We start from the raw sequence: 72,089 nt of genomic DNA on the forward strand, positions 1-72,089 counted from the left end.
AAACCCTCAACAAAGTAGGTTTAGAGGGAGCATACCTCAACTTAATAAAGGCCATATATGAAAAACCCACAGCTAACATCATTTTTTTCCTGGGAAAAACCGTGAGCCTTTCTCCTAAGGTCAGGAACAAGAAAACGATGTCTACTCTCACCACTTCTATTTAACATAATACTGGAAGTCCTAACCTCAGCAATCAGACAACAGAAAGAAATAAAAGGTATTCAAACTGGTAAGGAAGAAGTAAACCTTTCACTATTTGCAGATGACATCATACTCTATATAGAAAACCCGAAAGACTCCACCAAAAAACTACTAGATATGATAAAGGAATTCAGTAATATCACAGGATACAAAATCAGTGTACAGAAATCTGTTGCATTTCTATACAACAATAATGAGGCAACAGAAAGAGAAATTAAGAAAACAATCCCACTTACAATTGCACCAAAAACAATAGATACCTAGGAATAAACCTAACCAAAGAGGCGAAAGATCTGTATTCTGAAAACTATAAAAAACTGATGAAAGAAACTGAAGATGACACAAAGAAACGGAAACCCATTCCATGCTCATGGATTGGAATAACACATATTGTTAAAATGGCTAACAGAGAAAGACAGATACCATATGTTTTCACTCTTATGTGGATCCCGAGAAACTTAACAGAAGACCATGGGGACGGGGAAGGGGGAAAAAAAAGTTCCAGAGAGGGAAGGAGGCAAACCATAAGAGACTCTTAAAAACTGAGAATAAACTGAGGGTTGATGGGGGGTGGGAGGGAGGGGAAAGTGGGTGATGGGCATTGAGGAGGGCACCTGTTGGGATGAGCACTGGGTGCTGCATGGAAACCAATCTGACGATAAATTTCATATTAAATAAATAAATAAAATAAAACGCCTATATGACCCAAAACAATGTACACATTTAATGCAATCACTATCAAAGTACTAATAGCATTTTTCACAGAAGTAGAACAAACAATCCTAAAATTTTTATGGAACCACAAAAGACCCCAAATAGCCAAAGCAATCTTGAAAAAGGAAAGCAAAGTTGGAGGCATCACAATTCTGGACTTTGAGTTATATTACAAAGCTGTACTGATCAAAATGGTATGGTATTGGCACAAAAATAAACCCATAGATCAGTAGAATAGAATAGAAAACCCAGAAATGAACCCACAATTAAATGGCCAATTAATCTTTCACAAAGCAGGAAAGAACATCCAGTGGGAAAAAGATGGTCTCTACAAGTGGTGTTGGGAAAACTGGACAGCAACATGGAAAAGAATGAAACTGGACCACTTTCTTACACCATACACAAAAATAAACTCAAAATGGATCAACGACCTAAGTGTGAGACGGGAAACCATTAAAATCCTAGAGGAGAACACAGGCAGTAACCTTTTTGACATTGGCTGTAGCAACTTTTTTCTATATAGGTCCCCCGAGGCAAGGGAAACAAAAGCAGAAATAAAGTATTGGGACTACATGAAAAAAAAAAAAAAGCTTCTGCACAGCAAAGGAAACAATCAACAAACCTAAAAACAACCTGTGGAATGGGAGAAAATATTTGCAAATGACCTAGCTGATAAAGGGCTAGTATCCAAAGTCTATAAAGAACTTATAAAATTCAACACCCGAAAAGCAAATAATCCAACTAAAAAATGGGCAGAAGACGTTTTTCCAAAGAAGAGGAATAGATGGCCACCAGCCACACGAGGGGATGCTCATCATCATTTATCATCGGGGAAAATGCAAATCACAACTACGATACGGCATCAACTCACGCGTGTCGGAATGGCTAAAGTCAACAACACAAGAAACAAGAGGTGTTGGCAAGGATGTAGAGAAAAAGGAACCATCGTGTACTGTTGGTGGGAATGCTAACTGGTGCGGCCACTGTGGAAAAGAGCATGGGGGTTCCTCCCAAAGTTACAAATAGAACTACCCGACGGTCCAGCAATCGTCCTACTGGGTATTTACCCAAAGAATACAAAAATACGAACTCAAAGGGTTACATGCACCCCTGTGTTTATAGCAGCATTATTTCCAATAGCCAAATTAGGCAAACAGCCCAAGTGTCCATTGGTCGATGAATGGATAAAGACGAGGTGGTATATACACACAATTTGCAACATGATGGAGCTAGAGAGTATAATGTCAGAGAAAGACAAATACCATATGATTTCACTCATATGTGGAGTTTAAGGAACAAAACAAATGGGAATGGGGAAAAAGAGAGAGAGAGGCAAACCAAGAAACAGACTCTTAACTATGGAGAACAAACTGATGGTTACTAGAGGGGAGGTGGGTGAGGGGATGGGTGAAATAGGTGATGGGGATTGAGGGGTGCACTTGTCATGATGAGCACTGGATGATTAAGATAAAAACTTTAAAAAAATGAGATATGCCTGTATAAATCGAGTATCTAGTAGAGGCTTTTGTCCATAGTAGCACTTAATAGCTGTTGGATAAAGCAAAAATACAAAATTCTCATTGAACAATTATAATAGCATGGTGTGGCATACGTGTCCAACAATAGGCAAAAGGAGAAATATATTATGGTACATTCTTACACTGGGAGACTATATAGAATTAAATACGGATGAACAATACCTAACAACACAGATTTCATAAATATATAGAGGGAGAAAATCAAGTATACAACATGAAAAATTAAAGCATTCATGTAACTTTTATAAAATATATAATATACAGCTCTATACATAGGAAAAACTGTGATTGGGAAGATACACACAGAATTTATGGTAGTGACAGGAATGTATCTAAAGACTTGTTCTGTAATGTTCCATAATTTTTATAAATAGAATATTTGAAGTAATAAAAATCTAAAGTAAAAATAGGTTTCGTGTTCTTAATATTTCAGAGTACATGGCATTTATGAACTAAGAATAACCAACCATAAGGGGAAAATGTGAAATTAGGAACAATTTCACAGAAATGAAAATTCACAATTGTCAAATAAAAATATACCACAAGGGAAGCACAAACCAGATTGATGCATAGTCACATCACTGAGGTAGAATACAAATTGGTTATATTTTACCAGAACCCTGAAGAAAAGAATGGAGACATTAAAAAATAAATAAATACAATAAAATAAAAAGAGAGGACAGATTGTGGAAATCCAAATTATACAGGATCTGGATCCCAGAAGGAAGAACAAATATAAAAATTATTAATGAAATTAACAATCAAAAAATAGTGAAGAAAATATTCTTAAGGTGAAAAAGACATAATTATGATGAATAAAACTGTGCACCATCCAATGGCAAATAATGAAACATAACCAAGATTCAGATTTGTTTTTGAAAAACCCTTGAATTTCAAAGTTTTTCTTTGTCCCTGTAAGTAATTTAGTAGAAGCAGCAAGTCGATGGTAAATGATCAAATTCAGTTGTTGGTTTTTTTTTTCTTTTCTGTATTTTTTTAAACACTTAGAGGAACTAGTTCTACAGAAGGTTGGGAGAAAAAATTTTGTGAATGAGACATTATATACATAGTCAAGGTGGCCCTTATGGGAACTTAGCAACAACAATGCTTTCTCATATATCCAAGGGTGCAGAAAGAATGCCACCTACGTAATTCCCAAAAGTATACTCCTCCTCTCAGATTGCTAGATCTTGAAGATTTGCTCCAGTTTCCTCTGGAAATACTCAAAGCAAAGAACTCAAGATGACGTGTTTATAGAAGATTTGCTATGAGCACTGAAGCCAGTTAAAATATTGACTTAAGTCTAAATAATTTAAGTTTGGTAATAAAACCTAAAGCTATGTTAAAAATACCTTCTTGAAAGAAGATAGATTTTATTAGATACTTCTGTGACAATAAGTAATAACCTCAATGTGAAATTTCATAGGGAATAGAGAGAAATTGCCAAGGAATAAATCTCTCACCAGCTGGGATATGATAGACATGGTGTCATTGTTAAAATAATTATACTTAAGTTCAAATATCTATTTCAATGTCAATGGTAACCTCTTGAATGAAAACAGGGTGTATGTATACCTTTCAAATAAACTGAGAAAGGCATTTCATTTAATACCACAGGAAAACATGTCAGTGACAAACAAGCCATAAAAGAACATAAAATATCAAACAGGATGACAGAAGGAGCGTCACAGTTTTATTCACAGATTTATTACTTCCAAGGAAAAAAACATTAAAAATAGTTTCATTTCAGAGTGCAAGACAACTTAAGAAGCCTAGATCCCTGTATGAGCACACGGAAGATAAGCGCTCAATCAGGATCGTTTGCGTTGGATTTTGCAGGAGCAAGTACCTGACACTTGTCACCATTGTAGGAACCCAGCCTACCAATCCATCAATGAATATCTTGGAGTGCTGTTATAAGAAAGCCCTAAATTATGCGTTTCGGTGCCAGGAAGCAAGGTAACAGATAAAAGAGGCTAGAAAGATGATGATGTATGGTATGCGGTGTAAATCTTTTAATTAAATCATTACTTTCCGTAAGTTGGAGGTACAATCAGATGGATACTTAGCCAGCAATCCTAGAGAAAAAGGTTGAAAAACTTTGCAGCGTGTGCTGCTGGGCGTTGTCTGCAAAATTTTGGCAAGATAACATACCGAAGAGATGAACTCAGCGTACAGTTAGTTTGCAAGTGGACTAGAAAGGCAATTGGGGATGACAAAGATGTTGAAGGGTTAAGATTTCAGTAATAGTTGAATAAAGTGATTCAGGACAATGATGAGACTAAAGGAATGGTTCCCCACCTATTTTTACAGATAGCTACTATTTTTATTTTTTAAAGGTTATTTATTTTCAGAGAGAAAGACAGAAAGCTGGGGAGGGACAGAGAGAGAGGGAGAGAATCCCAAGCAGGCTCTGCACTGTCAAAGCGGAGCGTGACGCAGGGCTCCAACTCGTGAATCGTGAGATCATGACCTGAGCCAAAATGAAGAGTCAGCTGCTTAACTCATTCAGCCACCCAGGCGCTGAAAGATATACTATTTTTTTTTTAAAAAATTGTAATGGTTATTTATTTTTGAGAGACAGAGAGAGGCAGAGCATGAGCGGGAGGAGGAATAGAGAGAGAGGAAGACACAGAATCCGAAGCAGGCTCCAGGCTCTGAGGTGTCAGCACAGAGCCCGATGTGGGGCTCCAACTCACGGACCGCGAGATCGTGACCTGAACCGAAGTCGGACGCCTAACCGACTGAGCCACCCAGGTGCCCCTGAAAGTTATACTATTAATCAGAGTGTGTGTGTGTGTGTGTGTGTGTGTGTGTAAGGAAGCAAAATAAATCAGAATTGAGAATTACAAGTAGGAAATGCTTGTTTGTATGGTTACTGGTACATGGAACTGATTTGAAGCAAACAGATCAACATCCTTCAAAGTCTCCCATAATTTGCAAGTTAGAAGAACTTGCAGTCTCATCTTCCAGTATCTGTAGCAAGTTAAGACAGCTGTGGAGCCACAGGACACGTTCCCATGTATTCCAGATGGGCTCAAGGAAGATCACGTAAAGAACTTTCTAGAAGGCGGAGCACAGGCTCAGCGATAATCAACAAGGATTCCCTCTTAGTGAGAAGAATTGGGCCTTAACTGAGAGACTTCTTACCTCACAGGGTAGGGGGCCATCATAATGCCTGCTTTTCAGGATTTCATCCTTGCCATGTACTAGTGACTGATGGGTACATATTCCTTAATGCCTTTAAAAAAAAAATTTTTTTTTAATGAACGGAAAAGTCCTTCCTTCCTTTGCTTGCTCACTTCTTTCTTTTTTTCCTCCAATATCCTTTTATTTGCCCCACTATTATATTTTGGATATGTGTGGTGGTGGTGGCCAGATAACTTGCCCTCTTGAGTTCATAGGTCACCAAAGTGAAAACGATCCTACGTAGTTCTAAGGGAGAGCACTGGGCATAGCCTGGAGATTCTGAAATTTGAGCTAGATTCATTACATGGATGGGCCCTTGGTTTGTCTTCATTACGGGGTAGATGAACATTTTTAATTTTATGGGAAGGAGAGTGAAATGGATATTTGGCAACAAGAAGGGCAGAAATAATACTCTCCGCCTGGCAACACAGGACAACTACATTTCTCAGCTCCTTCCCTTGCATCTAAATGAGACCTTGTGAATAGTCGTTCTGGTCAAGGGAATGTGTTAGAAATGAGGTATATTGTTAAAAAAACAGATTTTCGAGGGGTGCCTGGGTGGCTCGGTCAGTTGGGCGGCCGACTTCGGCTCAGGTCATGATCTCAGGCTCACGGGCTCAGGCCCCACGTTGGGCTCTGTGCTGACAGCTCAGAACCTGGAGCCTGTTTCGGATTCGGTGTCTCCCTCTCTCACCACCCTCCTCTGTTCATGCTCTGTCTCTCTCTTTCTTGAAAATAAATAAGCAGGGGCGCCTGGGTGGCGCAGTCGGTTAAGCGTCCGACTTCAGCCCCGTCACGATCTCGCGGTCCTGGAGTTCGAGCCCCGCGTCAGGCTCTGGGCTGATGGCTCGGAGCCTGGAGCCTGTTTCCGATTCTGTGTCTCCCTCTCTCTCTGCCCCTCCCCCGTTCATGCTCTGTCTCTCTCTGTCCGAAAAATAAATAAACGTTAAAAAAAAAAAGAAAATAAATAAACATAAAAAAAACAGATTTTTGAGTTTGCAAAAAACAGCCTATATAGACTGATATAATGAGAAGCACATAAGACAGATTTCATAGAAAGGATAAAAATAAATATCTAGGCAAAGATATAATGGAAATCACAAGATAATGAAAATGGATATCTTAATATTATTGAGAGAGAAAATCGAAGGCAAACCTAAAAGCATTCAACGGGAATAAGATGCTTCTTTTACATTTAAAAGTCATTCAGAACAATGAAGGCATACCAATACTAATTATTTATATACTGGATGTTATATATATATAACATCCTCTATAACATCAAAATATAAAACGATAGTTTTTATGGATATTAAAAACCAATATAATACAATCAGTGCCTGGAGTGTGTTACACAACTTGCTATGTCTTTGATCAGTCAAATTGATAAATACAAACAGTATGGATGGAGTGAGTGTAAATCATACAGTTAAAGGGAAGTTCTGTATATATCATTTATCCATTTAGCCATCTAATTGTAAAATTCTTTTCTGGTATACAAATACCAGTTTAACGAACTGTTGCTTACGCCACACGGAAACTTCATAAATTCTAAAATTCAGAAAGAGGAAAGGCTAAAATTTTGGACCTTAATGCATTTCGCCATAAAATATTTTACAAAACCCTTTCTTCTTAGGTCAAACAGGAAATCATAACTTCAGTTATAGATAATTCTAAAAGAAGATACAAGGAGACAATTAAGGGCCAAGCCTTTAGGAAGCGCCTAAAGTGGTGTTCACTAAAACATAACTGGCCAAACCATAAATACTCACAGTGTTCAGTAAAATGTAATTAGTGTCAATTGATTTCATTATTACAGAACATTGTTCAAACCAGCTCCATGGTCTAAGCATTAAAAGCAGTAATAAAAAACAAGTACCAAATGTTGCAGGAAGAATGAATTAATAAACATAAAATAGACAATTAATGAATTTGAAAACATAAAAGCATAGACTAGATGAAAATATCAATCAATTTATGCTATTATAGAACACAAAAGATGAGTCGCAAAATTCTACTCCTGAAACCAATACTACACTGTATGCTAACTAACTGGAATCTAATAAAAAAGAACACAAAGCAATATAAGCTACTTTTCAATTCATTTTAGAAAAACAATGTTTTTTTGGTTTTAATCTTATTTATGCACACAAAAATATATGCACTGCATAAAATACAACCAATTCAAACACAGAGATATACTTAAAGAACCAGTAGGATTTCTTTCACGGAGGTATATATTTTTTTATTCATGAAACTTCTGTTCATCACATCAAGCAGACAAGAATCAAAACCATATGAACATCTTCATAGATTCTTAAAAAGGCATATGTAAAAGGGGTTTAGTATCTAGCTCCCATGTAATAGCATAGTTAACTACAAATACATATTCTTAGATTAAAATGATAAAATACATATACCTACAACTTACACATGGAGTAAATGTCATAACTTAAATGCTGTAATATAAAAGCATTCTTATTAAACACTGGAGCGTTGTATGGTGACAGATGGTAGCTATACTTGTGGGGAGCAGAGCATAATGTACAGATTTGTCAAATCACGATGTTGTACACCTGAAACCAATGTAATGTATCAACCATGCTTCGATTTAAAAAAAAAAAAAAAACTGGAGAAAGACAAGAGTAATTCCTATCATCTCCGAAACTTTGTTTTGGAAGTTCTAGCCATTACAAGAAAAAATGATATTTCTTGAAAAATATAAAAATAATCTACTCAAATAATACACCATTCAACCTGGAAAACTCGGGAAAAATGAGGCTTATTTGAAAGTACGAGATAGTTCAATAAGCAACTTATATGAATTCACTGAACTTCTATATATTTATCTGTAACAAGTGAAGATCATGTCCACTGCTAGGGGTTACTGTGAAAAGCAGATAAAGTAATGTAGATCAAGTTCCTGGCACACAGTAGGTGCTTAAGAAATGGTAGTTCCCTTTCCCTTCACTTGGCCTTACCGCTCCAGTTGAGGAAATGGCACATAGATGCTAGCATGTAAATAATAAAACATAGCAGTCAGCGTAGAGAAAGGGTCATGTGAATGGCATACATAATTGGCACTGGGGTCAGGAGAAACTTCTTAAAGGAAAGAAAAGCTTAGAATAGAAAAGGAGTCAGGAGGACCTTCCAAATGTAACCCATTTATGGGCTGAACATGGCGAGGTACAAACAACGAAGCTTATTACTGCATTTTCTTTTCTGTAAGGTTTATTTATTTTGAGAGAGAGAGAGAGAGAGCAAGTGCACTTGTGCAGGCGAGAGCAGGGGAGAGACAGAGGTGAAAGAGAATCCCAAGCAGGCTCCATGCTGTCAGCATAGAGCCCAAGGCGGGACTCGATCTCACGAAGTTTGAGATCATGCCCTGAGCCGAAATCAAGAGACTGACACTTAGCTAGAGCCACCCAGGTGCCCCGATTACTGCATTTTTTCAGATAAACTCTGTAAGATCTTTCTTCACTGCCCTCTTAATATCATGGAGGATTCTATATTTTTCCAGCTATGTTTGTTTACTTAGAAGAGTCTCATTTAATGCTGTTTAAATGTCCAGTGTATTCAGAATAAAAACTGCATCGTCACTCATTCCATTGCAGTTGTTACTTTCCTCCTCCCCATCCCCCCATTTGTGCTGATGAAAATAGCCCTCCTATCAAGAGTATTCTAGCCTCTTCCGCCAAGATGATTCTAGCCTGTCTACTACTTACAGTGTCCCCTTGGCCCCTTGGATACAGAAACCCTTTCTTAATTGGGTGAAAGTGCAGTTGGCTTTCAGGGGAGCTCTTTCTGCTCAAGGTCTCAGCAGCAGGCCTTTAGACTTCATCAGGCAAGAATCAGGCACCAGTCTCTGTGTTCCCCCAAATCCCAGGGGACATGAGTCAAGTTGCCACAAAAATTTTAATACCACTTCGGCCATATGACAGCATTCAGGGTCTGCTGGGTCTTTTCATTTGGCTGGGGACAGATTATGGCAAAGGGTACCGAAATGTTACAGAACGCCCTACTTCACATACAACCATCTTCCAAGAAACAACTGTTTCATCATAGGGACAATTTACTTTGAATGTCTTGACTTCTCCTGTATACCGTGGAGGTGGGCGATCGTATAAAAATTCAAGAGCAGTTTTATCCAACTTTCAAATGTTCTACTTGGGTGTGCCCAACAACTCTTTTGCAACTTACGGATACTTGATTGCCACTACCTTCAGTTTTGGAAATTCAGTTTTGGGAATTTTGGAAATTAGGAGATTCTAGGTGAAGTCCCACTTAACATTCTGCTAAATAAGCAAGAGGGATGGCATCAGTAGCAGCTTAGAAGTGTGACGCTGATTTCTTCGAAGAACAATGACTAGATTAATTTGGTTGAAGCAAAGGATGTTAGCAATGGGGTAGAGTAAGAATGTGACAGGGGAACTTACAAGAAGAATGCAGACGACTTTTAAAGAAACCTAGTACATGTATTTTATCCTGTAGGTGAAGTTGTGAACCAAGAAAGTGACATACGTAAGGCACTCCTTCTGATGAAGGTTAATCTGAAATCTAGATGGGGTTCTGCGGGAGTGTAATTGTATATATCTCATGGAACCTATTTATATTATTATGATCTAACCATATGTACCAATTTCAGCCGATTTCCTGCCATGTTAGAACAATTATGTATCTACACAAAAAAAATGAGGGTGTAGTCATTGGGCTTTCTCCACTTGTAAAGGTCATTATCACTCGCCAATTCATAGAACCATGGGATGTTTAAACTGAGCCCTTACAGACATCAGCTAGGTGAATCCTCACCATATCTAGTTGAGGAAACTGACATACAGAGACGGTAGGTCAATGAACTTAACACTACACAGCTAACCAGAGGCAGAAGCTGGAATAAATGCCAGGCCCACTAGTCTTGCATCTCAGTGTTCTCTGACGAAACAAATTGATCCAAGAGACTGTCAAATAATCGGGGGTTTTGTTTTCGTTTTTGTTCTGAGTACCAGGACTTCTGAGTAAATGGTTTATTTTAACTTATAGACCTCATAAAATCATGTAACACATAGATGGAGCAGGCTTGGAGTAAGGTGAAGAATACAAGTTGTATTTTGGACATCTGCAGTGTGATGGACTTCCAAACTGTGGTACGAGCTTCATGAGGGTATCTGCATTACCACTTTGTGTATTTGAAGTTTCTAACACAGCGCTCAGCATATAGTAGGCACTCAACAATTAGCATTTATTATTATTATTACTGCCATGGTACTATTTAATAATATAATAATTACTATTATTATTGCCCAAGGCCAAGAAGACAGGGACAGTGCCTGTACTGGTGCTTAAAAATTTGAGGAAATGAACCAGAATGAATCAGTAGTAAGGCATGGCTGATTTATCTCTCTGGACCATGAACTATCTATCTCTGAAGTTCTTAGTGGAGTATGACTTCATATTTCAAAAACTGATGCAACAGAAATTTAAAAAAAGGTTATGAAAGAATACTGTCGACAGTTGTATGCCAACAGATGGGATAACTCAGAAAAATGTAAAAATTTCTATATAAACACACAACCTGGTAAGAGGGAATCATGAAGAAATAGAAACTATGAACAGAAAAATAGCTAGTAAGGCATTTGCCTGGATAGCCAAGACTCTACTGCTGTATCCAAGACTGCTTATAGAATCAACTGCTCCCACTTTAAATTTTTTTAGTGCCTATTTATTTCTGAGAGAGAGAGGTAGAGCATGAGCAGGGGAGGGGCAGAGAGAAAGGGAGACTCAGAATCTGAAGCAGGCTCCAGGCTCCAAGCTGTCCACACAGAGCCTGATGCAGGGCTCAAACTCACAGACTGTGAGATCATGACCTGAGTCGAAGTTGGATGCTTAACCGACTGAGCCACCCAGGCACCCCTCAACTGCTCCCACTTTAGAACTTCCATTCTTTCCCAAATGTACGAGATTGATCTAAGTAGCAGGAGACCAACTGATATATAAATGGTCAGCTATGTTCAATTCATCTCTTGATAGCGTTTTACATTTAGAACATGTAGTGAAGAGCAGGGGACTTTTGGCTTTGAAATATATTTTAACATTCTTTCTTGAAATCTGTGAGCTTCACATCCTGTCTGTTCCACTCATGCAGTCACTGGTTAAAGACCAACCGAAGCCCTCAGCGTTCACCTGGGTCATTCTTGGTGCAGATGGTAGGTAGGGGCACTGGTGAGAGTTTGACTGGTTTGTGAGGAGATCGGGAGACGAAAGCTAACTCTCAGGCTTAGGTGGGGAATTTAAAAGTGCCTGAGCCCTGTCAGTGACCACAAATCAAAGGAAGAGTGGTTGACTTAGGCGAGGCAAGTGTACATGAATCCATTATTTGGTTAGGAGTACAATCGTAACTTATAGAGAATTTCTTTGGAAATTCACTTCCCATACACTTTCTAATACTATTGACCAGTTCTAAGTTTAGCTGCTCAAAATGTTTCTTGTTAGGAAAGTCTTTTTTTTTTTTTTATCATGTTCCTCAATGTAACTTTATAAGCCTAAACTTGAATCCATGAAGTTGGGTTCATTCCACTGCCTAGGACATTCTGTGCGTTCCTCATTTTTTCCTCTTTCATTCCTGATTTTAGTCATGTGACTTCTCTCTTTTTCCTTATTCTAGTTAAGAGTTTGCCACCTTTATCTTTAAAAAATGCTCTGCGTTTCATTGATTTTTTTCTATTGCTTGTCTATTTTCTATTTCATTTACCTTGGCTCTAATATTTATTTTTTCCTTTCTTCTGTTAGTTTCAGGTTCGGTTTGTTCTTTTTCCAGTTTCTTGAGGTATACACCTATGCTGTTGACTTCAGATATTTTCTTATTTTTATTATCATTACTTTTTATTTTAGTATAGTTGACACACAATGTTACATTATATTCTGGTGTACAACTTGGTGATTTGACAAGTTTATACATTATGCCGTGTTCACCACAAGTGTAGCCACCATCTGTCCTGTTACATTGCTATTACAATATCACCAATTATAATTCCTTATGCTCTGCCTTTTATTCCTGTGACTTACCCTGGATATTTCTTATTTTTTACTGTATGCACTTATAGCTTTAAACCTCCTTCTTGGGGCGCCTGGGTGGCGCAGTCGGTTAAGCGTCCGACTTCAGCCAGGTCACGATCTCGCGGTCTGTGAGTTCGAGCCCCGCGTCAGGCTCTGGGCTGATGGCTCCGAGCCTGGAGCCTGCTTCCGATTCTGTGTCTCCCTCTCTCTCTGCCCCTCCCCCGTTCATGCTCTCTCTCTCTCTGTCCCAAAAATAAATAACAGTTGAAAAAAAAAAATTTAAACCTCCCTCTTAGCGATTCTTTTGATGCATCCCATAATTTTTTGTATGTCGTGTTTCCATTTTCATTCGTCTCAAGGTATTTTCCAATTTCCCTCGTGACTTCTTTGTCCCATTGGTTGTGTAAGAGTGTATCGCTTAATTTCCACAAATTGGTGGATTTTCCAGTTTTCTTTGTGCTACTGATTTCTAGTTTCATTCAATTGTGATCAAAAAAGGTACTATGATTTCAACCTTCACGATTTTTTTTTTTAAGATTTGTTTTTGTAGCCTAATGCCTATCCTAGAGAATGTTCCAGGAGCACTTGAGGAGATTGTATATTCTGCTGTTGTTGGCTGGAATAGTCTGTATATGTCTGTTAGGTCCAACGAGTCTATAGGGCTGTTCAAGTGCTCCATTTCCTTATTGATCTTCTGTCTGGGTGTTCTATCAATTATTGGAAATGAAATATTGAAGTCCCTACTATTATTGTGTTGGCATATATTTCTTCCTTCAATTCTGTCAATATTCTTTGTATATTTAGGAGTTTTGAGATTTGGTGTATAAATATTTATAATTACTGTATCTTCTTGGCAAATCAACCCTTTCATCATTATATAGTGTCATTCTTTGTCTCTTGTGGCAGTTTCTCATTTAAAGTCTAGTTTGTCTAACATTAATATAACCATGCATCTCTCTGTTTCTTACCATTTGCATGAAATATCTTTTTCCATCATCTTGTTCAGCCTATGTGTGTCCTTTGATCTAACACGAGTCTCTTATAGGCAGCATATTGTTGGATCCTGTTTTTTCATCCATTCAGCCAATCTGTCTTTTGATTGGAGAGTTTAATCCACTTTGATTTAAAGTAATCACTGATAAGGAAAGACTTGCTTGCCATTAAAAAAAAATTACTTGCTTCATGTCTTGTGGCTTCCTAGTCCCTGTTTTCCTCTCTTACCGCATCACTGTGTCTTTCTTTCCTTCTTCCTTTCTTTCTGTTTGATAGTAATATGCTTGAGTCCCTTCTCATTTACTTTTGTATATACTCTGGATATGTTCTCTGTGGTTACCATTGTAATTACATAAAACATCTTAAAGTTCTAGCATTCTATCTTAAACTAGTAACACCTTAACTTCAATCACATACAAAACCTCTAGTGCTTTTATAGACCCCCTCCAGCACTTTATGTTATGAATGCCACGAATTACACCTATGTGTTGTATGCCCTTTGACACAGATTCATGATGTTGCATTTTTTTCATTTAAATTCTATGCACTAAAACTACAAATTTACAGGTTACTGTATTTGTCCATGTATTTAGCTTTACAGGAGACCTTTATATTTTTATATGGTTTTATGCTATTGTCCATTCATTTCTTTTTTGTACGTTTATTTATTTATTTTCAGAGAGAGAGAGGGAGAGGTAGAGAGGTAGAGAGGGAGAGAGGGAGAGAGAGAGAGAGAGCGCACCAGGGAGGAGCAGAGAGAGAGAAAGACAGAGGATCTGAGGCAGGTTCCGCACTGTCAGTACAGAGCCCCATGCAGGGCTTGAACTCATGAACCATGAAATCATGACTTGAACTGAAATCAAGAGTCAGATGCTTAACCCACTGAGCCACCCAGGCACCCCATCCATTCATTTCAACATAAAGGATTCTCCTTATCATAACTTGTAGAGCAAGTCTAGTGGTAATGGACTTCTTCAATTTTTGTTTATCTGGGAAATTTTAATTTCTTCTTCATTTTTGAAAGATGGTTTTGTCAGATATAGTATTCTTTGTTGTTAGTTTTTTCTTTCAACACTTTAAATATGTCATCCCACTCTCTCATGGAAAAGTTTCTACTAGAAAATCTTATGGAAGTTTCCTTGTATGTGACAAATTGCTTTCCTCTTGTGGCTTTCAAAATTCTCTGTGTTTGACTTGAGACAGCTTGATTATAATGGATCTTGGTATGGTTTGCTTTTAATTTATTCTTTTTTTAAATTAAGTTTTTACTTAAATTCCTGTTAGTTAACATAGTGTAATATTAGTTTCAGGTGTAGAATTTAGTGATTCAACACTTACATACCATACCCGGTGCTCATCACAACAAGTGCCCTCCTTAATCCCCATCACCTATTTAACCCATCCCCTCACCCACCTCCCCTCTGGTAACCATCGGTTTGTTCTCTATAGTTAAGAGTCCACTTCTTGGTTTGCCTCTCTCTTTTCCCCCCATGTTTGTTTCATGTCTTAAATTCCACATGTGAGTGAAGTAATATGGTATTTATCTTTCTCTTACTGACTTATTTTACTTAGCATAACACTCTAGCTCCACCCACATCACTGCGAATGGCAGGATTTCATTCTTTTTTATGGTTGAGTAATATTCCATTGTATATGTATATCACATCTTTATCCATTCATCAAAATAAATGGCTTCTCCCTAGGAAAGTAAACACTCAACAAAACTAAAAGGCCACCTAGGGAACAGGAGAAGATATTTGCAAAGACATATCTGATAAAGCGTTAGTATCCAAAATATATAAAGAATTTATAAAAATCAACACCCAAAAACCAAATAATCCAGTTAAAAAATAGGCAGAAGACATGAGTAGACATTTTTCCAAAGAATACATACATACCGATGGCCAACAGACACATAAAACGATGCTCAACATCATTCATCATCAGGGAAATACAAATCAAAACTATAATGAGATTTCACTTCACACCAGTCAGAATGGGTAAGGTTAACAACACAGGAAACAACAGGTGTTGGCAAGGATGTGGGGAGAGGGGAATCCTCTTGCACTGTTGGTGGGAATGCAGACTGGTGCAGCCGCTCTGGAAAACAGTATGGAGGTTCCTCAAAAAGTTACAAATTGAACTGCCCTACAATCTGGCAATTATGCGACTAGGTATTTACTCAAAGAAAACAAAAATACTAATTCAAAGGGATATATGCACCCCAATGTTTATAGCAGCATTATCAACAACAGCCAAAAGATGGAAAGAGCCCAAATGTCTTTTAATTTATTCTAGCTGGAGTTCTTTCAGCTTCTTGAATCTGCATGTCAATTCTTTTCCTCAATTTTGGGAAATTTTCAGTCATTAGTTCTTCAAACAAGCTCCCTGGAATTTTTTTCTCTAGGCCTTCTCCTTCTGAGGTTTCCATAGTGCAGCTATTGATAACTTGATAGTGTCCCATAAGTTCTTTAGCCTCTTCCACTTTTATTCATTCTTTTTGCTTTTTGCTTCTTTGACTTGATGATTTCAAATAATCTACGTTCATGTTTAGTGGTTCTTCCTTCTGCCCGATGAATTCTGATGGTGAACCCTATTAATGATTTTTTCAGGTCAGTTATTGCATTTTTCAGCTCCAGATTTTCTATGTAGCTATTTTTTCATAGTTTTTATCTCTTGGTTGATATTCTCCTTTTGTTTATGCATCATTTCTCTGAATTCGTTTTGCTGTCTATCTGTGTTCTCTTTTACCTCACTGAGCACCTTTATGGCAGTCATATTAAATTTGTTGTCAGGCGGCTCATAGATCTGCATTTCTTTAGAGTCAGTTCCCGGAATTTCATTTTGGTCTTTTAGTTAGGCCATGTTTTCCTGTGTATTTGTATGCCTTGTAATCTTTTGCTGGGAACGTGGCATTTGAAGAAACAACCAGCCCTCTCAGTCTTTGCCTACTGGCTTCATGCAAGGAAAGACCTTCACAGTCCGTCTGGTTGGAGGTTTTAGGAACCTCCTAAACCTTCTCTTATCTTCTGCTTCCTCTAGCATCTGCTCAAAGAACTGTAGCTCTAATGTGCTGCTCACCTGCCTTCAGTGGCTTCCAGACTCTGATGCCAGTCTCACCAGTAATTCAAGTCAGGTGAAACACAAACCAGTCCCCTGACCAACCCTCAGACAACACATCACATTGGACACATCGCCCATTTTTTGTTTGTTTGTTTCTCACCTAGGGGAGGAGTCCTGGTATAGGGGTTTTCCTGCTGGTTGCTCTGTGCTTATGCTGCACAGGGGAAGGGGCATAAACGGATGCGCCAAATGCTGTGGCTTTTCCTACCCCCTTTTACTGGAATCCCTTCTTGGTTCTGCAATGGCCTTGATGGTGTAGTTTCTCAGCTTGGTTTCTTTCACCCCAGAATCCACATTTCTATGTACTATGTAACCGTGTCTCCTATGTAAGGTCTCCTATGTTCATCTCCATTTGAGTTCTAAATTTATATTCATGCCCTCTCACTACAGTCACTCACAAGTGAGTGGGTTTTAGAAATTTAAATGACTACACTGTCACCAAATTTACCACAGGTGTCTCATTTATAAGTAACATTTCCAGTTAATAACGCATCATTTTAAGTGCTTATGTGTTATAAATTTCATTCAGCAAATACTTACTATGATATAGATGTTGACTTAGGGAGAGGTTAAGTGGATGGGGACCTGGAATGGCTTGCAGATTTGTGACCTATGCGGTGCTCCCTAGAAGGTATTATAGCAGAGGTGTGGGAAAATGGTTCGAGGTCTTCAGAAGACAAGGTGATTGCATCTGCCTTGGGAATTCAGAAGTTCTTCACTCATGATATGTCATTTGAGCTGGTTCTTAATGGATAAATAGAAGTTGATAAGCTCTCAATAAGTTATGGATATTTCTTGTAGAAAGCATGGTTAAAGGTGGAGAGGGTTGAAAAGAAATGGTGAGGCATTCATTGTAGTGGAGTGGGGGATAGGAAGGGCAAAGGGTGGGTTTATTAGAGGGTGGATTTTAAAGTGTTGAGATAACCTGTACCTGCATCTCTTGCCTTAACTTGGGAATTGATCTTTCCTTGAGACAGAAGGCTGTGCACTGCTAATCTTAGTATCTGAACCCCGGAGGTCCATATGAGGCGTTGCATAAGTTTTATACAGGTGTTCATGGGGTTTGCTTTGACCCCCAGCATCTTATCCAGAAGGACCCTAGATTACTACTCGTATCTACTTGCTTTACAAAATTATTGCTGATCTAATGAATAAAGGTGTCCTTAGAGCCAGGGATTTTCTCCCAAGGACAGGGCCAAGAGAAAGCATCTTAAACAGAGAACGGAGAAGGTAAGGAATCCTCTAGGAGCCAACATCACTTTGCACAACAACAGGCTATGACTATGGGCTTTAGTCATATAGACCCAGAGTCCAAATCACCATGTATGTGGGCTTAGTCAAGTTACTTTACCTCTCTGAGCCTCAGGTTCTTCATCTTTAAAAATGCAGATAGTAAGAGTATCCCCACCGCAAAGTGTTGTGAGGTTGAAATGAGACAACAGATTAATGGGATTTGTATAACATAGCTTATACTGCACAAAATAAAGTTTTCACTGCCCCGACCCCAGCCCGCCCAACACTGAGTTATTTTGAAAGTGCTGATCTATATTTTCTTGACGCTGAGTAATGTCTTCCTCTTCACTGTTTCTACGACCAAACGTGCATATGTCTGCAATGATGGCAATCTGGCTTTGAGGGCCCGGGGCACTTTCCAGGATGGATCTGTAAAAAAATGACTAACCCGGCCTTAACTTAGTCACCCAGACCTTGCCGACCCTGCTGCCTGCCTGCCCCTACACGACTGGCCAGAGTTGAGCATTGTTGTCACCTTGAAATCCCAAGTCTCTCAATGAATTCCTGCTTTCCTGGGCTTCGCCTGCATGATCGGAACAGGGAGATACTCACTTTGAATTGTGATCCTCAAATACACCTTTCTTTTGTATAATGGTTCGATTTCTTTCTTTAGAAAAAGTCATTTGCCGTGTGTCCCAAAGGATGCTTCAATACCTCAATTCATTATCTTTTCTAGCTTCTTTCCTTTTCACGATGAGTGAGCCTTCACTACGCTATCTTTGAAATTCTACTTGTCAGGAACACAGCCAAAATATGGAAACAGATGTCAAAAATTATTTTCTCAACTTGGAATCATTAAATAGATCTCTATTCATAGGCAATATTAAATATAATTACATGATGTAACTGAACTTTAAATCTAATGTTTTCCTTCCAAAACATCTGAAACGATGTTTTAATATGAGTTTCGCTGCCCCAGTGTGGGTCTCTTGCCCATGAATGTCTTCTCTTTTTGTCTTCCATTTCAAGCTTTAAAGAAGCCTTTAACAAGGGAAGCTCTCTGAAGATACTAAAACTGGAGTCATCCCCTGATTTCTCAGCTTCTCCACTAGAGTCAATACTATTCGAATTTCAAGATCAGGGGCACTTCCCTACGCAGCCTTCCCGATCCTGAGTTAATCCTGGCCAGGACTGAAATCAGATGTGTGAGCATGATTCAACTCATTCAGATTCTGGAATCTGTCATGTTATTCATGGCGTAGCATGTTTGGGTGAGCCCTGTAGCTAGATCTGTGTGGCCTTTGAGTCAGAAGCTTTCCCTAATGCTCCCTCCACTGTTTTATTCACCCATCCATACAACCAGCCTTCAGTTTTTTTTTTTTTAACCCTCTTTCTTATCTCCTGCGATAAAACCCCATCAGATTGCGTGAAAACCTGGTATCCTACTTAGGTCTTGTAAGATACCTATCTCAAGGGACTGGCTCAGTGCTATCTGTGTGAGTTAGCACTACAAATGTAGAGTATCACATTGGGGGGTTTAGGGCTCGGACCACTGCACCACAGACCTTTGTGCAAATCTCAGAGGCACAGCTTGGCCCGAGTATACTCTAGCAGCCCTGATTTTCTCGCAAGTGAGATAATCCTGTCTATTCTCACAGGGTTATTGTGAAGTTTGAATAGGTTAATGAAGACGATGCACCTATGAGCTACTAAAATTCACTGACTACGCACAACCATGGTATTTTCACATTTAAATTAGAAGACTGCCATGTACTTAAAATTCCCAGCTATCCTGAGCCCTTCACGTGCTCTAGATTATATGTTCCCTGCTTAGAGCATACGCTTTATTGGAGTCCAGGAGTCCAACTGATCCGGTATCTGTGTCTCTCTCCCAGCACCTGCCCTACGCATATTATTCGAGCTCTCCCCAGCATGAGAGCCCACGTGGAACGGGTAATCATGGTGCTCAATGTGACAAAACGTTGAAACACAGGACCCCTTTCACAGAGTACGCTCCTCAAATTACACCTAGGTGAGGCACTAGCATACTTACTCGTGGGGATAGAGGACCTTTTGCGCTTTCTGAGCTGAATAAAGCATGTAGCTGGTGCAATTCACTAAACATAACCTTTGAGACTTGTCGGCGAGCGAGGCAGAAATCAAGGATCCCTGTTGTACCTCTTTCCCAAGATCCTACAAAAATATCCGAAAAGACACACAGGAAGAAGGGAGGAAGAACTTTGCCCACATGCTGGCCTACCACAGACACTGCAGCTGCAACTAGCTGCTGGAGGACGATACGGTGACTACCCGTCTCACTTCGCTTACGACGGTCTCATTTTACACCCATTTTTCTGGTGTAAGTATTAATATGGTGCCCCCTTCGTGGTCAAAACAGTTCCAGTTTGGGTGACATATGGTTTCTCTAGGACCCCCGGGTGCCTCAACAAAACGTTGTAAGACTTCCTGATGGCCTCGTAATATATGTTTACACATCTTTTAACAAGCCTAGCTTAAAGTCACATGAAATTTGTTTGGCGTACCCGAAAAGTATGTACATTTTGGCGGGGCGCTCTGTCCATTCTGAACTAGTCAAGGTTTGTTTTCCATTCTAACCAGCACTCTCTCAGATATTGAACCACCTCTAAAACAGTGTGGCAGGAGAAATAAGGCAGGGGGGCATCACCACCGGAAAGAATCTGAACGCCTAAAAAACGTTTTATTTCTTGCACAAATAGTGAAGAATTCAGACTTCGTGCTTGTTGGCAAGAGCAAAGGAGAACATCCATGAAAGAGGAATACGAGCAAAAAAAGATCAAGCGCTGGAGGGAACAGCTGACAAAACGCGAAAGAAAATTCCATCAGTTAAGTAGAAGAAGAATGTAAGGAATGGTACTAACACAAAAGCTATGTGATGTCGAGGGCCAAAGAATTGTAGGGGTTCACAGGAGAAAGGAGAACAATAAGAAGCCAACCAGGAAAGAAGGAGAAAATAAAAGAAAATATCCCTTCGCTGATAAACACATGTGCATATTCAGATTGAAAGCACTCATCAATATTCAGGCAAAATTAATGAAAAGAAACTCATACCTTGGGATATCTTGGCATATATCAAATTTACCAAGTCTCAGATCATCCAAACAGGAAACATGCTTACTGACAAATGCAGGAAAATCAACCTGACCAGTTTTCTCCTCAGGAAAACAAAACAGAACAAAACAAAACAAAACAACCCCCCCAAGCCCCCCAACAAAAAACCAAACAACTAAATATAAGAAGAAAATGAAAAAATTCCTACCATGTTTTGGGAGATAAAAAATTGTGACCTAAGACTTACACCCAACTGACTTGTGATACCACCATCCTGCCCCCCCCCTTTTCTATACCTCATAACACATCTAGGAAGAGATGTTTTTATAGCATAATAAGGTAACTAGATGTGGCTTCTCACAAGAAGAGACCGTTGGCCTGAGGCTCTGGCTGACCCAAGCTATGGTGAGTCACCCCAGAGTTGAAGGGGGTCAGTTCCTCCACACACATCACCCATTTTTGGTACATGGCTACGGCACACGAGTTGGGACATTCTCTTCTCACCTGTACAAGGATTCACAAACAGAATTCTTGTTCCCTCTTCAGTGGAAACTGCTTTAATTGTACCTCAACTGAAAGAGAGATGAAGTAGGACCCAAGAATGTTAATATCGTTTTAATATTTTTTTACGTTTATTTGTTTTGGAGACAGAGAGAGGGTATGCACAAATGGGGGGAGGGGCAAGGAGAGAGGGGGACAGCGGATCAGAAGCAGGCTCTGTGCTGACAGTCGAGAGCCCCCGCGCGGGGCTCGAACTCACGAACGTGAGATCGTGACCTGAACCGAAGTCGGACGCTTAACCGACTGAGCCACCCAGGCGCCCCAAGAATGATGATGTTTTGAAGAAGGTGACAGGAGAGGCACTAAAACCAACTAAATATAGGGTATTTGAGAAGAACCTGTACTTCAAAATCCTAAAGCCGTTCTTGAAAATGAGGTATACAACTACAAACCATACTTTTATTATTTTGGGTTTTTAGGAATATATCAATACTGAAAGTACCATGAATAAGAGCAGTGCTGCTAAAGCAAATGGACCGTTGTTAGCCCTTGTCTTATTCCCGCTGTAGTATTTGTAACTGATTGTTCACTTTTTTTTGGGAACTGATTTTTCAAAAATTATGTTTTCAGAATTATACTTGCTATAAAAATATTTTAAAATACATACATAAGTGGGGGTGGGGGGATGGGTTAAACAGGTGATGAGGATTAATTACTTACTTGTCTTGATGAGCATAGGGTGATATATGGAAGTGTTAAATCACTATAGTGTATGCTTGAAACTAATATAACAATGTGGATGTTCACTAACTAGAATTAAAGTAAAAACTTAAAAAGAATAAAATTACAGTGAGTGTAAACTCTCAAAAAAATACACAGAGAAAATATACAGAGAAAAATAGACAAAAAAGAAAGTTCTCCCAACCTGCCCCCCAATTTTAATCCTCAAAGATAAGCACTATTAAACATTTGTAGCGTATCCTTCAAACATTATGTACAGGGTGCCTGGATGGCTCAGCCTGTTAAAAATCTGACTTTGGCGCAGGTCATGATCTCGCAGTTCATGAGCTCAAGCCATGCTTCGGATGAGCCCTGCTTCTCTCCCTCTCTATCTCTTCTCTGTCTCTCTGTCTCTGTCTCTTCCCCTCATGGGATTCTCTCTCTCTCTCTCTCTCTCTCTCTGCCCCCTGCTCACCTGCACCCTCTCTCTTTCTCTCTCAAAAAAAGTTATGTACATCATGTCATATAACCATCTATTGTAAGTCACTGACAATCGGCTTTTTAATTTTTTTTTTTTCCAACGTTTTTATTTATTTTTGGGACAGAGAGAGACAGAGCATGAACGGGGGAGGGGCAGAGAGAGAGGGAGACACAGAATCGGAAACAGGCTCCAGGCTCTGAGCCATCAGCCCAGAGCCCGACGCGGGGCTCAAACTCATGGACCGCGAGATCGTGACCTGGCTGAAGTCGGACGCTTAACCAACTGCGCCACCCAGGCGCCCCTTCGGCTTTTTTATTGTAACGTAAGTGCTAGACGTTAAGCTGTTGATTGCTGAGGCCTCCCTTTTAAAGATCTTCATCTGGAATAAAGACGTTGCCAGCTACACAACTAGATAAAGCGCCGGGCCACCTCCATCCATGAAGTTCCCTTTTTAGAAAGCCCTGGGTGACCTAGATAACTGACCTTTCCAGTGGCCTTGACTTTCCCCTCCTACACTTTAATTCCTGCTTCTGTGTTTACAATTCACCAATAAAGAGTGAACCTGGGAAACCCTAGGCCCCCACCCTCAACCTCAATAAAGGAAGGACCCCAGACCAGCATAATCTTTCCCTTTCTCTCTCTTTTCCCGTGACCTTGCTGTGCGGCCTCAGGCCTGTCATGTCCCCTTCCAGGACCTGTGAGTAAGAAGCCTTGTATTTTCCAAGTCCTCTGACCCTTGCTGCGGAGGCGTGTCTTGCGATCATAATGCAAACCACAAGGGGCAGTCCGGCCACAGTCCTGGGTTCTGCTGGGGAAATGTCCCTTGGTTGGAACCCGCCACAAGTAGTACAGCCCAGGGGACTGTCCCAGGCGTTCCTAGCCCCCAGCATCAGTATGCGTAACACGTGGAAGGCAGCTTATTTATTACTCATATTGTGTCACTTGAAACCTTTCAGATGACATGTAACACGTGCTGGGCCACTTTTTTATTTTCTACAAATATGCGATCATGTCATATACACTGCCCCTTGATTGCTGTTTTTACTTAATACACGTTGGACATACATCTCATGTCAATTCCTGTATATCTGGGGCGCCTGGGTGGCACAGTCGGTTAAGCGTCGGACTTCAGCCGGGTCACAATCTCACGGTCCGTGAGTTCGAGCCCCGCATCGGGCTCTGGGCTGACGGCTCAGAGCCTGGAGCCTGTTTCCAATTCTGTGTCTCCCTCTCTCTCTGCCCCTCCCCCATTCATGCTCTGTCTCTCTCTGTCCCAAAAATAAATAAACGTTGAAAAAAATATATATAAAAAAAAATTCCTGTATATCTGTCATCGTGCCTTTCAACTGGTGCATAGTATTCCATTGCACTAGCAGATTACATTTCCTAATCCACTTATCAAATACCTCACTGACTGAGACTGGAGTATTTTCCGCTTCTTAAATTTTTAATAACATAGCAGTGAACATCCTTAAACATGCATCTTTAAATACTTGTGCATGCATTTCTATGTGATAAGTTTCTACAAACAGAACTTCTGAGTCGGGGTATGCTTTTACTGTTCACAGATATTGCTGGCGCCTTCTGAAAAGATACAACGTTTTACAGTCACCCAACAGTGATACTGTTTGTTTCCTCGTACCCTGGCCAATAATGTTGTTTACCATCTTTTTATTTAATTTCTTTTGTTCTGTTTTATTTTAGTTTTTGCAAATCTGATAGGCAAAATACAATGTATTTCCTGGATTTGTACTGAAGTGAATCCTCGCTTCCTGTGTTTATCAACCACCTTCCTTTCTTTTTTTTTTTTAATTTTTTTAACGTTTTATTTATTTTTGAGACAGAGAGAGACACAGCATGAACGGGGGAGGGGCAGAGAGAGAGGGAGACACAGAATCGGAAGCAGGCTCCAGGCTCTGAGCCATCAGCCCAGAGCCCGACGCGGGGCTCGAACTCGCAGACCGCGAGATCGTGACCTGAGCTGAAGTTAACCGACTGAGCCACCCAGGCGCCCCAACCACCTTCCTTTCTTGTGTGCATATCTTCTCCCCACTACTAGTGGTCTTCCCCCTTTCCTCTCCCACTTTATCTGCACCTCCCCCTCACACATTTCTAAGAGCTATTTGCATATTAACAGTAATAGTCCTCTGTCTATTAAAGAGATACAATTTTCCAAGACATAGTCTTTTGAAATGTTTATACTGTTTCTTGGTATTATAAAAGTTTAAAATGTTTAAGTCGTACGTTTAAATGTTTTTAATGTGTGTTTTCAAGTGATAGAGTGCACACGCATGTGGGGAAGGGGCAGAGAGAGAGGAAGACACAGAATCCAAAGCAGGCTCCATGCTGCCAGTACAAAGCCTGACATGGGGCTCGAACCCACAAACTGTGAGATCGTAACCTGAGCCAAAGTGGGACACTCAACCGACTGAGCCACCCAGGTGCCCCTAAGTCATACATTTTATCAGTGTTTTCCATTATGGCCCCTCTCTTATCTAGGAAGGCCCTCCTCACTCTAAGATTGCTCCTTTAACCCCACATCCTTTGTCACCCTACTGTGTGACCTGATTCTGGCTCTGATCCTTGCTGATCCAAGTAAAGTTTAATTTGATATTTCATTTAAATATCCTCAGAAAAATACTATTTTCCATGATCAATATCTGGAGAAAGATGTACTGTTTCTCACCTTTCTCCTTACCTTCCATTTTTGCTTCCTTTCTGTCGTGACATTTAACACGTATCTCACACTTATAAAAAAATGCTGGATGTTCTCCCCAAATCTTCTCATCTGCCAGTCTTCCCCATAGAAGTAAATAACATCAATATCCACCTATTTCTCAGGCCAAAACCTGAGGGTCATTCTTGATTTCTCTCTTTTCTTCCTGGATGATATCCAATCTACCAGCAATGATGCCAAATCTACCTCCAAAATAGGCCCCTCTTTCTTCTATCTTGGTCCTCTCCAATCCTTTCTCCAAACATCATCCAGAAGGCTCTTTTGGAAATATATTTCCTATTATATCATTCTCCATTAACCTCCTAGAGTGGCCCCCTGCCCAATTACCCTTTGGTTACACTTCAGATTTTGTTAAACAACATACAAGGGCCATCGTCATGTGCGTTCTGATTTCAGCTACAGGTCTATCCCTTACCTTTGGCTCCCTTCACATTTTTTACCCAAGAAAAACTCTAATATGCCATAGCCCTCCTCACATGGGCTTTATACGTACTTTCATTTCCTCCTGAAGCATCTTCCCTCCGCCCCCATTCCCATTTTTTTTCGTGGCTCACTCCTGATTTTATTTCAGGTGTCAGTATTTTCCCTTACGGCAGGAAGTCATTCCTGATCGCTAGCCCCCAGATCACATTAGGTATCCCTACAACAGGCGATAATTAGCACACCAACAGTAGGGCTAAGATAGTTTGTTTACATGTGTAAGTCCCCTATTAGACCGGGAGTTCTGCGAGGCCAGCAATTCTGTCAGATTTATTTACTTCTGTCTAGCCCATGGACATCTTAAAAAGAAATTTTTTTTTGAGTATAGTTGACACACAATGTTACGTTAGTTTCCGGTGTCGACATTATGCTCGGCTCACAAGTGCAGCTACCATCTGTCACCACACAATGCCATTATGATATAATTGCACAGGGACATTTTACCAATTTTTTTATGAATCAAATAACGGACTGGACAAGTGATTTTCAAGCCAGATTCTTCACAGTTCCAAGAGCTCCTTACAGATACCATGAAAGTTGCAGTAGGGGTCAGAGGAGGCAGAAAGGAGGAGAGGAGGTAGCAGAGGGAGGGCTTCTGGAGCCTCAACCCCACTTCAAATACAGAAGCGACACCTTTCCCAAGACTGTACATGAAACTTTTGCTTCCGATTTTGTTTGAGAAAAGATTTTGGTGAGAAAAAATGCTTGAGAAACAGTGGATCACAGGATTCAATGGCTACAATAATATAAGATGAAAGAATTAGACTCTAGTCTACGTACAAAGAGGTTTGTGCCAGACTTAGAACATTTCCAGACAATTCACCAGTTCATTTATATTACTGTATGAGACAATTATTCAGTAAGCTATTTCTAGGAGGACGCATTTTTTTCTAAGAGTGCATATCCTACTGCCTAGAAACAAATTACTATGTCATGCCTGCAGAATTAGAATACTATTTTACTCAAACTGTTATTCAAGCCCATGATAGTTTCATTCCATTTTAGTTAGTAACCCAAATCAACCCATAAAATCCATAGCCTTTCTCTTGCCTATGGGAACCTCTTGATCCAGGAAATGTGATTGAATAGAAAAGGAAATATTCAGAGAGAAAACACACAATTGCACAACTAATTAAATCATTTGCCTCTTGCCTCAGAGGTTAATGAGCATCCCAGGCAGGGATCACAAAACCAAAATTAGACATTTTAGAAGTGAGATAAATAGGTATTGTAATCTTGCTATTAAAAATTATTAAAGCTTTTAACACTGTTCTATCACACACACGCGTGCGCACTTCTGTCATGTTTTTCACATCACGAAGCTTAGGATTCAAGAAGTGTCGGGGACTTTGGAGACAATATGGCACAAATTTTCTGCTCATCAGATCTGGAAAAGTCACCCAGGGAAGGGCAATAACTCACCCAACCTTTCAAGCAGTAGAAACAAGAGTGGAAGTCAGGTCTGTGATTCTGAGATTGTCTGTCTTTGATACTTAATTTCACTTTGTTCATATTTTAAAAAATATATAATAATCTAAGAATAATATTCCTCAGGATGCAGTGCAGCACAATAGAAACAATATAGATTTTAGAGGATGATCGACCTAGGTTTGAGTTCCAGTTGGATCTTTTTCTAGTTTCTTAAACACCTTGGGACTCAGTTTCCCCACCTAAAAAACACGGCATTATCAATTGTGGCAGATTATACTTTTCAAGTATGGCCACCATAGCACCCCCCATTCTGCATGCTCTTCTATAATGTGACTTGAAGATTCCTACTATCAAACCTTTTTTTAATGTTTATTTTTGAGAGAGAGAGAGAGAGAGAGAGAGAGGGAGAGAGAGAGAGAGCAAGCATAAGTGGGGGAGGGGCAGAGAGAGAGGGAGACAGAGAATCTGAAGCAGGCTCAGCACTGTCAACACAAGGCCCAACATGGGGCTCAAATCCATGAACCGTGAGATCATGACCTAAACCAAAGTCGGCCACTTAACCAACTGAGCAACCCAGGTGACCAAAGAGTCCTACTATCAATAGGTGAACTTTTGTCCTGTCCCCTCTAATCCAATTGGACTTATGACTGTTTTCTGCCCCATCCCCTCCAATCCGATTGGACTTGTGACTGTTTTGAGCATTAGGGGACAACTGAATATTGTTACGTGACTTCCAGTTCTGAAACAGAAATGGCCCTGAACTTTCTACCAGGTTCTCTTGGAACCCTTGATTGGAGGAAGGTAGCCGCCATGTGTGAAGTTCAACTGCTCTGTGACTTCTACGTTGAGCTGGTGGACAGTTGGAGCTGGGATTTCAGCCTACATCGACTGGATGCAGTAGCCAGCATGTACTGCCAGCCACGTGGGCAGACCATTTAGAATGTTCAGTCTCACTGAACCTTCAAATGACCGAAGCCCCAGCTGACATCTGGCTGCTGTGGCATGAGAAACCCAAAGAACTAGATAACGAAGCCCTTCTTGAATTTCTGACCAGTGAAATCATGAGCATAGTAGAAAGAGTTTTGTTTTACTCCACATGTGGGGCCATTTGTTGTGCAACAACAATAATCAGAACGTGGACTATATAAGGACTAAAAGGTAAAGCACATAGTACGGCGCTCACCAAAACAAACACAGCTAGTTGTTACTGAATTCCATTAAAGTGTTCATTTTTTATACTAAAGCAATGACAATTTCTCATTATACCTAATTTAAGTTCCACTTCAGAATCACATATAATTTCTTCGGGTTAATTTGGGGGCACTCATATTTTTTTACTTTCATTTCTCTTTCTCTCATGTACGCTTTTTTTTTTTTGAAATGTTTATATTTAAGAGAGAGAGAGAGAAAGAGCATGAGCGGGAGAGGAGCAGAGAGAGGGAGACACAGAATCTGAAGCAGGTTCTAGGCTCTGAGCTGTCAGCACAGAGCCCGATGCGGGGCTCAAACCCACAAACCACGAGATCATGACCTGAACTGAAGTTGGACACTTAACCGACTGAGCCACCCAGGAGCCCCTTTGTTTTAAGTTTAAATTCAAGTTAGCTAACAAACAGTGTAGTCTTGGCTTCAGGAGTAGAACCCAGTGATTCATCACTTACATATAACACCCAGTGCTCATCCGAACAAAGACCCTCCTTAATGCCCATTACCCATTTAACCCATTCCCCCCCACCTCCCCTCCAGCAACCCTCATTTAGTTCTCTGTATGTAAGAGTCTCTTACGGTTTGCCACCCTCTCTGTTTTCATCTTATTTTTCCTTCCCTTCCTCTATGTTCATCTGTTGTGTTTCGTAAATTCCACATACATATATTTGTCTTTCTCTGACTGACTTATTTCACTTAGCAAAATATACTCTAGTTCCATCACAATAGCCCAAATGTCCATCAACTGATGAATGGATAAAGAAGATGTGATATATACATATATATATATATATATATGTATATATCACATAAATATCATATATGTGTATATATCACATATATATCATATATGTGTATATATCACATATATATCATATATGTGTATATATCACATATATATCATACACACACACATATAATGGAATAGTATTCGGTGATGAAAAAGAAAGAAATCTCACATACGCTCTTAATTCTTTTTTTTCTGTAGTTCTTGGTCCTGTCCATTCAGACTTGAGCTTAAATAAATAATATGTATGTATTATCACATACATTCTTAATTCTTTTCTTTCTCTAGGTCTTGGTCCTGTCCATTCAGACTTGAGCCTAACAAATAATATGTATGTATTATATTTAGATAGATACTATTATACAACAAATGCATGCGTGACATCTTAAAAGTTCTCCCAATGTATGTATCTATTTATAAAAATCGATATTCACTTATGCCAAACACATGTGCTTCTGTGTAACAAATGTGTGTAGACTCTATGCTTAGAACATGTAAATAAAGCCACACAATTTAAAAGAATTTCACCTGATCAGTTGTCCTTCTAATATGCAAAAAACATGCATAATAGTGCTGTGTGTCATAAAGAGAAAAAAACGACTCCCTAAACAATGGTGGGGGTATCTCCTGTATAACGAATGAGGTAGGACTCATGTTTGGGAAAGATGTTCATTAAACAAAAGAGGAATATCGCCTTAAATGCAATAATCTGGCTATTTGCCTGCATATCACAGTACCTGAGGATAGTCCTATCTCCCGTCTAAGTAAGAGCTGTGCAGTGAAAACTGCTAAATGTCAGCATGAATCAATGGCACTTAGAGCTAACTCAGTGTCCGGAGTGATTTCCAATGTATTAGGTCCCTCTTGAGAAGCTGTTGTTCATCCTCCTCCTGTCTTTACATCTCCCATCATTGAACACATTATGTATAAGGAAAACTTTTGTCTATAGCTGTGGATAGAAGAAAGGCAACTTCCACTTTTGGAGGACGCACCATGTACCAGGTATAACACGGTGCTGTTTCACACATCAATATTATTTCATTCTCCAAATACGGTTTTGTGAAGCAAGAGAACATTTGGGTATACATGTTTAGTCGTAGTACAGGTAAGCAATCATTCTCTTCATAAATCCATAAGCTATTAATCTTGCAAGAAATTTTAGAAATCATCTGGTCCAGAGATTTGAAACCAGTTTGGCCTCGTTACTGGCATTATAGGTAACATATTATCGCTAACATTACGTCTTGTTAATAACCAAAAGATCTGAGAAGAGAGCTGGGGTAGGAGCATGCGTAGTTTGAAAAATAAAAAAAATCATCCAGGAGTTTCCGATATGCTCCTTTGGATGCATAGTCCCTACCTGCCCCACCCTCCACCTGCCGCCCCCATGTGGGAATCATGAAGTAGTTGAATACACTTTCGTTACAAATGAAACAGCTGAAACATGTCAACGGACAGGAAGCGATTTGGCCAAAGGAAGCACCGCAAGGTAGTGTTACAGGCAGGTTTAGAACCCTTGTAATCTCTGTATTCTTTCTTCTGGGACACTGCTTCCTTCTCTTCCAAAATGTGCACTAATGTGATTATTTTCAAAAGTGCTGCATTTGAGAACTGATCAGGCCATCCTTATATAAGCAGAACTTACTGTGTCCAGAATGCAAATTATGTGAGTGCCAGGGCCTCAATGGTCTTCATATTTTAGTCAATGTCCCATTTGCAAGATAAAGCCCAGAACACTGGTGTTGGAGTCATCATCTGTAATTCCAGGCAAAAGAGAGAAATGCCATGCATACTGATCACTCCCTTTGCAAAATTGAAGTTGATGGGGAATTTGGGACGGTCATAACCACGACAGGAATTAAAAATTATAACCTGGATTGCTATCTGAACATGAATCAAAGTATTCCACTGCTTACAGAAAACGTTTAATGGGTGTCCACTTCCGCAGAAATGTATTCTTTTTGCTCATTTTGTTGATTGATTTTTGGCATGAATGTAGATGTGGGAAGCTGATACACTTGATTTGATTCTGTAGCCCTTATTTGTATTCTTTTATTAATTCATTATAGAGGAACGTTCAATATATTTTAATGCAACCAGAATAGAAAATGAGCTCCTCCCAGTGGCTCGTTTCACCTCTATAAATTGGTTTTTCAAATTAAATCATTGGACAACAAAACCATTTGATTTTCTATATTGATGGTGAATGCCTCAGTTCAGTGGTTCCCAAGCATCTTTGCATTCCAATTCAGGATAGACGCAGCTTTTGCTAGAAAAGCCAGATCCACCTTTGAGTCAAACGAGCTACCATCACAACCTATTTAGGTTCCTTCAAAGCCATTTGAAAGAATTAGCCAACACATTCCTCCCAGGTCTCCCAGACCACAAGTCAAGACCGTTGGAAACACTGAAGAGGAGACACTGTCCACTTACCCAGGGACAGGAAATGTTTGCTTTCCCTATGGCTTTAGTCTTTCATCTGTTTTTGTGTCCTCATGCTCTTAAGCAATATCACCTAGCACACTCTAAGCTTGATCTCTACCCAGTGCAAAATACTACTCATTCGAGCACTTGGTCCTACCATCTCGCCAACCGAGAGTAACATTACTCATCGTCTCCAACAAATGCTAACTCTTCCTTCCTGGATAATTCTAATTAAGTTTCCCTTGGACTGGAACATTTTCTTGCATATGACTTCCACTTCTCATCTCTATCACCATCTTTTAGCATCCTTACTTACAGGGAAAAAATAGTGAACTTGTTTATCTGGTCTAAAGCAAAGCGGCTTCTTTTGTTTTTTATCTGTTCACAATTTGCAAACGTGCAAAGGCAATACTTCAATTTAAAATTATGGCGAGAGGGGAGCCTGGTGGCTCAGTCAGTTGAGCGTCCTACTTGGCCTCAGGTCATGATCTCACCGTTCGTGAGTTCGAGCCCCACGTCGGGCTCTGTGCTGACAGCTCAGAGCCTGGAGCCTGCTTCAGATTCTGTGTGTCCCTCTCTCTCTGCCCGTCCCCCCCCCCCCCGGGCCCCGCTCTCTCTCTCTCTCTCAAAAATAAATAAACATTAAAATAAGATGAAATCAAATCAAATCAAATCAAATCAAATAATGGCTATAGATTGCACTGATTTCACTCTACTTAACTGAAATTCAATGATGTGATCCAGAAAGGGAGAGAGGAGTTAGACAGTAGAACTAGAATTAGTCCAGAGTAGGCTAGAATCACAGGCCTGAGAGTGTCTGGGGGGAAATATCTTTTGCTTTTCTTTTAAATTCAATTGGAAAAAAAGAGGCATAAGGTCCACTTAGCTTCTGTAACTGTGGCCTGGATAGGACATTTAAACCAATTTTTGTTGAATATCATCTATAAGGGCAAAAGTTTTGGCTGCAGCACCAAAGGTGAGCCCTGGGGACCAACACGTTTTCCAGCAATATGGATTTCAGAAGAACTAGAAATGTATCCTTTTGTTGTGGAATAAATAAGTGAAAGAGGGGGAATGGATGCTAGAAGCATGCATACTTTAGTAAATAAAAGCATTACCCCATTTAAAAATTCGATTGTGATTGCAAACAGCTTGAGAATAAAAAGTACATTTGCGTAAACTGTTTAAAATGGGATTCAGATTCCAGGGTTCGTTCTGTCCAAGTGGCACTAACCAGTGTGATGGCTAATTAGGAATCCGGTGTGTTCATCCTGTGGCCTCAGAAGAATTATAGCAATGTATTTAACCATTAAAAATAAATAAAATTACAGATAACTAACCACCACCTAATTGATTATGCCCGAGATTATTTAGTGTGGCACGTACGGCTGTCTTACATTAACATGTGTGGGGAATTGCCTCGTCATCTTGATTTGAAAGGAAATCTCTTAACTGCAGGGACATCTCAAACGTTGCACGGACTGAGTGCCATTGGTACTTAAATGCCAGCTAAACTCTGCCACCTATCTCTACATTCAAAATTAACCTCGGGTCACCGTTGTTATATTTATTAACTAACCCAAAATACCGTGTAACACTCCATTTGATCTCTTCTTTCCACATCTTTTGAAGCGAAATGCGGGGTGGCTAGAACTGGGAGATGTCATCATCTATTCCCGGAGTAGATGCGTCACTGTTTGCACAGGCGCACATTATGAGACACCATTCTCTTTTGTCTTTACCTGTCTCCTCCAACCCCTCACAGTGGGAGGCGCTGATGCCCCCCCCCCAGCACAGTCCCCGAGCCAACCCTGCTGAGAGAAGCAACATCAAAAGAGCCACCACCAAGTACCAAGTGGGGCCTAGAGCTACATGTTGGCTCTTGATTTAGTAGGTAGGTGTCCGTATACCTGTGTGACCACCCTATCAGTGCACTATGATGGCTGGAGTTTTCCTCCAGTTTCTTTGCCAAGTCCTACAATTCCCACTCGACAACTCTGAACCCTAGAGCCTGGCGTCCACCTTAGTTCTTGTTACCTCCTCCTAGAGGGCTGGATTCTGCGTGTGACACACTTGTTCCCTCCTCTCCTCCATTCCCTAGACACTAGCTAGGATCTTCCCGGGAAACAACTGGAACCACAAAACGTGCTAAAGCCAGCTCAAAATGATCTCATCCCTTTGGACTTTATACATTGGGCAGTTTGGCCCTGATTCTTGGCATCTGGTCCTATACCTAGGCTTACCTCCTCTAAACTCCCTCCTCGTTACCTTTCCCGACTCCCTCCTCGTTACCTTTCCCAACTCTCTCCTGGTGACCTTGCCCTCTCCCCACGAGCAAGCGCCACCACTAAACCTTACCCCCTACGTGACAAAGCTGACCAAGAGCTAATAAATACAGATGTGGACAGTGCAACAGCATTCCCCGGGTCCCATTCTCTGCCGGCCCTCAACATTTTCAGTGATAATGAACCTCAGGTACAATGAAAATAGCTGACCCGATTCTTCATGGATTGATCATGTGGTCAGCATTTTCATAGGTAAACGGCTGCATTTAATCTACACTATACGGAGTCTGGTCACCACAAAACTTATTGAGGATGACAGTAAAGATCTTGATGTCTATGCTAATACTCGGAACACGGCCTCCCGTCCTCCTGATAGCTGCTTCTAATGCGTTTTTATTCTGAGATACAATGCTTTGCAATAAACACTATGTTTAAATTGTCCGCTTTGTAATTAGGTAGTCACATACATGTAGTTGAAAACAAGATCATAATACTACACTCGGAAACATGTAATTTAAGCGAGTAAGAGGTTATGTATTCTAAGCAACCTTTTGTTTCTTGAACAACTATTTTTAGTATGCAAATATACAGATGTGCCCAGTTGTTGCTCTCTAATGAAGAGGTGGTGTCAGATCTAACAAAGGCAATGACTCTTGTTTAGTTATGATTTCAAAAAGAAATTTTCAATGCATCTTTTGTGTGTTTTATGTATACGAAGCTTCCATTGTTTTGGTTACAAAATCTACACGTATCATCGACATGAATACTGTGATATTAAAAAAACAACAAGACTCTTAAGCTGATATAGCAGCAAATGTCTAAGTAATAACTTGATGTTTTTAAACTAGAATATCTACTGATTAGGCCAGATATTCAGCTCAGCTAAACCAAAACAAAAATCTTGCAGCTGATTATAAAAATGACTGTCAAATATTCATGTCTTATCCAAATTGTAAATGGTACAAGAATCCAATGTTCCTTGTTAGATTATATTTCTTAGCAAGGTTACATCAATGTCAGTTATGTGCTAAGATGTCAAGTGGCTTGTACGGGGTAACTTAACACCTTCATTAATGTATTGCAAATTCCATGATCTTGATACACACGTCTATGAAATAAAATGATACATTAGAAACATTTCAACAGAACAAAAAAAAATTATAGGTCTATGGGACTTTTCTATGCATGACCTTGAAGTTTAATGAGATAGACGATACAGCCATTAGTTTGCTTATTTTCTAATGCTATTATATGCATATTTAAAATACCTATATTGAGCTATATATGTGTGGACTCATTTTACCTGTAAACCATGTTAAATATTCCAAATCTATATGAGTCTATATATTCTATACATATATACATACATATTACATACATAATTTGGGAGGCCCAGCTAATTTGAGTATTTGAAAGTATAGCACATATTTATGGTCATATCACATACTTTAGCTCATATAATTCTCATAAAATTATATGAGACCAAAGAGATCATTCTCTTCTTGCCAATAGGAAAGCCAAGACTCCGAAGCCCAGTGCATTATCCATCAGCAAGCATTCTATCAGTTATTTCCAATTTTACCATCCAGCTAATGGAGCCCTCATAAGTGTGTTTCCATTGTAGAAATTCTGTAGTTGACTTAATGGACACTATCAGCCAGAGTAGAAATTTGCTTAAGGGATACTCTTCAGTGTAGGATTTATTAGGTGGTAGGTGGGATGGCAAGTTGAGAGAGGATGATGAGTAGAGGAGAAATTACATAGGATAACACATGCTTATTGCAAAAAAATAAAAAGGAACGGGTAAGTATATAGGAGTCAATTTGGGAGGAGAATATCAGAACCTAGAGAAAGTCTTCCTAGTAGAAGTAGAAAGGCAGTGGAGATGAATATCCTTGCACCTCACGCTTGGGCTAAGACAGCGTTTAACTGGTAATGCACCACTAGACCTTTCCCTAAAATACACATAACAACTAAAAACAAACCCCCCCCCAAACAAACAAAAAAACCCCATTAAAAAAAGAGTCTACAATCTACTGTCCCAATTTAAGATAATTTTCAATTAACTTCAAGACCCACAGCACTGAGTTAAGACTCATAATAAACTAATACAACTTATACATCACAATAAACTAACACAACTTACGCATTCCTGTCTAAAGGAAATCCGAAAAGCCTGCAAGAAAGATGCTTTGCCCTTCTCCCCGCCGGCTGTTCTGTGACTGAGATGTCCAGGGTTTGTACCAACCAGAAACCTGTATAACCATCTCTCTACATAGTATTGTGTTAATTTTTTTACAACAATCTTATTGGGGTATAATTTACTTACATATAATACAATGAACCCATTTTAACTATGCTGTTAGATCAGTTTTGACAGGCACATACACTTCCATAACTATCCCCGCAACCAAGATATAGAACATTTCTGTAACTCCAGAAAGTTTCCTCATGCCTGCATCTAGTTAATATCAACCTCCCCCAGAGGCAATTATTGATCTGATATTTATCAACCAAGTTTGGTTTGCCTGTTTTTAAACTCTACATAAATGATATTAGGCAGTAAGTGATCTTTGTATCTGGCTTCTGAAGCTCGGCATAATGTCTCTGAGATTCATCTGTGCTTATGTGTGTATCAGCAACCCATTTTCTTTGTATAGTAGTATTAATTGTATCAACGTATCAAAACACTTATCTGTTGATGAAAATTATTGTTTTTAATACATAGAAATTTTGAAAAAAGTGGCTATAAAATCTGTGAATAAGTCTTTATATAAACATATATTCTCATTTCTCCTGGGTAAATATCTTGGCAAGGTCCCTTTGAGGACTGTTTTTAAGCCTTTTAGAACAACTTCTATAGTTGCCTTTACTCTAAGCCTATTGTATCCTTGCTATTGAAGATCAACTCTTCCGAGATTTCTACTAAATATGTCCGGTGTCCAGTGAAGTGTCTCTATTCTGGCTGGTCAAAACTCGAATGGATTCCAGCCTTGTGTGAGCTAAGAACTGTTCACCTTAGAGCATCCCAGCATTATATTGCCTAGTCCTGAGAAGTTTTATCCTATGTATGTGCAACTTTATATTCAGCACTATACTCATGGGGATCCATTTCAGACTTCTGGAACTCTTTGTCTATATAGACTGCTCTTTCCAAGACTCTGCCCTACATATTTCAGCTACATTGACCCCTGTAACTCTAATATCTGTCTCAATTCAACAGAACCTCTGTGTTATGCATCGGTCCCCCATTCCTGCACAGTAGTGTAGAAGGTGTCTCTGGGCAGAAAGACTGGATGATCATAAGTTTCACTTCCTTGTTTTCCTTCTCTCAGGTATCACTGTCATGCTCTGGATGCTTTTTGATATTTGAAAACAAATGTTTCCTATATTTTGTCCATTTTCCAGTCGTTTCCAGTTCAATGCAAGTAAGATTTCAGACACTTTGTCATGATTGAAAGACAATGTTCATGGATATTGTTTTTGAAGGTGGTCAAAGTACTATGCCCTTCCCCTTGGATGTTTGGTTATTCCCCACACAGTGAGATACAATCATTCACACACAAGATAGAGCAGGAGGTTGAGGGGAGTGGTATCTATTTATTGCCTCTGGAGGGCGATAATAGCCACCTATAAATCTCTAAGGGATGGGATAGAGAGAGGAAGAGTTTTGGTTTCATCACATGTTGGAGACCTTTGGGTTGATGTGCTTCTTTGGTTTAGCAAGAGCAAGAGAGATAGTGGAGATAGGTAAATATTTCAACTCAATTCCAATGAGACATACTAGAAGAATATTCACTGAAAATTGGGCCAACTCCTATGTACACCCATCTGTCCTCTAGCTATAAATATGCCAAGGGTATTCCACCAAAACCCAAGTGTACGGTTTTCTGGGTGTAAATTTTGGGTCTGATTACGGTAGCTAAATATTTTGTCAAGTAAAGACATGCTCTATTGTGACTTCCATGCAAATGTTCTTACTCTAGTATTTTGAGATTCAGTGTTCTGCTGATTTGATGCTTTCACATGAGACCACAAACTTTATAGTTTAATATTTCTGTTGAGATTATCTGGCAACACTATTCATATGGAAAGAGAGTGGGGCCATGAAAGAGAATACACCACAGACTCTATTTGTTGATAAGCATGGAATCTGTATAGATTTGTTCTTGTTTCACATGGAATAAACAGAAACAAAACTACTTTGGGTCTCTGATAAAACAATATAGAAACAGAGAAATGGAGTTTCATCTTAATGATTCGCTATGCTTCTGAAAATCATTTAATACATGATTAGAAGCAAAATGCTTCAAAAATTTATTAGAGACAATAATACCAAAATGTCAGTTCTTAACAACTTGATCTATAGATTCAGTGCAATCCTAATCAAACTCCCAGAAAGTTATTTTCTGGATATTGACAAACTAATTCTAAAATTTATATGGAGAAGAAAAACAAACAGAATAGTCTAACACAATATCAAAGAAGAATAAACTTGGAGGACTGACACTACCCAACAACTTCAAGGCTTACTATAAAGCTACAACAATAAAGACAGTGCGGAATTGGTGAAAGAATAGACAAATGTATCAATGGAACAGACCTGAGAGCCCGGAAATAGACACACATAAATAGAGTCAACTGACTTTTGTCAAAGGAACAAAGGCGATGCAATGAAGCAAAGACAGTCTTTTCGAAAAATGGTGCTGCAACAATAGGACATCCGCATGCAAAAAAATTAATCTAGACACAGATCTTACACCCTTCACAATAATCAACTCATAATGAATCACAAATCTAAATGTGAAATACAAAACTATAAAACTCCTGGAAGATAACTTAAGAGAAAACCTGGGATAACCTGGATATACAACACCAAAAGACCAGTCTCTAAAATAAATAATTGGTAAGGTGGACTCATCGAAATTAAACATTCCTGCTCTTCAAAATGCAACATCAAGAGAATGAGAAGACAAGTTACAAACTGGGAGAACATATTTGCTTAAGACACATATGATAAAGGACTGGTATCCAAAATATACAAAGAACTCTTAAACTTCAACAATAAAAAAAATTAAAAACCTGGTTTAGAAAACGGGTCAAAGATCTTAAAAGGTACTTCATCAAAGAAGACATACAGATGGCAAATGCAGGTGAAAAGATGTTCCACACCATATGCCATCAGGGAAATGCAAATTAAAACAACAATGATATTTCATTCCACACCTATTAGAATGGCCAAAATCCGAAATACTGACACTGAATGTTGGTGAGAATGTGGAACCACAGAAACTCTCATCATTGCTAGTGGAAATGCAAAAGGGTACAGCCATTTTGCATTTGGCGCTTTCTTACAAAACTAAACATATTCTTACCATATGTTCCAGCAATTACGCTCCTCAGTATTTACTCAAAGGAGTTGAAAACTTCTGTCTACACAAAAACCTGCACACAAATGCTTATAGCAGCTTCATTCATAACTGTCAAAACTTGGAAGCAACCAAGATATCTTTCAGTAGGTAAAGGGATAAATAAACTATGGTACATCCAGACAAGGGAATATCATTCAGTGCTAGAGGCAATGAACTATCAAGCTTTGAAAAGATATGGAGGAAACCTAAACGTATATTAATAAGTGAAAAAAGCCAATATGCAAAGACTACATACTGTATGATTCCATATATGAGATTCTGGAAAAGGCAAAACGCTGTAGACAACAAAAGGATCCATTGTTGCTTGGGGTTATAGGGGAGGGAGGTATGATTTGGAGGAGCACAGATGATTTTTAGAGCAGTAAAACTATTCTTTATGATACTCTAATGATGGATTCATGTCACTATACATTTACCAAAACTCATAGAATGTACATCGACAATAGTGAATTCTAATATAAACCATCAACTATGGGTAATGATGATTTGTCAATATAGATTCATTGATTATGACAAATGTACCACTCCTGGTACATGATGCTGATAGTGGGGGAGACTGTGGAAGGGGTTATAAGTGAAATCTCCTTATTTTATTTTTATGGGAAGAGGCCAAATGTCCATCAACTATTAAATGGGTAAAGAAGATATGGTGTATACACACACACACACACACACACACACACACACACACACACACACACAATGGAATATTATTCAGTCATTAAAAAGAATAAAATCTTGGCATTTGCAATGATATGGATGGAGCTAGAGAGTATTATGCTAAGTGAAATAAGTCAGAGAAAGAAAAATACGTTATGATTTCACTCATATGTGGAATTTAAGAAACAAAACAGATGAACATGGGGAAAAAATAGAGGCAAACCAGAAAACAGATTCTCAACTATAGAGAACAAACTGAGGGTACTGGAGGGGAGGTGGGTGGGGGGAAGGGTTAAATGGGTGACAGGTATTAAGGAGGGCACTTGTGATAAGCACTGGGTGTTGCACGGAAGTGATGACTAGATAAATTCTACAACTAAAACTAGTATTACACTGTTTATTAACTAAGTGGATTTAAAGAAAAAAGAAAAAAGGAAATCTCTTTAATTTCTGTTCAATTTTGCTGGTGAACATAAAACTGCTCTAAAAAACAAAGTCTGTGTAAATAAAATGGATTCACATCCAAGATCAAAACAAAACCTCAGTCAATATATTTTAAAAACCACAAAATAAGAAGTTCACGTACATACTTTGATCAAATTGTAAGAAAGTTAGAAATCAATGTTAGATCAAATTTAAATCCAATTACTTATAAAGTTAAAAAGAAAACCCTCCTCAAACTACAAGCGAGTCAAGAGGAAACGGAAAGATATCTAATACGCAATTTAATGCTATTTATCAAATAATAAAATCCTATACATCAAAGCTCAATGAATATGGCCAACATGACAGAGGAAGTGTCACAGCTATAAATGTTTGTATTATTATTTTTTGAAGTTTATTTATTTACATTTAAGATAGAGAGAGCGAGCATGAGCAGGGGAGGGGCAGAGAGAGGGAGAGAGAGAGAATCCCAAGCAGGCTCCGCTCTGTTAATATGGAGCTGGATGCAGGGCTCAATCCCACAAACCATGACGTCATGACCTGAGCTGAAATCAAGAGTTGGATGCTTCACCGACTGAGCCACCTAGATGCCCCTAAATGTTTGCATTATTAATAAGAAAGAATAAAGGTAAACTAGCTCATTATTCAACTCAAGAATTTTGATGAAAGGAACTGAGACAATAAATTGATAAACACATCTTGAATATAATTTGTCAAAAGCATTAATATACAGATATCTGAGGAACAAAATCAAGAAAAAAAGAATGAACATACAAAAGAAGCAGCAGCAGAATGTAGTGCGCTAACCACTTTATAAACACGGTATCATTTCCTGCTCACATCATAACTCTAAACTTGGTGATATTATGCTCATGTTATACAGGAGAAGAATACAGACCAGAAATGTTACGTGATTTTACAAGGATCACACAATCAGTAAGAGAGCCAGTGATTCAAAATTTTTAAGTGTTTTTATTTATTTTTGAGAGAGAGAGAGAGAGAGCGAGCACATGACAGGGGAGGGAGAGAGAGGGAGACAAAGAATCTGAAGCAGGCTCCAGGCTCTGAGCTGGCATTTCAGCACAGAGCCCGACGCAGGGCTCGAACTCATGAACGCTCATGAACTGGGAGACTGTGACCTGGGCCCAAGTTGGACGCTCAACCGACTGAGCCACCCAGGTGGCCCAGAGAGCCAGTGATTCAAACCCATCTGACTACAGAGCCCATACTCTTAACTGTATTATCATAAACATTTAGATGTAGTGACAAGTGTTATGATAATGCATTCAAAAAACTCAACAAAATACTATTTTCTGAGAAAATTACCAACCTTTCCTAAATGTAAAAGTGGAAAGAACCAATAACTATGGCAAAAACTGGAAAAGAAAACAATGAAGAAACATTCCCCCAATACTTCTGAGTATGTGGTTTAAGACATGGATTCTTGGGGTGCCTGGGTGGCTCAGTCAGTTGAGCAACCGACTCTTGACTTTGGTTCAGGTCATGATCCCAGGGTTGTGGGATCAAGCCCCGCAAGGGCTCCACACTGAGCATGGAGCCTGCTTGAGATTTTCTGTCTCTCTCCTTCTGCCCCTCTCCCCCACTCATTCTCCCTTCTCTCTCTCTAAAATAAAAAAAAAGCACAAAAAACTAAAAAAAAAAAAAAGAGGTGCATTCTTTCAAACACTAGATACGGAATCATTTCCATCCCTTAGACCTGCCTAAAAACAATGAAGCAAAGAAAGTACCTGAATTGCTTTGTTCCTTAAGTTTAGATTAATTCTTATTTATACAAGTAAATTGTAAATATTGTAGAATACTCAAATTTCACACAAAAAATGTCCTCCTTTATCATAATACTCTAAACACCTTTGTCTGTTGCTCTAAGTAAACCTCTTATTGAAAACTGCTCATTTTGTTGGGTACCTGAACTTGGTAATGATTGTACTGTGCATTTACATGCATAAACCGGCCAAAATGTATATCGTTTTGTGTATGTATTTGTTTACATTGTTGTACATGGAGCACTATGCTACTTGCTAGAGTCAATGATAATGTTGTAGAAAACTTTCCATTTCATCACATACCTAACTTGTTTTATTTTAATTTACATTTTAACTACTACAGTATTTCAAAGTGTGGCTGTACTGAGATTATTTATCTCATACTGATGGGTATTTGTATTTTTTCCAATATTTCACTATCTCAATGTAATAATAAACATCTATCTATATCTCCATCTCCATCTAGATCTCTATCTACTGTATAATACACAATGTATACAGTGTGTTTCCAGGCTAGGATTTGAGAAGTAGGAAGCATATGTTTTAATTGTCTCCCAAAGTGTCAATAATAACTTATACCATCATTTAAAAAGAGAACTCCGTTCTCCTCCCTTTGGTCAAGACTGAACATTACTGAGTTTTTAAATAATTGTCAGTCTGATAGGTGAAAAATGGCATTTCACTATATTTGTTTGTTGTTTAGCTTTTTCTTCTTGGATTACCAGTGAGACTGGCCATCTTTTCTTGCCATTTTTTCTATTTAATATTTATATTTTCTTTATTGATTTTTAGGTAAAATTTATGCATGATAAATGTTAATTGTTACCTTATACATGTGTTGGAAATATTTTCTTTCGGTCTTTTTTAATTTCACTTTATGATATTTTTGTCATGTGTAGAGTAGACTGTATATAATGTTGACATAGAAAATTTAATGCCATTGATCATCACGGATTTGCCTTCTGAGGCATGCCTACCAAAGCTTCAGCATCCAACAACAGTAGCATATTCTCAACAATTTGTCATTCATACAAAGTGATTAAATTGATCCCAAAAAATAATCGCCAAAAACATGTCACCTTTCCTATTGATCAATTATACCTTTTGTTCCATGAGATGTGTTTTAATTGATACTTTTAAATTTATCCTAAATGTTTCTTACAATGCTTCAACTATATGTGAGTGGCTGTGTATAAATAACGTTGGTGTGTGCATTTTGAGTATCTGTGCATGTATTTGTGTCTACATGGTAATCTGAATTTATTTTAGGGTGTACTGAAGTTTTCAACTGCTGTTGCCATCAAATGAGTTTAAAGGGAGAAAAACTATATGATCCTGTTGTCAACTAACAGAGGGAGGGGGAGAAGAAGAGGGGGGTGCACGAGAGCAAGAGTGACAGATATAGATGATAGGAAGCATGTACCATTATTTTATAGGTACGTAATTATGCTGGTTTTCATTTCATGTGGTGCTTTGACTTCATTAAAATATATCATACTTTGGGGCACCTGGATGGCTCAGTCAGTTAAGCGTCCAACTCTTAATCTCAGCTTAAGGTCTTGATCTCTGGGTTGTGAGTTCAAGTCCCACGTTGGGCTCCACTTTGGGTGTGAAGCCTACGTAAATATATATATGTATATATGAAATGAAATGAAATGTAATATATATATATATGTATAAGTATGTATATATTACATTTCATTGCTGAAATAAAGAAATATAGTCTCCATATTTTCTGATAACATTTCCATACTCTCCTTTTCAATGTTAAATATTTTATCCACAGATGAGTTATTCCCTTTGTGGAAGTAAAGGAATAACTGTTTCCATGAATACTTGCCCTGGCACCGCAGAGTCCTTACTTTGGGGATCTGGCCTCTATAGTCCTTGGGTTCTAGAGGTCTGAAAATAGAGATAATGCCTTTTGATAGGGAAGAATACCCTTAGGTTCATGAATATCCATCCTTGACTAATTTTCAGTTTACGTTCTTGATTGAAGATTGACACCTGTTTCAGCGGCCATCAAGTCTGCCTCTAAAGATGTTCTACTTGAGTGGCCATCTCCATAACTTTCTGCAGAGCAGGATCCTGGGCTTGCCACTGTGACGTGAAGACTTATTATGAGCACTGCATCCATCTTGCTTCTGGTGTGAAGCACCATCACATGACCTCTATCTTTTTCTGGATCGTATCTTCCTTTTGCTATCAATGAGCCTGTTTTTGTAACGGCAACTCCTATCATTAGCTTTGGCCCCCACTCAACTTCACAGTGATGCTGCTACCCCTTTCCCTGATGCTTTCCTTATCGCTTTGGTAAGTGATCTACTCCCACGTTCCCAGTGGGACACAGTCATTGGATATGTTTTCCTGCCTTACACAAGAAAGGCAAGGTAGTATATCTAGAATGTCTACTTCTATGAACCTTTTAAGCCCTCCTTCCATGTCTACCATGGCAATTCTGGAATTTCAAGTTCGCTTCTTACAGAGCAACTCTTTTGTTGTAGTTTGTTTTCTGGGAGCCTTCCCAACAACGCTTCCTCACATTATCCCCAAATTCTTATATGGGTGTTAAACCTTACAAGACGGAAGAGTACCCTCAATTTGACCAACTCTCTATGATCTAACTTTAGGTTCTACTTATCTCACCTAGCACCCTCAGAATCCAGTCCTGTGCATCCTCTTCAGCTCCTGATTGTAAGAAGAATAATTCTTAGGTGTGGAGGTATTTCTATAAATCACATAATCCTCGCAATAAACTTTGCAACCCAGACAAAATTTCCCATTTTACAGATGAATACACTAAAGCTTAAAAGGATTACATAGGGGCCCAAGGTCACGCCTTGCATAAGTGATAGATTACTTTCATTCCAAAAGTCATATTCTCAATAGTCCTCTTTGATTCAGGAAACCAGATCAGAAGAGGTTGATTTGGACAGAAGGAGAGTTTCTTGACTCTTTAGCATGATTTTCTAGTCACTATGGCATCACTTTAACCCACCAACTATGAAGATTTTAACTGTCAAGTTAAGCCTCATTGAGTGGATCCTTGTACATACTATGCTGTGAGGAAAAAGAAAAAAGTTTTGTAAATGGAAAAATTCCTGGGTAATGTAACCACTGGAACCAAATGTAATAACTACAACTGAAGTTCAGACAGGAAAAGTTATGTGGCAGGACATCTGTTAAATTGCTAACTGTGCCACCAATCATAGCTTTTTCCCAAGCACACAGATTTACCCTTTGGAGGGTGGACTACTTCAAATTATGTCTATGAAAAAGCCAAACTAGGTAGCTATTAAGGACTCGTACAGTTGAATGGGGACCAAAATCTATAATTTAAAGATCCAGAAGCCTCATTTTTATAAGCAGTAAAATAGAAAGGTCAGGAGCACAATTTATCCTTAACTTTCTCTTCCAGTGTCATTTACACTAGAATTATGTTAACACCTGCGGCCTTGGGGCAATCAAGGTCACCCTAACTACCAGTGCAACTTGGAAGACTGTTAGCTGGCAAAGTAGACTTAGAAGCCTCATATACAACTAGCCTTTATAAACCGCATCCAGTCACAGACCGAAGTGAAAGGCATCGAAGTCCGCCTTGAGTTAAAAGACCCAAGACAAGGCCCTGTGTTACTAACTGTAGGACTGTCACAGAGATATGCCCGGCAAAGCTTTCAAAATAAGTAGAGACAGCACAAAGCATTCATCTGAGAACACATGTATTCCAAGCTTACTGTAATCAGCAGTCGGTATAGCTGAAATGGGCAAGTGATGCTTTCAAATGTGCCATTCAATACCGTAACTTTGGAGATGCGCAGCACGTCTGGTCTTGAATGTGGTCGCAAAGGAACAGGTGAATTTTAACTACACGCCAGAGTGGAAGCAGACTTCAGCCAGGAAGACTTGAACTCTGGCACTGGCTCTGCCACGACTACGGCGTGTGACGCTGGAAAAGTCACTCTCGCTTTTCAGGGCTTACTATATTCATCAGGAAAATGAAATGATCTTGAGAGGCCTTTCAAGCTCTAAACACCCATGACTGCAAATAAATAACTTGGTTGTTTCACGACATCTCTGAAGTGGTTGACTAAAACACTGCCTTTTCAGATGGGTGTTGTAGAGATCCTCCTTAAGGAGAGGTTCCTCCAAGAAGGGACTATTATCCCACTTGCGAGAAAGTTCAGAACATGCTAATTGGGCAGGCTTGAAATTCCAAAGATCTGCAAATGGAACAGGTGCAAATGTAACTGGTGATAATTGATGGCTAATTATGCAAGCAATAACACACCCCAGGGTATGGGCTTGTGTGCCAATACATACACGCCTTGGGTGTGAGTTTATTAGCAGGCAAACACACACCCTGGAGGTTGTATTGTGCAGACAAAATGCCTTTGAAAACACAACATGGTTTTAAATGGAGTTTAAGATTGTGGAAACATTAGCACATAAAATAGTTCAACGATAACCAAGTCAGCAGGCGTAGTTGGGAAGAACATGCCTTTGCATATCCCCCTTCAACCCCTCACTCAGTACTTCTGATCATTCTGACCCCTTGCCCCTACACCTGCTAAATTTAAAAAAGCGATGTGGAAAAACATCAAATGCCTTCATCATCTGCCTGTAAAAATAGACTGTAATGAGCTGAAATAGCATGTAGTGAGAACTCATAGGGCAACGCCAGGAAAATATTTTATCATAAAGGATCAAGTATGTTTCACCACTGTGTAGTAAATGGTTTTCTAGTCTCTTTACTCCGATGATGGAGCATAGGCCCCAGGAATTGATATTTAATGATGCCAACCAGAAAATCAATGCCGTTAACTGAGAAGAAAATTGGAAGAAAATTATAAAAGGGCAAGATTATTAAGGTTTTTTTTTTTTCATAGTAAGAATGTCACCTGGGCAGATTTCACAGGTGGAATAGTGTTCCCAACTGAGTAATAGGGCAGAACTGGTCAGATATAGACTAATGGGGACCATTGGTGTATGTCTCCATATTCAAATGACAGCCAGAATTCCCATCATTTCTCACCACCTCCACTGTTATTTTTTAAAAATTATTTTAATGTTTATTTATCTTTGAGCGAGACAGACATAAGATGCGAGTGGGTTAGGGACAGAGAGAGAGGGAGACACAGAATCCGCAGCAGGCTCCAGGCTCCGAGCTGTCAGCACAGGGCCCGATGCGGGGCTCGAACTCACGAGCTGTGAGATCATGACCTGAGCCGAAGTCGGACGCTCAAGTGACGGAGCCACCCGGGCGCCCCGCACCTCCACTGTTATGACCCTAGTCCGAGTCGCCATCATCTCTAACCTGGACTGCTGCTATAGGCCCATAATCGCTTCCAACCTTGTCTCCTTTCAGTCAGTTCTCAACACGTTAGCCAAAGTGATTCTGTCAAAATAGAAGCTAGATCTGCCATTCCTCTGCTGCTCAAGATGCTCTGAGGGCTCCCATGTCACTCAAAGTGAACACTAAAGCCTTGTAATGGCTGCAAGCCACAGATGTGGCTTCCTGTGTCCTCTCTGACCTCCATTCTTCCCTACTGTTTTTCTCTCTCTGTTCCAGTCATGCTGGCCTCTTTCCTATTCTTTCAAAGCACTCATCATACATGTACCTCAGAGACTTTAAGCTTGTTGTTTCTTCTGTCAGAACACTCTGCCCTCAGATGTCTACACGGCTTGCTCCTTTACTCCCATCAGTTCTTTACCTAAATGGAATATTCTCAGTGAAAATTTTCCCAACCATCCCACCACACATCCAAAATAAAATTGTAAATTGTTCCACATTCCCTACCCATTCTCCTGCATTATTATTTTCCATAGTACTTATGAACCTCTAATATGTAAATTAAAACAATTTTTTAATGTTTATTTTTGAAAGAGAGAAAGACAGAACGTGAACAGGGCAAGAGCAGAGAGATAGGGGCACACAGAATCAGCAGCAGGCTCCAGGCTCCGAGCTGTCAGCACGGAGCCTAACACGGGGCTCGAACCCACACACCGTGAGATCATGACCTGAGCCGAAGTCGGATGCTTCACCGACTGAGCCACCCCGGCAACCCAATAAATTTAGCTTTTGTTTTTATCTCGTTCTTCTCACCAGAATGTAAGTTCCAGGAAGGCACAGATTTTGTGTTTGATGGAATGATATAAATCCAACACAGATGATCATTTCATTTTTAAAATTTAAACTCAAGTTAGTCAATATATAGTGTAGTATTGGTTTCAGGAGCAGAATTTAGTGTTTCATCACTTCCAAAGAACACCCAGTGCTCATCCCAACAAGTGCCCTCCTTAATGCCCATCACCCATTTAGTCCACCCCTCCAGCCACCTCCCCTCTAACAGCCCTCAGTTTGTTCTCTGTATTTAAGAGTCTCTTATGGTTTGCCTCCCTCTCTGTTTTTATCTTCTTTTTCATTCCCTTCCCCTATGTTCATCTGTTTTGTTTCTTAAATTCCACATATGAGTGAAATCATATGATATCTGTCTTTCTCTGACTTATTTTTCTGAGCACAATACACTCTAGCTCCACCCACATTGTTGCAAATGGCAAGATTTCATTCTTTTTGATCACCAACTAATATTCCACTGTATGTATATATAGACCACCCCTTCTTTATCCATGTGTCAGTTGATGGACATTTGGGTGCATGTGCCCCTTCGAATCAGCATTTTTGTTTCCTTTAGATAAATACCTAGCAGTACAATTGCCGGGTCGTAGGGTAGTTCTATCTTTAATTTTTTGACGAACCTCCAAACTGTTTTCCAGAGTGGCTGTACCAGTTTGCATTCCCACCAACAGTGCAGAGGGTTCACTTTCCTCCACATCCTCGCCAACATCTGTTGTTTCCTGAGTTGTTCATTTTAGCCATTCTGACAGGGGTGAGATGGTATCTCACTGTGGTTTTGATTTGCATTTCCCTGATGACGAGTGATGTTGAGCATCTTTTCATGTGTCGGTTGGCCATTTGGATGTCTTTGCAAAAGCGTCTATGCCTTCCACCCATTTTTTCACTGGATTATTTGTTTTTTGGGTGTTGAGCTTGATAAGTTCATTATAGATTTTGGGTACTAACTTTTTATCCAATATGTCATTTGCAAATATCTTCTCCCATTCTGTCCGCTGCCATTTAGTTTTATTGATTTTTCCTTCCCTGTGCAGAAGCTTTTTATCTTGATGCGGTCCCAATAGGTCATTTTTGCTTTGTTTCCACTGCATTTTGTTAATAAATATTTGTGAACTAACAAATGAAATGAGAATACTCTCAGCCAAGATTCTAGTAGTAGTAGAGGTTAAATACTAAGACCTAGGCTGAGAGTACTGGTCAAAACTTTAACAATTTCTTGTGTTTGCCAGAATCATTAGGGTTTACAAGAATGTATAGATTTTGTTCTAAGGTCGATTGGACATGAACATAAAGATGAAGCCAATTTTCCAGCTATATACGGTCAACCTTGGGTTTCAGTGCATCTACATTTTTACTTATTTTTGAGAGACAGAGCACAAGTGGGTGAGGGGCAGAGAGAGAACGAGACACAGAATCCGAAGCAGGCTCCAGGCTCTGAGCTGTCAGCACAGAGCCAGATGCGGGGCTCAAACCCATGAAGCGTGAGATCATGACCTAAGCCGAAGTCGGACGCTCAACTGACTGAGCTACCCAGGCGCCCCTGGTTTCAGTGCTTCCAACGCTTCAACAGAAGCTTCATAAAGAACAAAAATTGTGGCCTAGCTTGCTCAGGATAATGACTTCAGCTTATCCCAAGTGAAACATCTATGTATCTAATAATTACATTAGGTTTAATCAAACTAAATTGATAATATTTGACAATTTTTAACCTACAAATGGAGATTTCATGTTTCAAACTGATAATTCCCAAGTGTCTCAAATCAGTTATTTTTTTAAGTTTATGCATTTATTGAGAGAGACAGAGAGAGAGAGAGAGAACACCAGTAGGAGAGGGGCAGAGAGAGGGAGGGAAAGAGAATCCCAAGCAGGCTCCGTGCTCTGCCCGGAGCCTGATGTGGGGCTCCATCTTATGACCGTGAGATCATGACCTGAGCTGAAATCAAGAATCAGAGGCTTAGCTGACTTAGCCACTCAGGCCCCCCTCGAATCAGTTATTTTGTGACCTTCCCAAATGGAATGCTCTTATTGGAAAGACTGTATCAGCCCCCCGGGAAGAAACTGTCCTATCTCTTGTCCAGCCTTGGTTATTTTCAGCTCTGTTTGCCTTCAACTTGTACACCGCTCCAATTAGGTATATCCAGAAATAATGTTAATTTTCCTCAAAACACAAGATGAAATCCACTTCTACCAGCCAATTTCCTTAGAATGTGGTTGAATTCATGAGGCTCTTTCTGGAACAAGTGATAGAAACCCAACTCAAAATGAACTAGCTTAAACAAAAATGGGGATTTACTTGCTCATAAACTGAGAAATACAAATTGAGATGCTGAGTCTAGAGGCTCAAATCGTTCTGTCTCACCATGTCTTTGTTTTGCTTAGCTGTATTCTACATAGATGTGCTCTACATGTGATGGGTAAGATGGTTACAGACATCTCGAGTCTCACACTCTCCTTAGTTAATCTAGTGGAAAATTTCTTTCTTCCAATTTCTGCACTTTGGGGAAGATACTTAGGAGCTCTCCATGAGTCCAGTATCCACTTTTGGGCCAACATTGCACCCAAGAATGAAATATGGATCAAATAATTGACAATTCTAGTAGGAGCTCAAGTAGTAAAGAATGAGGGCCTCACCTATAAGGTTTTAACTCTGATCAAAAGAGAGGATAAGGAAAATGTACAGCGAGGGCAATGATAATCACCACAAGTCCATTTTTGTGTATATATTTGGCACAAGAATTCAAGGAGTCTTCTTGAAACCTGCCTGGCACATACTTCAGGCCTAACTAAGATAATCACCTAAACTCATTTTTCTTTCTAGGATTTAGCTTTGCATTGTGGCACTATCAACCCAAAGGCATCCCCATGAATCCTAGGGACAGGTTGGTTTCAGAAGAGGGAACTTTTGTGATATTAGGTGAGTCTCTTTTGAGTCAGTGGGGGAGGCATCTAGCTTCTCTTGTACTGATGGATATTGTTTCTTATTAAAAAGCAATAAGTAGAAAGATACAGTTATGGAATCTTAAGAAGACAAAGCATTACCAAGGACCAAGTACACTCTAGAAGGTAGTCAACAATAGGTTTAAAATTACACATGTTAACACCACCAAGGAAAATTGAAAGCAATAATATTAAATTTCCTGGAGGGCTTAGGCAATCAAATTCTTCAAGAAGTGAAGCTATGTAAAGAGCTATGTCACGACATAATAATGAGGATCTTAGGTAGAAAGTCATGTGCAGAGGACCCTTAGGCCAGCCTAGAGGTTCTCCACCTAGCTGGGGAGTTTTATTTGCTTGTTTATTTTATTATCCCAAATCCCAGGACTCACCCCAGACCAGATGTTCTGAAATTTTTGTGCCGATTAAAGTAATGAATGAGAAGTGAGCTCTCCCTGATGATATGTGGGTTTCCCAAACATGGAAAGGATGATCAGGTTCAGGGAAGCTTATGAGTATGACAAACACCGTTTGTAGTAACAGTGTCACCAGTAATGGTGTTACATGAATCATTATCATCGATTTTCCCAAATATTATTGTCATAAAGGTTTCCGCATCGAGTCTCTTACACAGCACATAGACATTGTCACAGAGACCTGTCCAGGAAGTTAAACCTAATTCAACGTTTCTTAATGTAATGTTGACAAAGAATAGATGTCTTTCTTTTTTTATTATTTGTCAAAATTTATATGACCAAGAAGAACTCTTTGGTTGATATAAAATACAAATATTGCTTAGTCCTGCCATGGATCAGTTAGGGGTGATTACACCTACTGGAAGGAGGCACAGGTGGTGGCTTTCTTCCACAATAATGTACCATTTCATTTCAACAAGCAATTTGAAGTTACAGTTAAGTCTTTTCTATATTCCTTTTTTTTTTGATGTCTTTTTTTTCCCTGTCACAGACTCACTGTCCATAAGTTGGCTGTAACAGGAAACACCTAAGTGGATGCTAACATATTGCCATAGATAACAACAATGAAAAGTGTAATATCTTTTACCATATAAGATGCAGTTCTCATTCCAGCTAGTGACAAGAAACAATTGCTACTATATCAACTGTGACTGTTTCAAACCTTAATGTAACTCCCGGGAAACTTGAATGGGCATGTTTTTCTTCCAGAAAGGTGCAACGTGAACTTCTCTGATGAGATTATGGCATTGGAAACTCAGCTGGGCTTAGCGATGGGCAAAAAAAGCAGTGTCAAAGCATAAAGCATAATTTTTATCTTTATGGTAATAAAGCAGTCTGGCAAATCCTGAACTTGACGTGTTGTAAAATGTCTTCCTGGGGCGGTTGTCTGCCTCATTTCCCACTAGTACAGGACACTTCTCCTGATATGAAGCTGACAATAGGGCCGAATAAGGAGTTTACTAAGATGTTCATTTATACAGAGTTAAGGATGGTTTGGTCCAGAGATGGAAAATATGAGCAAATGGAAGCCGTATCAGATTGTAGATAGACAGGCTAAATGAATAATCCATTTAAAGGAGCCAGACAGAGAGGAAGAGCAGTGAAAAAAAAAAAAAGATACAGAGGAGTCCTCGAGAGAGCAAGAGCTTGGAGATGATTAGAGACAGAGCAAGGAGAAACAAACCCTCATGCCTGTGAGAAGATACTGCAGTTAGTTATTTTTCAATGGGCTCCGGGGGGCCTCAGGGACTGGAAAGAGTAAGCCACTGAAAGTGCTTCTGTGGTGATCTTTCTACATTAATTCTCCCAACTCAATACCTTCCAAAAGGTATTTATTAAGCACCCTCTATGTATAGAGTGCTGCATTAGATCCAAGCTTCCTGGCAGTAGTTTACGGTGAAGAAAGGGATTCCTTTCATTGTCCGTGTCCCCTCTAGTTGATTGGTAACAGCTACCTGGACCTCTCCGTTGATGAAGATTCTGAGAGTATATTTGGGCTCAGCAGGAATGACTGCCCCAAAGTCTGTCATGTCCCCTTTATGGGGTTTTTGGTGAGAATTAAATGAGATAACCGCTCTAGAAAGCTTAGCCTAAGGCCCGGAACAGAGAAAATTAGGTGAATAAGAGGTCCTCTAGTAGAAAGCACTGCAAAACTAAAATCAAGCATACTTAAAGAATAAGGAAAACTGGCTCATTAACTGAAAGGTCCAAAGGTTGGGTATGTTTCATTCAGAGTCTGAACCACAGATTCATGATGCCATCAGTGGTTCTATTTCTCTATGATGATCGCCGCTCTGCTCTCCTACCTAGTCTAGATTTTTCCGAAAACTGGCTTCCTTCATGGGGACAAAATAGCTCCAGCAATTCCAGGCCTTACATCCACACATCAAACCCAGCAGCCCATGCTGGAGTGAGCTTCTATGCAACAAATGGATAATGGATGTTGGGGTTTTAGCTACCAATATCTATTACGTAAGCACTCGATAAAGGTAAACTTCTAAACATTCTTAGTAAGATGGGTGACTGGTGGCTTTTGTGCTACAGGTTTGCCAAATCTCATTTCATCCACTCAATATTATATTTGTCCAACTTATATTTTAGTAAACAAGTCAAAACTAGTCATAGAGTAAATGAACTGATCGATGAGTTCTAACAGCAAGGCTGATTCCTTTGCATAAATCTAGCCTTGGAAAACTCAAGGTTGTTTGTCCAACACAATCTACACAGAGGAATACTGGTCAAAACCAGTTACACATCACTGGGTTTCTAGCCATGTGCCTGCTCTTGTCAGAGGAAGAGATCAGAATTTGTGCACTCTCTACCAACCCTGATTCCACTATTTCCTGACCATCATACTTGCTGATGGATCATTTCATAGATCATTCTTCTCTCCTCTGGCCCTAAGACCAGCTGTGATTCACTCATTATGTAGGGCTTAGTAGAAAGCCTACAAGTAGCTGTGCACCAATCAAACCCTTATCTAGTTAGCTCTAACTGTGTACCAGGTATTGTATTCAGAGCCAGAAATACCCTGAGAAACTCACCAGGATGTGATGAATGCTAGAACACAGATACAACCAAGGTCCTAAATGACTATAGTAGAAGGTAACTTCCTTTGCCTGGAGCAGTGAGAAAAGCTCCCTATGAGGAGGTAGGCTTTGAGTTCAGTCTTTGGGCCCAGAAAGAATTAAAGTAATATGACCCTACAATAACCTATATATGTGTTACCCAAATCCACCAAAAAGACTTTGAACAACTTGAGATTCCTTATTTCTATTAACTGAACTATGTGTTCTACAAGTTAGGTATTTACTTGTGTATTTTTAATTGAAAAACTTACAGAACTCTATCAGTCATTCATATTTTAGTGTAATTTTATTCCGCCAGAGTGCTACTGTCATAATTCTTATAGGTACGTCTTGCTCTAAAAGATTGGGAATTAGATTTGAGCTCATAACTACAGAGCTTTTATTTAACCTGTGATTACTGTGCTGTGCTGTGATGTAACTAGAATCATGCAATAATATGGATTTCAGTGTAGCCTGAAGATTCTGTGACAGGACATATTGATTTTATAAATTTCTTAATTCTTAATTTGCCTTTGTTCTTAGTTCACAGGACAGACAACTGTTGAGCAAATGATCACGGCCACATTCTTAAAAATGGGCAAAGAATCAGAAGCAAGATCGTACGAGATAGGACATCATGCTCACCTTACTCCCGATGTCCTTGAATGCTGTTGGAGGAAAAAGGCTTTGTTTTATAATTAACAGAAAAGCAAAACCTTTACCTCCCTCACGACTTTGCTTCCCTGACAGATAAACATGAAGGATAATCTATTTCTACTTAATCATTTCATACATGGAGAAACTGAGGTCCATGTCTCCTATCCTACCTGTGAGCCAATGATCTTTCTATGATAATTACCTCAACTGAATCCATTTCAACAGATATTGCTAAAGATTTAATTCTTTTTGAGAGAGAGAACACAAGCGGGAAAGGGGCAGTGGGGGGTGGGGGGCAGAAGATCCTAAGCGGGCTCTGCACTGACAGCAGCAAGCCAGATATGGGGCTCGAACTCATGAACCGTGAGATCATGACCTGGGCTGAAGTTTGGACGCTCAACTGACTGAACCACCCAGGTGCCGCCAACAGATATTTTTAAAGCATCCTATGTGTATAGAGTGCTACACTAGACCCAGGGCTTTCAGGCAGCTTACAATCAAGTGCTTGTTTCTTTTTCTTTCTCTTCCCAGCACCTAGCACAATATCTTACACAATATCTTATCTGTTATTTGAAATGATGAATTGCAGTGTGAGGTTTTTGCACAGCCAAGTGTATGAGGAAAGAAGGAAGAGAAATTGTCAAATGCACCAATATTCTCCTTCACTTATTGCATCCTAACTAATACAAACATAAGTTCCAAATCATCTCTTTTTGTCAACAAATATTCAGTTAGAGCTAATTATGCAAAAGAAAAGAACGCTGTCGGAGAAATTTTAAGAATACATTGAGAGGGAATTCGTGTCAAGATGTAATTTGTCATCCTGGGTGAGTATGGCAAAAGATGCATTAAAAAGGGCTTAAAAGCTTTGAAGACCCTATACAGATGCTTTAAGAAAGAGAGACGAGGGAAAAGTTCTATTAAACCACCTCTTACGTTTTAAGTATGCATTTCATGGTGTTAACATTTTATGTTGCTGGCTAGTTGTTTAGCTCATTAAAAATTGTAAATGGTATAGTGTAGAGACAAAGAGAGAAAGTAAGATCAAAAGCACAGGGACATTAAAGATGTGCTGTTTCAATACATTCATTATGCTGCACTCCGATACACTATTACAATCTCAATAGACGTCAACGAGGCTTCCATTATCATCAACATGAGTGGTCACAATGGCTCTTTCAAATCCATTATCTCTAATGTCAAAGAGTCCATCTAATCTGTACTTCTTCAGAGCTGAGGCACTTCACCGCTAAACTTCTGCTTTTGTTTTTTGACTATGATTTTGCTATTGTATCAAGTTGTACAAGTACGATCCCAGAAGCTTTTCAATGTCAACCAGCAGACATCTTGGCCCTCTCTCACATTATGTACCCATCAACTTCAGCTACCGTTATGAACTGAATGTCTGTGTCCCCCCCCCCAATTCATATGTTAAAGTTCGAACCCCAGTGTGAAGGTGGGTTACAGGTGGGGCCTTTGGGAAGTAATAGCTTTGGATGAGGTCTTGAGTGCCAGGCCCTCATGAGGGGATTAGTGTCCTTATAGCAACAGGAAGAGAGACGAGAGCTCACTCTCCCTCTCTCCCAGCCATGTGAGGACACAGGGAGAAGACAGCAGTCTGCAAACCAGGAAAAGAGCCCTCAGTAGGAACCAGATTTTCTGACACGGCGATCTTGGAATTGCCAGTCTCCAAAACTTGTGAGAAATAAATTCCTCTTGTTTAAGACACTAAGTCTATGGTAATTAGTTACGGCAGCCCAAGCTGACTAAGACAGCTACACAACTGGTATTTTCATCTGGAATGCACAGGCTCGTAACTTCGTGCATATATGTATGTATGCTTGTGGGAGATATTTCATTTTGCAATGAAAGTTACACAAAGTCTTGTATCTGCAAAATAGCAGTATACGATGAATAAAATGTCTTAGAGTTGCATGTACTACTATGGACACTTTTGCTACAATCAAATGGAATCTAATCTGTGGGAGATGTTTAATGTCATTTAATTTAGGGAAGCAGCTTTTATTTTTTTAAACCATTCAATAGTTTTCGTCAGGGTACGTTTGGGCCTCCAGTATTTCAACTGGATTATAGTAAAGACCTTGTAGCCTGAACCTTTTACTTTACAGATGAGGAAACTAAGTGCCAACGAGAAGATAAGATTTATTTAATTCCACGCGGCCAATAATGGGCAAATAATAAGGTACCTACTTGATAATATCTATCTGTAAGGATTATATGAAGTACTCTATGTGAATATTTCTAGTAAACTATAATGTGCTATACAGATTATTACTTATCTTTCTCCTCCTCCTCCTCCTCATTATCATCATCACCATTTCCTGACCCCAAACACAGTGTTTTTGCCATCATATACGGAGCTTTTGGCTTTATTTTAGCAGTAGAGTCCTTTATTCAAACATAATCTTCCTTTGCCTTATCCCCGGGAGTCCTGGAAGGGCTCAGCAGAACCCTGAGGTTACAGGAAATACACTTAGGAAATGCTGTGTGTCTGTTTTCTTTTTCACAGATGGACGATATATTTACTTTTGTCTACGTTTCATCTCAGATCTTCTGAAATCGAACTAGGTAGAGATTTCTTTTCTGCTTCTAAGAATCAGCAGGAATAACTGAGACAGTCTCATGCGGAATAGGTTAAACCACACAGAACGATGTTAACAGGACAGTTAGACCTATTTAGGCTGGGCCTGCAATATTCAGAGGTCTTTCCTCCCACCCAGAGGCTTGTTAGTCAGTTCATACCTAGCCATTAAGGCCCCACGAGATCTGGCATATACCATTCAAGTGCACCAGCGGCACAGAGAGCTCCAAAAATCCTCGTATTGATTAACCAAGGAGAGTGCAATGGGGTGAATCAAGGAATACTGTTATCACCATTGACGTTCTTCTGACACTTATGATCTCATTTAATCCTCAAACTGACCTTCTGAGGAAACTAGAACCTCCCTTCCAGAATGATACATCAGAGCCTCAGAGAAGTACACTGACCTCTCAGGCAAGAGAGCCTGGATTCAAAATAAGCTCTATCAGATTTTAAAGCTCTTGCTCTGTTAAATCCCTGAGCCGCAGGAAAATTCATTCATTCGTTCACCCAACAAAAATTATCCATTGCCACTGTGTTCAGGGCATTATATAAAAATGAAATAAATAAGTGAGGTTACATTCCATAAAATTCCAGAATAATAAAAATAATACACAGGCAAATTTATGCATGATCTGAAGCTTCTGGATTGACACGGTAAGTATTTTGAAACCTATGATAGCAATGATTTACTTGCGTGACACTATGTTTTTTGTCTTCATTCTTAGAAGTCATACACTGTCAAGTTATACCTTAGGAATCAAATGCTACCGTGGGTAAAAGATACAACAGTTTGTAGGTTTAGATAATCTTGCTAGAACTCCATGCATTTAAAAGCCTTCTAGCTACCAAATTGTGTCTGGAAATTAATTTAGTTTTATATTTGTACATACATACGTACACTGGGACATCATCAACCTTGACACATCCAAAAACACGGTGTTTTAACTTATATAGCTACAGACAGATTGAGGTTGATAAAAAAAATAGATGTAAAATATAATTGCCTTAAAATGGACGTGACTCCAGCAGTTCAGTACTGAGGGACACAATGCTAAACACTAGAGTTATGCTAAACAGAGAGTAAGACTTCTAGAAGGAATTCAAGGATTGGGGTCTAGATCTGACTTTTCGTCTAACTGTGCATTCCCTTCCTTACCTAAGTAACTTGATTACCATTCCCTGAGAGTCCTTCTCAGCTTGCACATATGGGACTTGAGTTGGTCATGCTTAGGGACTAGTTTTAGGACTAGCAGACTATATTCTCCTACTCTGAAAGTCTCTCTCCCCTTTTCAATACATACACATTGCATGAAAAGGAAATAGAGATAATCATCAAAAAGAAAGAAAACTAAAACATTAATACCACCAAATCCCACCACTGAAAGATAAGATAACCACTTATTAAAATGATACATAGACATCCTGGTATTTCCAATACTTGTCATATAACTATAGTCCATATATATTCATATATATATTAAAGCAATCTCCTCATATTGTTGGACTTTTAGAGATTCTCATTTTCAACTTGTTATTATCAAGGATGATATTATGGTAACCATATTAGTAACTATGCCTTATCATGAATATTCTATTAAGTAATTAGTATCAATTTCAAAAGATTAAGTTAACAGTCAAAAGCTAATTTTAAAATACTTTTGGGGCACCTGGGTGGCTCAGTTGCTTAAGTGTCTAGCTCCTGATTTCGGTTCAGGTCATGATCTCACAGGCATGAGATCTCGCCCCACATTGGGCTCTACGCTGAGCATGGAGCCTGCTTAAGACCCTCTCTCTCCCACTCCCTCTGCCCCTCCCCCACTCGCACATGCTCACCTGTTTTCTCTCTCTCTCTCTCTCAAAATAGATCGATAGATAAATAAATAAAATACTTTTGATATGTGACTTCTAATGGCCTTCCGGACACACTGTAAATATACATTCCCATCAGTAGGGAATGAGAACATCCTTTCCTCACACTCTTAACAAATACTCGGTGCCACTATTCTTCTTCTTATTTGCTGATATGATGATTATGATCGTCATGTAACAATATTCCTGGAATATGGTGAAGCCGTTTGATCTATAGAGCTGAATCTTTGATTAGTTACAAAAATTTTCCCGAGGCGTCTTGGAAACTATTTCATCTTTTCTTCCTCAGAGACACTAATTATGAGTATATTAGGTCACCTTCGTTTACTTTCCATTTCCACCATTAGCTGGATATCAGTAGTTGTATACCTTTACCTTTGGGAAGAGGTTCTTGCGAATTTTTTTTTACCTTTGGGGTGAGATACCTGCTTTAGAGAAGATAACGATCAGTTGGCTTTGCCCAGGAAGAGGTGCAGCAAGCATGTGTTCTCTCCTGGAAGCTTCCTTCACGTGAGTCTAGATGTTGCCGTGGTTGGCAATTCCTCTTTATATATTTACCAAATATGAAGATCTCTTCTTGTTTTGAGAGATTAGAAAGAATTTAAGTTTGTTGAACCTAGTACTGTCCCCTCAGTGTTTTATTATTCATACATCCACATTTGGTATGAGTATCAAACAATATACGTCCACGTTTTGTTAGGATATGTTTTCTTCTATCCTTTCAACAAAAGATAAACTTAAAAGATCTAAGTTTTGGGTAAAATCTCAAAGAAACATTTAGAAGACACGAAAATGAAACACTTAAATAACTTTCTTAAATGGAAAACTATTGTTACGCTCTTGGCACAATAGGAACTTGACATTCATGTCAGACTGAGCCTCCTTTGCTGGTCATATACAAGCTACTCACTTCTAGCCATTCTGAGTTCTGTAATATTGCCACTTCTGAACTTTGAAAACAGGCACTTTGACATTTTGCCATTTCATCATGAGGTAGGACCTCAAACTGATCTCAATGATCTCATATAAACTTTTCTTAGTCTGATAGTGAAAATAAATCATGCATTTTTTTTAAATTCGAAAAGTTGAATAAGAATAGTCATCATTTATACTATCTTAAATCTCATTTATTGATGAATTCTGTTTATTGCTGACCCATCACTGCTTTAGATGACCTATCCACCTCCCTTACCTATTTATTATCCTACAACCCTCAACGAAGTGTGGTATCACTTGGTTAAACCAGTTTATGGTTTGGAAATAGGTACAAACTGACAACAAAAAAACAACTGTCCTTCTATTTCTCAAAGCTACCTTGTCACTTACTAGACATGGTCTATTCCTCAGAACTCTAGAATTCTTATCACCTGCCATTCACATTTGAATTCGATACCTTTTCATCTCTAGCGAGAAATCCAAATAGAGACTTACAAGAAAAAAAGTAATATTAGAAACAGATAACATAGCTACTGTTCAAGAATTATCAAGCTGGTTTGACATATGAAGCTGAACTTCATCTAAATATCAGCTGACTATCTAGTTCTCGTTAAACACTTTCCATTTACATTCTAGGCAGAAATTTGGGATATGGTGATACTGCTCTTGCTACCCACTTCGCTCCTGCTTCCCTAGGTCCTAGCCTGACAGAACTACTTGAAACTTCGAATGCGCTATGTTTTCTCTAGCTTCCCTGCTGCTTGCTTCTGTTTTTCCCTCTGCTAGAATACTCCTATCACATATTTCATCTTACTGCGTATTTTATCTTATTAACTTATATTGATTCTTCAAAAGTCAGCTCAGGTGCAACATGCTCCATAAAGCCAATCCTTACCCCACCCTCACACGAGTTGGATCAGGTGTATCTAGAGCACGTTAAGTGTCACCCAATCACTATCCCACAATGAACATTTCCTCAGCTGTATTAGTATTCTGCACTTGATTGTGAGCTCTGTGAGAGTTATGTATGCCCAGCGCCTCAAAGAGAGCATGACTCAAAGGAGGAGCTCAGCAAATATTTGTTAAATGAAGGAATGGGGAGTAGCTATAGAAAGCGCCATGTGCTTAGGTAAATGGAAAAATTACACGAAACTGTTTTTATTCATATTCACAAGATCTACGTAGGGTAAGTAGCACAGGTATTATCGATACAATTTTATAGAAAGGTAATCATCTCCTAAGAGATCAAGTCAGTTTGCCAATGTAATTTATTTGGTAAGTGGAAAGAGCCCTCTTTCTGTTATTTCCTTCCTTCCTTCCCTTTTTCTTTTCATTCTTTCTTTATAAATTAAAAGCCACTTTATTGAGGCATGATTGACATACAAAAAGTTGTGAATTTTTAATGCATACAACTTTGTAAGTTTGAGAATAAATATACAACATGAAACCATTACCACAATCGATGTTAAAAACATATACGTGATCTCTAAAAGTTTCCTCCCACCTTATTTATCTATTTATGTAGTAATAAGAATACTTAACATCTACCCTCTAGGTAAAATTGTAAGTATACATTAGAGTATTGTTAACTACAGGCACTATGTTTTACAGCAGATCTCTAGGACTTATTCATCCTACGTAACTGAAATTTTGTACACTTGACCAACAGCTATTTTCCCCTCCTCCAAAACCTGGTAACCACCAATCTACTCTCAGCTTCTGTGAGTTTGACTATTTCAGATTCCTCATTCATAGAAGTGAAATTGTATAGCATTTGCTCTTCTGTGACTTATTTTACTTAGTATAATGCCTTCTGTCTAGATCCATGTTGTTGCAAATGGCAGAATTTTCTCATTTTTAAAGGGTAAAAAATATTTTAGTGCATGTGTATGTGTGTTCCATTTTCTTTATCCATTTATCTGTTTATAGACTCTTAGTTTATTTCCATGTTGTGGCTATCGTGAATAACGGTGCAATGAACATGGAATGCAGATCTCTCTTTGAGATCCTGATTTTAATTCCTTTGGATACACACCCAGAAGTGGGATTGCCAGATCATATAACAGTTCTACTGAACTTTTTGAGGAAAATTTTCACAGTAGCTGCACCAATTTATATTTTAATCTTGTATGACGGTCCTGTTTTCTCCACATCTTCACCAACACTTGTTCTCTTCATTTGCTGATAATAGCCATTCTAATGGGTGTGAGGTTTTCTGACTGTGGTTTTGATTTGCATTTCCCTGATGATTCGTGATGTTGAGCACCTTTTCATATACCTGTTGGTTATTTCTGTCTTCTTTGGAGAAATGTCTATTCAGGTCCTTTGCCCACTGTTAATAATTTTGTGTGTGGGGGGGGCGGATACTGACTTGGAGGAGTTCCTTATACAATTTGATTATTAACCCTTTATCTATAGGATTTGCAAAGATTTTCTCCCATTCTGTAGATTGCCTTTTTCTCTCTGTAAATTGTTTCCTTTACTGTGAAGAATCTTTTCAGTTTGACATAGTCCCACTTGTCTATTTTTGCTTTTGTTGCCTGTGCTTTTGATGTCATATTCAAGAAGTCATTGCTAAGACCGATGTCAAAAAAGCTTTATCTTATATTTTCTTCTCGGAGTTTTATACTTTCCGGTCATATGGATCAAGTCATTAACCCATTTTAAGTTAATTTTTGTGTATGATTTGAGATAAGAGTCCAATTTCATTCTTTGGCATGAAAGCCAGTTTTCTAACACAATTTTTTGAAGATACTAACCTTTCCCCATTGTATATTCTTGGCATTCTTGTGAAAGATCAACTGACTATATATGCATGGGCTCACTTCTGTGCTCTCTATTGTGTTTCAATGGTTTATATGCCTGTTGATGTGCCAGTAAGATACCGTTTGATTACCGAAGCTTTGTAGTATGTTTTGAAATCATGAAGTGTGATGCCTCCAGAATTGTTTTTCTTGATCAAAATTATATTCACTATTCAGTCTTTTGTGGTTCTATATAAATTTTAGGATTTTTTCCTGTTTCTGTCAAATATGTGCATAGGGTTTATAAAGGGATTACATTAACTCTGTGGATTGTTTTGGGTAGTGTGGACATGCTAGCAATATTAATTCCTGCAATTATGAGCATGAAACATATTACTATTTATTTGTGTCTTTTCAAACTTTTCATACCAATGTTTCATAGTACTTCTAAGGTAGGTCTAGTGGTAATGAATTCCCTGTTTTTGTTTGTTTGGGAAAACATTTGATCTCTCCTTGGTTTTTAATGGACAATTTTGTTGGATATATTATTCTTGGTTGGCAGTTTTTTTTTTCATTCAGCATTTTGATTATATTATCTCAGTCCTTCCTGGCCTGCAACATTCCACTGAGGTATCCCTTTATTGTGTTATGGGGGTTTCCTTGTATGTGATGAATTGTTTTTCTATTGCTGCTTTCAAAATCCTCTGTCTCTGACATTTAACAATTTAATGATCATGTGTCTCAGTGTAGACTCCATTAGTTCATTCTATTTGGAAACTTTGGGGCTTCATGAATATAGATGTCCATTTCCCTCCCCCAGTTTGGGAACTTTTCAGCCATTATTTCTTTAAATAAGCTTTCTGCCAATTTCTCTTTCTGTTCTTCTGGGACTCCCATAATATATATGCTGGTTGGCTTGATAGTGTTTATTAGTCCCATAGGCTTTCCCTACTCTTTTCCATTCTGTTTTGTTTTGTTCCTCTGACTGTATAATTTCAAATATTGTCTTGGGGTTCATGGATTCTCTTCTGCTGGAGTCTGCTGTTGAAGTTCTCTATTGAATTTTCAGTTCAGTCATTGTATTCCTCAGTTCCAGAATTTCTGTTTGGCTCTTTTTTATGGTTTTTATATCTTTGCCGCATTTGTGATTTTGTTCAGATATTTTTTACATATTTCATTGGATTGTCCATCTGTGTTCTCTTGTAGCTCACTAAGCATCATTAAGACAATTATTTTTGCATTCTTTGTCAGACGATTTATAGATCTCCATTTTCTTTGTTATCTATCACTACAGCTTAATTTGTTCCTCTTTGGTTGTCATGTTTCCCTGATTCTTCGTGTTCCTTATAACCTTGTGCTGGTATCCGTGCATTTGAAGAAGTAGTCACCTCTCCGATTTTTATGAACTAGTTTAGAGAGGTAAGCCCTTCACCAATCATTGCAGCCAGAGACTCTAGAGGATTTCTCAATTCTTTTCTATGGGTGTGCCGGCTCCACTCCTGTCATTCCTTCCTGGGAAGGAATATTTAGGATTGTGTGCCCATTCTTGATCCCACAGAGCTGTTCCAAGTGCTTAGAGCCACCCACTCCTTTTCCTAAAGGAATGCCCCAAAACATGGATGCTGGGGGCAAGTTCCACTTCTCTCCCTCTCTTCTGAAGGAGATGTTTTAGGGTTTTGCACCTCTTCCTACCCCACAGAGCCATACTGGGTGTTGAGAGTAACCTGACCCTTTCTTTTCTCTAGGGCAGGGCAGAGATGCAGGGACAATGGGCACAAGCTCCACTACTCTCCTGCCCTCCTGAAGGGGCAGTCTCAGAGTGGTGTGCCTTCTCCCAATTCTGCAGGGTGGAGGCAGCTGCTGTGGTCCAAATGCTATCTGCAGGAGCATGCACATGTCATATGTGAGGACACACAGGGTGCCATCCACAAGGGTGCATGGGAAGCCATCTCTGGTGGTACCTGGGGCACTGGCTGCAAGGTCATATGGGGCACTGACTGTGAGGGTGCATGTGGGATAGATGGCCGGTGGGGTCTGCACATGGGTGGGCTGGCTAGAAGGATCTGTGAGCAGGTTAACTGACAGGGTCTGTGGGAAGGCCAGCCGTGGGATTTGCAAACTGGTCATTTTAATCCACAAGTCAGTGGCCCCTATTTGTTTTTAGCTGCCCCCAGACATTCAGCCATGCTGATTCCCTCTGGGTACTGGGTGAGATGAGAAAGAAGCTGGCCTCTCAAGCAATGTCTCAAAAGGTTGGGGATGTCAGACACTTCACTCAGTCCTTCCCCCACAGGAGAAATCATGGGCAGAGACAGTCTGTCTCCACACTAACCTATGCCAGCTTGGGGGAGGGTTGATGTGGGTAAAGTGAAATGGTTCTTACTGTTTTCAACATGGCCGTTCTTGACTTTTCTGCTCCACTAGTGTGCTGAAACCTCTCAATCATTTCTGGAACTTTCACAAAGGTGTTTCATCTGTAGATCATTGTCAAGTCAACATTTCTGGAGTGGGGTGGGGTGGCGGGTAAGGTCTAGGACCTCCTGCACTGCTATCTTGATATAAAGCTGTTTCTTTATCCTGTCCTTCCATCCATCATTTCATATTCCAAATACTGCTAGACATTGGGGATACTGATACAAACAAGACACAATTTATACTTTTCAGTGGAAGTCATGGATTTATGAATAGAAAATAGTAAAAATATAGTTTTGTGGAAGATATACTGGACTATTGGATAGAGGAAGGACACTGTGTTAGTTAAGACCCTCTGAACAGCAGATGCCAGGATGAGATTAGGTATTGAGAAATTTGTCATAGAAATGCCTATTAGGGAAAAGTAAAAGGAACAGTAGGAGCAATGGAGGGAGCCATGAGACTATGATAGAGATAGAATCCCTCTGAAGGAGAGAAGGAAGGAATGAAGGTTGAATAGACAGAGATCTCAGAGTACAGGGCAATTCTAAGTCTATTTCGATGAGGCCAGTGAGAAGTTGTACAACTTGCAGGAATTAGCCTGCCATAGTATTTGTTCAATTCTCATTAACTGAGAGAAGACCATGGGATATGTGACCTCAGTGCAAGTGTAGTATTGGATTCAGAATGAAGCTGCTGGGACCATCTGTCAATTGTGCAACTCGGAGCAGGAGACATGATTGGCACATTTTCATAACTACCACAGACACCTTCTTTATCTGGGGGATTCACAGGAGGAAGTGAGAGACAGGGGGTATGACAGACTTATTATGTTTCAGTCAGCCAAAACAGGAGTTCCGAGAAGAAATATGATATGGTGGTGGTAGTAAAGGTGTGTGTGTGTGTGTGTGTGTGTGTGTGTGTGCGCATGTGTGTGTGTGGTGGGGATGGGAGGTAAAACAGACTTCTCTCCAGAAAAAATTTATTAAATGCAACACTTGGAGACATTTTAGGTACTTATCAGTGTAATCTCTATGAGTTGTGCAATTTATAATTGAATCATTTAAATGTCTGAATGAGTTAAATCAGCGTTTCTGGATATTAATTCACCGAGCAACAGTCACTAGGATTATAATATAGCTAGGGGCTGAATCTCCCATTCTCAAATAACTTTTAGAAATACTGAGTTCAAGTAATTTTGCATGGTGCGTGTGTGTGTGTGTGTGTGTGTGTGTGTGTGCGTGTGTGTGTTTCCTGAAGATTTTTTTTCAGAATCTGGGATATACACATTTACATGGTGTCTCCATGAAGAAGATTTAGTATGCAGTGTGTCACAAATGTAATTGGCTGAGGAAACCTATTTCTTGCAGAGCAGCTCTTGTAAGTAGTACTCTGCAGAACATTTTGAGAAATGGTGATTTAGTCGAACAATCTCATATCACTGAAACTTTTTTCAACACTTATTGAGGGAATGAGGTAGAGCCCTGGAGTATCATTTTCATAATATAGAAATTCCTTTTATGCTCTGACAGATGTATTGCATAGGAGTGGTCGAGAGCATGGGTTCCGGAATAATGCAGAACCAAAGCGTGATCCCTGTACTTGCCCCTTACTGGTTGGGTGACTCTAGCATTCTGTGCTATGATATTCTAGGCCTCAGGGTCTGCAATGCAAAATGAGGATATTACGCATCCTTCCCTTGAAGAGTTGTTCAGAGGGTTAAATGAAAACTATGCAAATCAGCTCACACCTAGTAAGCACCTTATAAATGTTAGCTGTTATAATTAATAAACATTTCATCAGAATCCATTTCCCCAATGTGTAGAAACACTTTGAAGGAATAAGTCATCTGTATTAGCTGTGGCTCACTCTGAGATTCCTTCCTTCCTTCCTTCCTTCCTTCCTTCCTTCCTTCCTTCCTTCCTTCCTTTCAGATTTATCTCAGTATATACCGTAAGGTGGTAGAGGAGGGTGATAAGGCCAAGAAGAAAGAAGATGTTCAAGGACCCTGGAAGTTGGTAGCGCTAGACTTTGATACTTGCCTTTTTGAAGAGAGAACTCCTTTTAAGAGAAGCAAGGCTGTGCTTGGGAGGGAAGACTGAAGCTAAGTCATTCATCGTGAAGGGGCCCATAACAAGCAAACTGCAAGTAATGACAATATCAGGATATGAACTCATAAATATCTGGCTTCAAAAACATGTGCTTTGAAGCCAGATATTTATGAGTTCATATCCTGATATTGTCACTATTTAGTTGGATGGACTGGAGCTAGTCACTTAAAGTTTCTTGGCTTCATGTTTCTCATTGTAAAATGGACAAATAAAACTTGGGCTGTTACGAGGATTTCATGAGATAATGTATGTAAAGGGTCTAGTGCCACAGCGAATGCATAAGTGGTGCTCAGCCAATGTGAGGCTTGAAGGTTTCAGATATGGGGATTTTCATAACAATTTACATAGAATTTGAACATATCCATCAGGGCTCATTTAATCTAAATGGAAACTTTAAAAAATATCCCTTGCTGGTTTTTTATGGACTGAGAAAGACAGAAACTCAGCCAAGATGCTGAAACAGCCAAAAGAAAAAAAAAGAGAAATATGTAAGGTGGAATTATGGCGTGGTACAGGCGGTGTATTTTTCTTCTCAAAACTGAGGTTGTCGTTAGCGTCCGTCAGGAGGGATACCACTGTAACAAATGGGAAATGACATCTGGGGGCTTGGACTCCATTCCAATCCCTCTCTAAAAACGAATTCAGAATTGGTCTTTTAAAACAACCATACCCGGGCCCATCCTAAGAGATGCTGATTCGATTTACATGGGGCAAAGCCTGGCCTGTACTTCTTACAGGCTCTCCAGGAGATTCTAATGCGCAGCCAGAATGAGAACTAGTACTGTTGTTTGCCTAGACACTTATCTCTAAGGTTTGGTAGATATGATGTGAAATCTATCTGTCCTTTGGGTGTAAACATTTTGCAATTGTCTCTCATCTAGGCATAGTACTCTTGCAAGCCCTCCTATCACTCTGCTGGGTACAGCAATTCCCTGCCAGTGCCTGTCATTACTCCACTGGGCATGATGGGCTGCACCACTGCTATAACAGGCCTGGAAGTTTCTGCCAATCAGTTCCTCTCCATCAGAAAAATCACATTTGTAAAACCGCCTATGTCTGTGCTGGAATGTCGATGTTAGTAGAGCCGGGGCTTTGAATCAGGGAGGCGTATCTGGAACTGCTGCAATCCTTTGGGACTTCCGATTTCCAACATGGAAGCAGTCACAACAAGCAACCGGCACAGATGGGCAAACTCATTCAACTGCCGTCGGATGTGCTGCCTAATTTTGGAGGAGAAATTTCAAGTCAAACATCAGAGCACGGGAGAATTGGCATTTGAATATTTTGTTTAATGACGTCAGTTCTGTTTTCACATCCGGGCTTGACAAACTTTTTTGCAAAGCTCCAGATAGTAAATATTTTAGATGTTGTGGGCCTTAGGCCTCTCTCCAAATGACTCATCTCTTCCATTGTCATGGGAGAGCAGCCATAGATGATGTATTGAAAAAATAAGCGTGGCTGTTTGCCGATAAGACTTCACTTATGAAAACAAGCGGCTGGCTGCATTTGGTCCATGGGTCATAACTTGCAAACCCATGCAAGTTTATGGGTTATAGGTTTATAGGCGGCCGATACTTGACTTACTTGGGGTTGTTATGATCCTAGTAATGTTCACTGACGAAATAGAGTCATCTGATATTTGGGACAACAGCAATAAAAGGGTGAAGAGACTGCTATGCAGAGGAAAGCACGCTTAGCTCATTGTAGGTATGACAAGTACCTGTGAACAGGCTGATGCTAAAATGTATAAGACATTACAGACTGATTAAAACCTCTGGACAGAGGCAGGACGTGAGAGTGTCTTCAGGAATGAAGTCACTGCAATCATGCTGGAAATTGTTGAGGAAATTAATTACTCTGATGACCAGGGAACAACCAGAAAGTGGATGTTTGGAAAATGACTTTTTAATCCACTTACGTTTGACACTAATTTTTAAAATTTGAATTTAAAAATTGTAGGCCAACAAAGTTCATGCCGCTGAACCAAGGGTGATGTTCTGAAAGTTACAAACACAACTTGCATACTGAATTAGTTTGGATGAGGAAGAATCTGAGTATTAGAAAAAGATTAGCCAAAAAGTACCCCGATGTTAATATTCCGAAGGTTGGGGGTCCTAAGGAAGGTCAGTAAATGAGCAGAAGACTTCAGCCACTCAAGGTCTTCAACATGATAGGTTTGTAAGATTTCAACCAGGTCCTATAAATTAGCTCTAAGAAGCATTTATTTGGAAATTTTCCAAATGCCTAAAGTGTGTAAGGAGAAAAGCAGAAGCTAGGAGTCGTTTTCTGCTTCCATGCCCGAGGTATACGTGCACAGAACGAAGGGTGGATTACATAAAACACAACTGCAATATTCTCCATCGGCTGCAGAATAGTCCACGAACATGGCCCTGCTGAGATTTGCACAATCCCCTAAAGAGCTGGCATTTAGCATCACCTGAATCTCAGAGTTCCATATCCCGCATCCTTGTCTAACGGAAGTTATCACATCAAATTCAAACTTGTGCCAGAAACACAGAATTCAATACACGTGTGCTTGGTGAATGAATGGAGGAGCAGTTAGTATATTCTGACTACATATCCCATCTTGCCAATACACTGGACCCCCTGTTAAACATTCCCTAAAGAGTTTCTCAGCCTGCTTTGGTCAACTCAACCATTCTGAGGGAGATTACAATCCTATCTGCTACAGTGACTCCAAGTGAAGTGATGCTTAACCAGGAAGGAGAGGGTGATGTGCGCTCCCAATGGGATGAAGTGTCAAATTCTGTGGGAAGCACCAGAGTTTGATACAGTTAACTCTAATAGGTCCTCCTGCCCTCATCGTCCCATTTCAATTGCCCTATAGTCTGTCTCCTAGAAAATCTTGGTTTTCGCTGATGAACTTGATGAGGGTATACTACCAAATCCTTATGGATAAAGATAAAAAGATAAAGAGTTGCCATCTGTCCTCCAACAGTGTACTACTTTGAAAAGCACATGCCAGAGAGACTTATAGGACATTAGTAAGTTACAGTGGTTTAAGAAAGGATCAGTAATATGAATTATCTTGAAATTACGATTTATTTAGAATGAGAGAACTCTGTATAATGTGATATTAAAATAGATCTTTAGGCAGAGAGCCAAGGTTGACAAGTACTGAAATCAAACCTAGGTCCCACACCTAGATGCAAAGCCAGCGTGAATAAGAGGTCATACAAATCTCAGAGTCCTCACATCCATTAAAGACTATATAAAGGAATCATAAGTCAGAGGTTGAGAGGTTTTGAGAAAAGGATTGTTGGAGAAAGACAGGAGTGTGCAATGAGTCCCACTTACTATGGGGTGGGACTGAGGGGCCTGCCCCTCACCTAAAGCCTATGGAGCAGAATTTCAATGGCACAACTTAGAGCTTAAGACATGTTCCTGACACTGGGGTGGGAATCCAGTGGGCTCAGAAAGAGCAGGGCAAAACAGATTGGAGCGAGGCGTATCAACAGTCTGAAGAAAACCGTAAGGACAGATCTCCAGCGTGAGGGTGGGATGTCACTGAAGAACGTGAGAAGAACCACAAAGTACAAGGAAAGGTTCCACCATGGCACCTCGGTGAGCTGGCGTGTGTCTGCACAGGCCACACAGGCGGATGGGGGAACGGCAGCCTATCTGGGTCTTGGCAGAATGCCTGGTGACGCTCCTGGAACACATCAGGAGGGGAAATCTGTGAGACGCTGCCCTAAGACTACCTCCCATTGGCCTCCTTATCATCCCTGGGAGGCTGTCACACAACAGTTTCTCCTCACCGTCCACATCTTGATGAGGTAGGGGCTTTCTGCCATGCTCGCCCTCAGAATACAGCCGTAGACTATAAGCCCCTTTGTTTCAATGATACCATGTTTACTGTGTGGGACGGGGACCAGGGAGAGCCCACATCTGTGAGTCGTCTTCTTTCCTTTAGTTATGTCACAAATAAATAATAGCTTTCTTTAGTAATGTAATAAGCTCTCTGAATGTAGAATCATATCATCGCATCTTTACCAGTTGAATGAGTCAGTCCTTGGCCTTGACTTTTCTGTTGTGTACGCTTGGCCCGGGATAAGAGGGAAAGAATTAGCTTTGAATACTTTTCAGGCCCAGAGAATACTTCAGTAGTTACGCACCGT

Source organism: Felis catus, chromosome X (assembly GCF_018350175.1).
Source record: "Felis catus isolate Fca126 chromosome X, F.catus_Fca126_mat1.0, whole genome shotgun sequence".
Lineage (NCBI taxonomy): Eukaryota > Metazoa > Chordata > Mammalia > Carnivora > Felidae > Felis > Felis catus.